The 61,724-nt window shown below is 40.1% G+C and overlaps 5 protein-coding genes across 5 annotated transcripts; 2 read left to right on the forward strand and 3 right to left on the reverse strand.

Moving 5' to 3' along the window:
* Positions 1-24,873: 24,873 nt before the first annotated feature.
* TSGA10 (testis specific 10) lies at positions 24,874-35,427 on the reverse strand. Its single transcript, XM_050332172.1, is given in 11 exon segments — positions 24,874-25,469; positions 26,158-26,246; positions 26,249-26,325; positions 26,549-26,604; positions 27,797-27,948; positions 28,893-29,008; positions 30,429-30,580; positions 32,954-33,031; positions 33,226-33,399; positions 34,389-34,589; positions 35,377-35,427. Coding segments are annotated over 11 exon segments (1,164 nt in total). The 3' UTR covers positions 24,874-25,451.
* Positions 35,428-42,150: 6,723 nt separating this feature from the next.
* On the forward strand, positions 42,151-43,856 carry LIPT1 (lipoyltransferase 1). The gene is made up of 2 exons (XM_050332256.1): positions 42,151-42,228; positions 42,421-43,856. Exon 2 carries the CDS (start codon positions 42,647-42,649, stop codon positions 43,766-43,768), a length of 1,122 nt encoding a protein of 373 aa, XP_050188213.1. The 5' UTR covers positions 42,151-42,228; positions 42,421-42,646; the 3' UTR covers positions 43,769-43,856.
* Positions 43,857-46,612: 2,756 nt separating this feature from the next.
* Positions 46,613-50,799, reverse strand: MITD1 (microtubule interacting and trafficking domain containing 1). Its single transcript, XM_050332258.1, is given in 8 exon segments — positions 46,613-48,261; positions 48,349-48,409; positions 48,758-48,873; positions 49,500-49,586; positions 49,669-49,805; positions 50,261-50,347; positions 50,350-50,361; positions 50,556-50,799. Coding segments are annotated over 8 exon segments (750 nt in total). The 5' UTR covers positions 50,710-50,799; the 3' UTR covers positions 46,613-48,165.
* MRPL30 (mitochondrial ribosomal protein L30) lies at positions 50,777-54,156 on the forward strand. Its single transcript, XM_050332264.1, has 5 exons — positions 50,777-50,932; positions 51,094-51,174; positions 52,739-52,885; positions 53,652-53,725; positions 53,825-54,156. Exons 1-5 carry the CDS (start codon positions 50,882-50,884, stop codon positions 53,955-53,957), a joined length of 486 nt encoding a protein of 161 aa, XP_050188221.1. The 5' UTR covers positions 50,777-50,881; the 3' UTR covers positions 53,958-54,156.
* Positions 54,157-56,781: 2,625 nt separating this feature from the next.
* Positions 56,782-59,681, reverse strand: LYG2 (lysozyme g2). The gene is given in 4 exon segments (XM_050332173.1): positions 56,782-56,902; positions 58,643-58,737; positions 58,739-58,884; positions 59,648-59,681. Coding segments are annotated over 4 exon segments (396 nt in total).
* Positions 59,682-61,724: the final 2,043 nt, after the last annotated feature.

The following is a 61,724-nucleotide window of genomic DNA, read 5'->3' on the forward strand; positions in this document are numbered from 1 at the left end:
GAACATACAGATCTAAGAGACTGATTGACCTATTTGAGCTGTTTGCTCAAATGATGATCACCACCAGGTTTCTCATCTGCTCTTTTTGATTCACACTGTCTTGTATATTTGTTAATGACACACTGTTGAAGGAACTAAGGGTTGATCTCTGGCTACAGATACCACATAAACTCTATTTTATTATGATGCTGCCACCTATAATCTTTGTGAACGCCCCACTACCTCTGCACAGTTTTGATTTTTAATTTTCTAAAAATTGCATTGTTTATCCTTTGCCAAAGTGTTCAACACCACTCCCCCCACACCAAGAGAAATGTCAAATAAAAGGTTTGGGCAACAAGCTTTCATCATCTTTCCTCTGTGATTTCCAACCCCACATAAAAATCTCCACAGGTTTGCCTGGCCTGATGTTCTCTGATGAAGACTCTGCTGTCAGCAGGTCTGAGAAGAACAGGCGACTCCCAGGTGAATATCTACCCAATTAGCATGAATGGTTACTTCCAAACAACAGAGAGCACGCCTGAACACACTACACAACCAGCCTACACTGCAGAAGACAGGGATGGAAATCAAATCTGAAGTTTCTATGAGGCCTAATGGAGAACTCTCACCAGATACTTCTATATATACTTCATTTATGCTCTACTTCTGTACACTGATTAGTACCAGTGACATTAATTTTCTTCCTCTTCTAATGTTTTTCTGTACAATAGTTTTTTTAAGCTAACCCATCATTAAATAAAAAACAGATTTTGAATAGACCAGACATATAAACCTAAGCCCTATGGGTGTTTTGCTCAGCATTCCTAGCTATGGAACTGTCAGCTCCATGGTGATGCATTAAACACTATATCAGCTCAGAAGGCCTGTAGCTACAGAAATTAGCTTCTTCCATTCTTCTTTCTAGGAATGGAGTTAGAAGGACAGACAGACCGGGTGTCTGTCCCTCCTTAACCTGCAATTTGTCCAAGTACTTGTGGAAACTCTTGCGTGTTTCCATGGTCAGCTGACACCTGAATGCAGCCCCTGAATCTTCCCAACCCCCTAATGCCTTGCACAGACCTTTGTGATACCGATTCCAGTATTAAGGAAAGAATGCTGCAACTGTAAGATTTCACAAATTACTAATTTTGATGGCATACAGTGCCCTGAATCCTTTAAGTTCCACGTTATATTGTATTTATAGCTTCTTTGTTCAGTTCTAGAATATTTTCCATTTTAGGAAGGAAAGAAATCTACTCAAGTGTAGAATCAAGTAAAACCCATAATTCTAAAACACAGTTAGCTGATAGCATTTTATAGACAATGAGTTAGAAGATTAAGTGGTTCCTCTGTTATTCTATTTTTCTTTAAATTGCAGAGTTGCCAAAACTGATCTGATAAAAGAAGAATGACACAGAGAATGAGAAACTGTTTAATCTTCCCATCTCACCACTTTCAGACGCAAAGGAGTAAAATGGGAACCTGTCTCCCCTGAATTTTTATGTGCTTCAGATTAAAAAACAACCAAACCAAAAACCAAACCAAAAACCAAACAAAAAAACCAAACAAAAAAAACAAAAACCAGACAAAAGACCAGACAAAAGACCAAACAAAAGACCAAACAGAAGACCAAACCAAGACCAAACCAAACAAAAGACCAAACCAAGAAAACCAAACAAAAGAACCAAACAGAAAACCAAACAAGAGCCAACAGAAAACAAACCAAAGAACCGAACAAAGACCAAACAGAAAACAGACAAAGACCAGACAAAACCAAACAGAAAGACCAAACAAAAAGACAACCAAACAAAGAACCAGAACAAAACCGATGAAAACAAACAAGCCAAACAAAACCAAACAAAAACCAAAGCATATTGAGATTTTAGCTTTTCAGGGATGCAATATTAAACAATGTCATTAAAAATAAGTTGACTTTTTAAAAAAATAAATTTTAAAAAAAAAGCAGAGCTGTTGTGTATTTTTATCCATAGAAAAAACAAACTGTTCATGGAGACTGTAGCTTAGCAGTGAGAGCTGAAGCATTTTTTATAACTGCATACTCTCAAGAGTGTGTCTTGCCTGTAAACTCAGACATCATACCTAAAACCCTAAGTGTATCCATCAAACAAAAAGCCGTATTGCTGTACAGTCAAGATATTTTCCTTGAAGGACTCCTTTCAAAGATAGTTCTGCCTTAGCTTAGCAACAAACTTCATCAGAAAACCAGCTACTAGAGGACACCACTGAACATATCTCCCAGCTTACAAACACATGTGGGTTCTCCACACTCCCAGAGCTGACTGATGAAGTCTGCTCTGAAGCTGCTGGGAGCATGGAGAACCACGGGCCCAAGAATCCTGAGAAACAAAATGTACTGGAAGAAATACAAAGAAATCAGTGTCCTGGTTTATCTCATTCTCTTTGAACATCAACTAACAGCCTAAAAAACTTTGCCCTAACTAAATACCCCTGTAATTACACTTAACTACTCATTCAAGGTCATGAAGAGTCAATGGTGACAAACTGCTATAAAATCCCACTGTATCTTTTATACCTGTTTTAATGCATATCTCTCTGAGTCATTGATTTAATGTTCCTTTTGAATTGTTTCAAAATTCATCATAATTTAAGGCATCGCCAATGAGTACAGCGAAACTTGCTCCCAGGGCTTGTTTCAAACATGCTGTACAAAAGCAGATACACCATCTGCTGTTTAAAGGGCTCCAAGACCGTTTTCTGTTAGTTAAATTCCTACAACTACTGGATAAAGTACTACTGCCAAGAGGAATTCTGCTGGCTCCCGCTGAGGCTACACAGGGTACGGGCATCAGGAGTAATGGGACTGGCAAGAGGTATGAACAAAGTAAAATGTTACCCTTGAAATCAAGACAATGATTATTTAAGTCTGAGCTTCAACGGAAACATCATTCCTGATTGTTTTCACAGAAACATCTACTAATATATTTACACTATTCTCCCAGACTAGACCGCTGTCTGTGTTTTCCCAGGTGCCAGCAGACACGATTGCTTGGCTTTGAGCTGCCAAGATTTTTAGTTTCACCCTGTTATAACTCAAACAGATGTAGGCATTTTACACTCAGAATTTTACAACCCATGATGTTCACCCTTTATAGACACCAAAAAATGAAGTACTGTACTGTATTGATTGCATTATTTACTTTTATGTTTAATTGCAAAACTTTCCGTTTCAAATGTATTTCAGAGCGGCCAAAGACCCCTTTGCCTCATATTGCAACATTCCATCCATATCCACTTCCAAAAAGTAATCAAATTTGATATTGTATCAAGAAGATCTTTCCACTAATGACTACATGAGATGACAGAGATTTAATGAGCCTGTCTTAGCTTAGCCCTCTTCATGTGTAGTGATGGAGCGAGAGAGGCTGCAGTACCACACTGAGAAGGCACAGGGGAGGGACTTGTGCCAGTATTTGCCAATTCAAAAACATAAACTCAGAAGACCCAACCTTAGCAAAACCAAAGCTGAATGATGGAGAAATAAAATTCTGAAGGAGTTCTGATGACTTTGAGATGAGTAGCAATCCACAGAAATGCTTCAGTACAGATAAAGCCATCTTTCTTTGGTGACAATGTTGTCCATGAATGTACATTTCACTAATAAAACGGGTAACTAAATGGTCTCCTGCCCTGGCTGTTTTTGCATAGCCTTTCCTCTCTCTGTAATATAGAATTATGCATCTCCCAGTAAGAGAGAACTGTATATTTAATAACTTGGACACATTACATTTTATGACTGAATTTCCATCTTGCTTGTGATTGTTAACTCTCTTTCAGAGTATGCAAAGCTGGGACATGAAGAAGCTTTTTCTAAGAGCGTCTTACAATCCTGGCATGCACAGCCTTCATTTTACTGCCTTCCAACAAAGATTTCCATGTTCAGGCAGATGTCCTTCAGTATTTTGGTCTCAAACAAACCAGACACATTCAGTTCCTCAGTACCTACTGTTTCAAAAAGGGACTTTTAGGCATCTGAACAAAAAGATAAATGAACTGTGCACTGCTGTATATATACTACATTTAATGAGCCAAAGCCAAGCCTTGCTGTAATGAAGCAAAATCTCATAGGGCAGGACAATTGATGCACTCCAGCTGTGCAGGGCACTGGACAAGAGATCTGTGACAACAGTAGCAAAAGACTTAGAAGACACCTTCACTTTTTGCACAGTGAGTGCTCTGCTGGTCCCTATCTACAGTGAGGATTGGTTATAATGCTCCAGTCAGAGAGTGGTTGTGCTGGCAACACATATCTGAAACCAAGAGTGGAACAGCTGGATGCACTGCGAGTTAATGGCAATTTATTAAATCTTCACACAAAACAGGAAGAATTTATCTCTATGTTGTTAGACACAGATAATTTCACTTTAGTCTCGCTGAATCTGAAATGTGGCTTTGCTACTGCAATAAATATTTGCCTGAGACATTTCCGTAATTTAATCATATTTTCAGTTCCTCTGTAACAGTTCAGTGGCAGTCCTTGCTATTAAGGAGCTTGCTCTTTCCTCCTCTTTGCTTCCCTTTTGTCATAACTGTAAATACTGAATCTGCCAGCCAAGTAATGCACAGTTGTTAATGCCCTGCACAAAGGAATAGCAGAGGCTCTCCACACCACTACAAGCCACATGTGAGCAGAGCCCTTTTCTCTGGGGAGCTCAGCTGAGCTGCAGGCAGCAGGCACTCATATTCCCATGCGCTACCTTAGAAGTGGCACTGCTGCAGCCACTACTAAACAGATCTTTTTCAAGAGAAGAGTCCACACTCTATATATCCACAAGCAGGCTTCATGGTAAAGAAAACATTTTTAATTAAAATCACAGTAGAATTAAAGTTCACAATGTCACTGCGAAAGCAAAGAAACATGAGCTTCTACTATCTATAAACTCTGACGTCTGTACACAGACAAACCAATTACCCACCACTATAAACAACCACAGACAGTTCCTACTTCATCACTGAATAAAACAAAATGCACCTGCTCCCTTCCCTTTAATGATAAGCCAACTCCTACCGTGAAACCGCCTTCTTTCAATGATTAAAGAGCTACAAGGCAAGTGCCAGTAATAAAGTTACATTTTTTTCCTTCTGTAATCTAATCTTTGCCCTGTAGAAACTGCTGATGAGCTCAGTTCCACTTAAAATTTACATAGAAACAATCCATATCGTGTTGCATGGAAAAAGACTGTTGCCCCAGTGTTTACTGGCCTGGTGATACAAGGAATGAGAAATTACTCGGACGCAAAAATGATGTACAACACTATATTAGTATCAAACAGGCTTTGATGCATGGTTGCTATTTTTGGAAGCTAATGATGTGTGAGTGATAAAGTAAATGAACTCTTTAATGATGACAAATACAGGAGAATGTACAGCACTGAGTAGAGAACATGATGTCCAAATGAAGAAAGATTTATGGGGAGCTACTTATGGTACATGAGATTTATAATGGAAAAAATAGGCGAATAGGAAAACCTTCTAGAAGATCTTGTGTGTCTCAAGCTGGAATAACAATTTGCTTTCAGACAAAAAGATGGACTGTATAGTCTGCATGCTTCTATACTTCTCGATACTTATATTCCTTTGGTATTTATATGCATATAAAGCCTAAGCTATGTAGGATTTTAAGCAATTTAAACTAGCTACAGAAAAGAACTTGCTATAGAAAAAATGTAGGTTTTTAACTGGTGTGAAAATAAACAAATAAATAGTATTTTATTGATATTAAATCTGTGGGATATTTTTCAGTTAATGATATGGCAAAACTGGCAGGGTAATGTTTTCAAAATTAAAATTCCACTGTACTCTTAAACATTTTTGAAGAGACTCCCACACGTTGACCTAAGACCCAGGAGTGTCAATTAAAATTCAATGGACTAAATACACTATGGACAGCAAAGTCTGTCAATAGAAGCTAATATAATAATGAAAAAAAATCGATTTGTGGTATTTCAGATCTCATGATCAAAAATATATTAAGAGGGGGAAGAAGTCACAACATTTAAGGCCAGTTTCGGGCCAGAGGATCAGTCAGCATTTTGCGAGATAGACAGGAATGGGAGAGGGTCAGAAAACATCCCCACCGGCCGAGTTCAGCCTTCCTTGAAGGAAGGTGGGCTGGTAGGAGCACAAGCCTGTTCACCTCAATCTAATTCACACCTTTGACAAACCTGGAGATGTCGGTAGCGAAGGAACCGCTCGTGTACATAGAAACCCGTGTCCATGTCCCACTGCGTACCTTTCGCCTCTACACGAAACGCCTGTTTTGCTTCAGATTAAGGGTCTCCCTTCGCCGTGCTCTCAGGCAAACAAGCTCCGGAGGACACAGGGGGAAGCAAAGCCCCCCGCCCCCGACGGCCGCGGCTCGGCCAGAGGGAGCCGCTTCCCGGCGGGTCTGCCCGCTGCCTTCACTCACCTGCAGCCCGTGCGAGGGGCGAGGGGGCGCAGCCCCGGCGGCGCGGGCAGCCCGCAGGCGGCAGGGGAGCGGGGCCCGCGGCCGGCAGCGCCCGGGAGACCACGGGGAGCGGGAGGATCGGGCGACACCGGCCCATAAGAGCCGCGGACCTGCCGCCACCTGCCCGCGGCCCTGCCCTGCCCCGCTCCTCCCGCCGCCACCTGCGGCGCAGGGCCCGCCCGCCCGCCGGGCCAGAGGCGAGGCGGGCCGGGCCGGCCGCGCTGCCCCGGGGCGGGCGGGGCGCGGCCCTCAGGTGCCCTGCGCCTCGGCAAGGAGCTGACCGCGCCGGGCGTGCGGGCGTGAGGAGAAGGAGCGGAACGGGCACCGTGAAGGGGCGATTTCACCATTTTCCGCCTCGGCTTTCCTTTCCACTTCGCCCACCCGTAGTGGCTTAAAGTAGCGACGAGCCGGCTCCAGGTTCTTTCTGAAGCGAGTTAAAGACTGTTGGAGGTGGCGGGGTAATTGCAGCGTGTAGCTACCAGATGTCAGAGTGTTTGCAGGGGTATCAGAGTTTCAGGCTCCACCTGAAGTTGCTTGCAGCTGTGAATAGTATTGCCTTTGGATTTTCAAATGGTATATTTGAAGCTTAGCTTCCATGCAAGAGGTGAGAAAGGAAGGATGGATGAATTGACGGGAAGAATCGACAAAAATAAAATCGAGTAGTTTCCCACTTCAGCATCTATCTATTTCAATTACATTCTCTCAAACTTGCCGAGTTCTGATTTCAGTATGAGCCAGTGAGTCTGAGGACAAGAGTTCTGGATAGAAAATACAGTTGTTGCCTGAAAAAGGAATGACCACCACACTACATTGCCTCTCAGTCCAAGGTAGAAGTGTTAGAATGAAAAATGATGTGGAGGTTGCTTCTTTCTTAGGGCAGTGGTAAGGGAAGCAGAAATGAAAATGGAAAGCTGGTGCACACTAACTCAGTCTTAAAATGAAAAATCATTTCCACGTTACTTCTAGAGCAGCCATTCTGGGTCAAAAAAGAAATTCAATTATAGGTTTTATTTCTGCCAAGTAGCATAGTTTTAAAAATGTTCATGCTATACTGGCAAAAGTGACTCCAGAAAATATTACTATGTGCAGGAAAGACATACCCTTGTGTAAAGCAAATCTGAGAAGCACATTGTTCACCTGCTCAATTGCACTGCAGCTCTGACAACATTTTCTGCTTTGTGTACTCTATATAATTGCTTGGGTGTAGGCTGCATTCAAGATAAAAAATGTTTGTTCTTCTCCCACCTCAGGAAATAAAAACACTGAAAATACAATGAAGAAGAGAAGCACAAGCTAGGAAAGTTAAAACTAACCTTAGACTTTTGCATCTGCTGAAATAAATGGCCAAGCTGCTTCATGGATTTTATTAAAAATCAAATGTGGGGCAGCCTAGAGAAAAATCTAATTGCAATATTTTAGAGAATCGGGTAAAAAACAAAATCCATTGGGTGGAAACATCATTTCAGGCCATGTCTTCAAACATAATGTTTTAATTATAAGAAATTTTGTTTTTCTCAAAGTTAATTAATAAAAAATCTGATCCGTGTCGTGAAATAAGGTTATATGTTTTGATATAGTCAATCCAAGTGGAGTCACGTGAAAATTTTATCAAACTTATCAAGCTCTTTTCCTTCAAAACGTAAAACTAACTGAAATATCTTTCCACGTGTTCAGATAACTGTGCATGTTAATACCACAAAGCTATATATGATTCATTCATCTTCATTTCACATACTCCCTCTGCTGGGAATTAGCATGAAGGTTCAGCGGATCAGAGGAAAGATCATTAAGAGTGCAAGATACATTAAAACTCCTCTTTTGCTTCTTTCATTAAAAGATCACACTTCTTTACAGACTCTCCCATCTATATCAGTAAATCAATTTGTATTCCTTGTTGCAAGGCTATTCATACCAAAATCACTTAGATGTGGAAGGAGAAACTAATGCAAATTAACTAGTAAAATATTCCATATATACTAACTTTTTATGCATTCCACAGTATAACTTAAGATCTGCTAGTATCAAAATTTAAATAAATATACAAAAGCAACTGAGTAACAGGACTGCTAAAGTATATTTGATGCTGATAGACATGTGGCTACACTGACACCAATGGGATTAAGTTGCTCTGAGAAGAAATGAGGTGACAGAATAAAAAATTCAGCTATAGTATTACCAAAGAATATCCCACACCATGAATGTGGAGGAGCTGCTCGTGGGCAGAGCTGTCTCTCTGCAGTGCTGCCTGCTTGCCATGAGCTCCCTCTGTCCCAGGAGCCTGGCCCAGCTCAGCAGTGCAGCAACAGCCCCAGGCATTTAATGACCCTCTGGTGGCGTTGGTGCCGAGTCCCTGAACCTCAGGCCCTGAGGAAAGTTGCTGAACCTCTGGAGAAACCAAAGTTTTTCTGGTCAAAGACTAAAGCCACTGACTGCTCTGCCTGGAAAAGAGAAGACTTTGGGGTGACCTAATTGTGGCCTTCCAGTACCTGAAAGGGGCTTATAAAAAGTAGGGAGAGGGACTTTTTATACAGGCAGACAGTGACAGGACAAGGGGCAATGCTTTTAAACTGGAGGAGGGCAGGTTTAGATTAGGTGTTAGGAAAACATTTTTTACTCAAAGGGTGTTGGCATTGGAACAGGTTGCCCAGAGAAGCTGTGGATACACCCTCACTGGAAGTGTTCAAGGCCAGACTGGATGGAGCTTTGAGCAACCTGGTCTAGAGAAAGGTGTCCCTGCCCATGGCAGTGGGGTTGGAACAAGGTAGTCTCTAAGGTCTGTTTGAACCCAACCCATTCTATGAATCTGTGATTCATTTCAAATCTGTTTTTCTTTGAGTGGAAAAAGCAAGATAAATCACATAGATACAAGGCCCAAAATGCTGCTGAAAGGTTGCTTGCATAGATTTTACAAGAAGCAGGGAAATATTTCTACCCAGCAACACACCATGAATTCTTCCTCTTTGGTGGGACTGTACTGTAGTGGAGATACCATTCTTTATGCAGAGTAGCTCCTGCTTCTTCTAGTATAAAGAAAAAAGATACTAAAGAGGGAGAATACTGGAGCAGTGAATTCTTTCCTCTACAAACTCTGTAAACCAGTTATGCTCAAGTTATGCTAAACCTTCTACTGAATAATGGCAACAATTTCCATTGCCACAGGTAAGCAAACTTATTTGGAAACAACTCCATAACCAGTGGCTAGAAATTAGAGAAATACTGCTGCAGAATAGCATGAATACTTTAAACAATTCTATGGTTTCTTTGTTACACAAAAGAGATAATTGTAGATCATAACAGTATAGCTGAGTTTAAAATACTCTTGTTTCACATAAAATCAAATTGTATTTTCAGGTTTGCCTATGTAAAAATATTGTGGTAAAGGGCAATTTAAAGATATAGATAAAAATCAAGTATAGCCTTGTTCATGTTTGCAAATAAGTGCCAAAAATGCAAACAAATGATAAACAGATTTTTTTGTATGCTTGTTTCCAATCAAAATATTGTAACTAAGCAATGACAAGAAAAAAATCACCCTACCACAAGTAACCCACATTATGAGGAAATAAATACTATCACAAAGCATGTAACACATCTCAGGTTGGGCATAAACAATAGTAATTACCAGGTATTGAAAAAATGAAGATGTTTTATGGATTACAGAGTTTACAACCTGAAGTAAAGAAATGTAAAGGTTCTGAGCTTATCATCTATCCACACTAAGGACGAAGTTTCATATTCAGTCATGGGCTGAAGATTTTTAGAATATACTGTTGGAGCAGTACATACAATTCCCTACCAAGAAACATTGTTCCAGTCCTCTTGGGCTAGCTATTACTACAGACATTACCAACAAGCAAGGGTTTAGCCAAAGTAAAAGGTATTATTTGCAAACTTCAGTAAATTCAATTAATTCTTTCTTTTTTTTTTTTTTCATCTTCTGACCTAGGTCAGAAGGGGGGATTGTCACTGCAATGATCCTGCTCTCTGAATATACTCACTTAAATGTTTTTTTTTTTTTCTTAACCATTAGAAATCATGCAGCAATTAATTGCTGTCAGAAGTCACTTGCAGTCTATACCTTGTCGTTGACAAAAGTTCCTTTGGCTCCATCCATGACGTGATGATCCTTTGCAATTTGCCTGCAGAAAATGAAGGCTTTCATTTCTGTAACATTTTTTTAAGGAAAGGCTAACCCTAATTAAAAAGGTTATTACTTTATCTTTATTACTCGACAAAAAACAGGTTTATGACATGTTGGTATTTACAGTCTCATATTTCCTTATTCCTCTTTACGTTAAGAAAGAATTTTAAAGTCCAAACTGCTTAAGAATCTTCTGCTTTTACTTTGTAGGTGAGCACACCTCTTTACTGACTTCCTTATTATCTTACATGGAAAAGCATCATTATTGCAAGTAAGGAATGACATCTTAGGACACTGGCCTCTGCACTCCCTGAAAGAACTCATTTTTATCTATTCTAAGTGTATCTAATATCTACTTCTCATCTTCTAGATGTGGGTATTAGTTTTATAGACTAAGATCACATTTTTTCAAACTTTTTTATGATCATCTAAAAAAAAATCAATATGGCAATGTGATTTCAAAACAACAAATCACTTTCTCATCTTCTGGGGTGATGAGATGATTATCTTCTCTTATCTAGGAAAAGTGTACAATATGCCTTCTAATAACTCCATAATGTGACAATGGTTAATATCATTATGTCTGCTCCTACAGTCTTCATTACTTGCAAGCAGTCCCGTTATCACTGGTGATTGCTGAAATTCCTTCTGTGGCTGTCTGCCAAATAAATAATGAAGAACCACGACTTACAAATTAAAATCAATTCACCTGTACTGAAAAATATTTTTGCTCTCATGGAAGATAATCTTGAAATTTATGTTACACATATATATTTATACTTCAATTTTTTACAAACATTCATTAAAGTAATTTTACCGACTTTTTAAAGCCACCTGTTTCTAAAAAATCAACACAGTTGCTTTATTACAGTATTAGGAGCATTCATGTGGGTTATGCTGTCTTTAATCATTACTCAAATATGAATGTTAATGTTTAGTAGTGAGCTTATCATAAAAAAAAGTTATATGAAGGAACGTATGTGCAAGATGTATACTTAACCCATTACTTTGACCAACATGCCTTTGCTTTCAAAAATAAACTGGAGACCTAAAAGATTCTTTTATTAAGATAGCAAGAAGGATGAATCTATGAAAAAAATTGATAATTTAAATGAATTAAACTGAAATTACTTCTCTATTTCCAAATACAGCACATAGATTTCCCAAATTATTTATAGGAGAGAATTTTACATTTTCTCCTGCATTTAAAGTGTAAAAATATAGAACATAGACAAATGTTATGACATATACTGCAGAAATTCTGAGCAAGTTTAAGTGGTAATAACTACCACCAAACAAACTCACTCATACTAAAGAACCCTAAGTAGAAACTTTGTGCACTTATAATAAAATTCTTAGAAGTCAAACACACCTCTAGTATGTATGGAAACATACAAAACTCCCACGTATCTTTGCAGATGAATATCAAAAAACATGGCATCCTCTGCCATTTGTATCTTATTTATCCAAATTAATAAGTTAGGTTTGAAGGGGAAAAAACCCCACTACATTCTTCCTATCTTGAGATGGCACAGCATTCTCTCAAGCATAAGACTCGTATAGTTCATATAGTTCAGCAAAAATACATCCAAATCATAACACCTTAATATAGACTTTTTTTCCCCCAATACAGTTTCATACCAGCATTTTCTTTGCTTTTTTTTCAGGTAACTTTTTTGAGAACCTTTTAAAATCGTGCATGCTTTTAAAATCAAAAGACACTAGTGTTTTACTTTACTAAAGGTAAGGTCAGTGGAACTTGCTTATTATTGTTTACTGAGATGGGCCACCTCACACAATAACAGAAGAGCTGAGTGAGGGGTGGGAGAAGGAGCTGTCTAGACTGATTTGTTCCCATGGAACAATGTTGAGTGTTGAAAAACCTGTGCAAGCATTTGTGAAATAGATCTGATGAAATTTAACATTCAAGAGAGAAAAATTGTAATTAAATCAGCATTAAACTTTAACTCTCCAGATGTTGTGCAGAGCCTTCACAAGCCATTGTGAATATAACAGTCTAAGTCATTGAAACTAGAATCCCTAGAAAGAAAAAGAAAATAAATTTAATTTGTTTCATGTTCAGTGAATACAGAAGTACATTCTGATGCTTCCGTGTGCAAAATTTTAAGGTTTGGATTCTGGAAGCACTTTGACCAGGCTTCCCTAACAGTCAGTCCTGATCATTTGATGGATTAGATTTTATTGTACAGAAGTGCTATAGCACTCTTTGATGTGAAAGACAAGCTTTGGACTCCTACCACTTAAGAAAATCAGACAGAAAAAGTCTTTCCCTCCAGGTTTGCAAGACAAACTGCAAGGCATATCCTCTTCACTTTGCTGGAACAAGGAGTCTGGTACAACAAAGATAGAGAGAAAGATGGAAGAATAAGAAAGTTACTGTCCTATTTACTTCTGGTATCCCATTCTCAATGAAAGAATAAAAAGGTGACTGTCTGCTTCACCTCCCATCACAGTCTTGTCTGCTGAAATAGCACCAAAACCCTGGAGTTGAGGAAGTGCATTAGTGGTGATTCCAGCACTGCTATCTCATTATATTTCATCTACTGCAGAGTCACGCATTAGCTGTGGAAGAAGCCTCCACAATTTCAAATACTTGTTTCTACAATATCTTTTCCCTGGTAACTTGTCTTCAAGCAATTGAAAAATGAAATTTCCCCTCCTGGAAGACTATTTCTAGTAATGTTCTGCTTTAAATACAACAGGAACTTACACCTAGATCATGTTTCATCAATTCCCCATATATCTATTTTAAAAGTCTTAATTCTGTGATTCTGCTGATTATTATACACAAATATCTGCATTAACATTCTTGCTTTTACTTTCAGGAAATATCTTAAATTATTTTTTCTTTCATTCTGGTCTCAATGAATTTTCCAAATCTTTTTAGAGAAAGATTAACTGGGAGGGAAATTATTTCATCATTCATAAATATTTCAGGCATTTCTACTATTCCATCTTTTTCTTGATACAGATTCTAAGTTCTAGACATAGAGATTTATCAAGAACTTGAGTACTGTGGACATTAGAGGACTCAGCCAGACACAGGCAAATCAAATGTAAATCACTTATACAAAGCAGACAGTTACAGATTCAGGTCTCTGCTCTGTCACAGGAGAGACTTATGAAACAGGCTATTTTATTCATCACTGTATCACTACACTACACAAACCCAATAAATTCTTTCCACTTAAGCTTTTAAAACACAGTACTGACTGCCAGTGTTTCAGTCTTTATTGCACGGTTTTTAAATGAAAACAATCCCAAACCATTTAGCATAAACAAATAACTAAGTAGTGCTCAAGGCCGGAGTGCATTGGGCATTGAGCAACCTGCTTGAGTGGAAGGTGTCCCTGCCCATGGAAGGGATCATTAATGTCCCTTCCAACCAAAACCATTCTATGATTCTAGGATTATCCAAGTCTAAAACAACCCTAGTCCTTCCCACTTAGACAAAAAAAAAGTATAACAGAGCTGTATGAGGAAAAAGTTATAAATAACATTAGTTATATATCTTGATCTCTCAAAATAATCAAGCAGAAGAAAAATTGAGTTCATTTCCATGGATTTAATTGAGAAAGACTTAGCTTAAACTGTCTGAAGATTTTAAGCAAATGAAGTATTTATACCCAGCTCATTTATTTAATTTTTAGTCCTTACTTAAACTTATTGTATCCTAGGAATGTGCTAAAGCAGATCATGCCATGTAAGGCCAGCCAGGACAAAAACAACAAATCAAAACCAAACAACAAAACACCAAGCAAAAAACCACCAAGCAAAACAAAACAAGAAAAAACCCAAACAAAACAAAACAAGATGTGAGTTGAATTCCTAATCTATTTTGTAGAAGATTAGTCTTCATTTGGTATTTAGCCAGAAGTTTACTAATTAGAATGGAATTCTATCACCCTGAAAAGGGAGTGATGCAAATAGAAAAAGCACCTTAATTGTTAGTTACTACATAGTATCTATGGAGTAACCACATAGATTGCTCCCTCTTTTCTTTATAAGTATCACAAATAGAAGAAAGTGTTATGGTAATTAAAAGAAAATGCAACTGTTCCAAATGACATGAGGCTTCTTTCAAAAGTTTAAGAGCTACACTGTACTCAGACTAAGGAGTAGACACAGTTCTACCAGAGGAATGAAGACACTCTCTACTTACTGTCAAGGTCTGGCAACAGCTACAAAACAACTGTCTTGCTCAGCTGTGTTTTCTTACTAAGGGCACCAGAACCAGCTCACTGACCCAAAGGAAACTTGTCTCATATTGTTAGGACTTATTATTAGGACTTAAAGGAGCCTTTGATAGCAATCAAAGGCCAAAGGTAATAACCTCAGTTAACAAATTAAACTTGGAAGTACATTATCATCTCAAAAGCAAAATTATTTCCTGCAAGTCATAAATTGAGACCTTTTTTCCCCTAATCTGGCAATATTTTTTTAATGCATGCTGCCATAAATCTACCAAAAAAGTGTGATGCAACAGGCATGCAGCTACCAAATATGAAACTAAACTGAGACTGAAACTGTCAGGGGAGTAGCTCCATACCGTGGAGTCTCCATTCCACTAATTGTTAAAAAGAAAGCTGGGCTTGCTCCTCCTCGGGATTACAAATACTTGAAGACTTACAGAATGCATTTATATTTCTTGTAAAAATGTTCACATATATAGAGTAAAAACTATTCTGAAAACCAGAAGAAGCAAGACTGGATAGTTAATAGCTTTTATGTAGGAAAGATGAAAATATTTACATATACGCCTTGCGTAAAACAGTGGCCAGTCAAGATTTTCTGTAGCATTATTTCTATTACTGTTTTAAGAATTTTTGACTGTAGCATCCTGCTGCAAGTAATTGCTAATTACTATATACTTTTGATACAATTCAATAAAACAAAATAAAAGGAGTATCATCAAAAGATTATGGTCCTGAATCTTCTTGTAACTTCTCTTGCATAAATCTAATTCCATGGAATTCAGTCAATATTTCAATAAGAAATATCAGAGTTCATGCTTTTATTTTTATTTCCCGCCCCAGTGTTTGGAACTTAAATATTGTGGAATCACCTACCCTTCCAGGGGCCAGTCCAGAGACTAATGAGGAGATCGATGATGGGAATGTTCAGGTGATGATGTTCTTAATGTAGAGCTAAACTGATACAAATTTATACCACTCTGGCATTGAAGCTCCTGAAGTTCCCTAAATACCCATTATTTTACTATGACAAAGCACTTTTCAAAAAACATCAAAATGATCTCATACTCACTATAAGCTTTTTTTTTCTATTTAAGATTGTCAGTTTTTAAATTTTATTTTATATTAAAAGGAAATGTGGCTTTCATCATATATTTCTCTGAAAGACAGATTAGTGGCTCTATTGCTCCCTTATTCAGATTTAATTCTACATATCCATTGTCTTAATTTTCTTTGAAAGACAGAAGTTAGCCAGGGTTGCTACAGGTTAAACTCTACAATCTGCAAAATTTTCCAGGGATGAAGAGCCTAGATTTAAGGTTATTCAAAAGTAAGAACAGTGCTGTTTGTGGTATTCTTGTGCTGTTTGAGTTTGCAAGGCCAGTGGACTAGAGTCTGAAGTGCCAGAAACAGATGGGTATTCAAGAGATGCTGGACTCCCCAGTGGGAAAGTTGCAAAATGGTAGTCTAGTCATTTTGACTGCCAGGCATGGGGCCTGGATAGTGGATCAGTCCATAAATCCTGTATCTGGGTGTATGGGAAGGAAGTATGTGGGATTGGATAATACATTGGAAAGTTTTGGAGGTACATACTCATGTGGGATCTTCATTTCAGGCTCTCAGTTGTTTACATAAGGAGAATCTAGTCTGTGTTGGATTGGGAAACTACTAAGAAGGGTGGCTACAGCAACCCCTGAGTTCCAGTATGGCTTAGCCATTTCCACAGAGCTATGGCGTGGATCCACTGAAGCAGGTCACCAAAACCTACAGGGGAATGATCAGATCCAGCACCAGCTCATGGAGCTGAATCAGCAGGCAATAAAAGGGCTTGCTCTAGCAAGAGGAGCACAGTGAGCCATTAGGAATCTTCCAGCCAGCTACCACCATCCCACAACCTTGTGCCTGGTGAGGTATCACATACACTGTAAAGTCTACGGAACCAGATTTACCTACACTGACTGTGAGCCTTACTAGCATTGATGCTTTTAAGGGCTTTACTATGCTCATGTTGCACTAAGGGTAAAGAAGGTGCTAAAAATTGTAGGAAGTCAGAGTACAGCTGCTTGCACTTCTCCCAGGTAACATTGGGTATGAATGTAGCAGCCAAACTGACTAATGGAGAAAGGGAGGTCCAAAGGCAGCAGAAAGGGTGGTCAAGAAACAGAAAGGGATAAAAAGTTACACTTGAGGCTGTCCAGGGGTGTCTGACCTGAGAGTCAGTCTCTGTGCTTGGTCATCACAGCCAGGACAAGACAGTAAATCAAACCTGTTGTTTCCACAGGAGTCCAAACTGCTTCTGCAGTCAGTAAGATGGGAGGGATGAGAAGGTGCTTCTCCTGACCAGTGAAGAAAAATCTAGGCAGATGGATTAAGCCTCCTGGTTTCACTGTGTTGGTGCTCATGGGTTGCTGACACTGTTGACACTTCCACCTCCTAACTTCAGGCATTATTTCATTCTGCACCAAGGCAGTAAATCAATAGAAGGGGAAGCCGTATGAGGAGCAGGTGAGGTGACTTGGTCTGTTCAGCCTGGAGAAGAGGAGAGTGACTGAGGGGAAGCCTCACTGGGGTCCCCTCACAACTTTCTCATGAGGGGAAGAAGAGAGGCAGACACTGATCTCTTCTCTGTGGTGACCAGTGACAGAACCAGAGGGAATGGCCTGAAGTTGAGTCAGGGGAGGTTTAGTCTGAATGCTAGGAAAAGGTTCTTCACCCAGAGGGTAGTTGGGCACTCCAAGGAAGTGGTAGTTGGGCTCCCCAAGGAAGTGGTCACAGCATCAAGCCTCACAGAGTTCAGGAAGTGTTTGGATGATATGCTTGGGCACATGGTATGACTCTTAGGCATGGTCCTGTGCAGGGCTAATGGTTGGAGTCGATGATGCTTGTGGGTCCCTTCCAACTCAGCATATTCTGCGGTCCTGTGACTAGCTAAGTCAATGTTACAACAAGGATGTCACATACCCACTTCTTTAAATTAACAACAAAACCCCAGTCAGTACTCACCTCTGTTGCTTCCATTATATACTACCATGATACTGACTTTATTAACGTTTTTCCTATATGGCCAATTTTCTGGGTTTCACTTGCCAGTACCAGAAAAATAGACTGGCTCTAAGAAGCCAGCTTGGATTTTTAATTCCCTTCCCTGTAAGCAAGAGACAGAGATACCTTCTTTTGCATGACCTTCTGAGAGAAAACAGAAAATAAATAGAATTCTTGTAATCTTTGAAAGGGCGTTGAAGGGCCACTGTTCTGATTTTTTTAAAAGGCCAAAGAAGAAAAAAGCTCTGGTCTTTTAAAGAGGGCTAAATCTAATGGCAGCCCCAGATTTTTATAGGAGAACATTTCAGTCTTCAGTGTGTAAGATTTCTGCATGCTACTTTTGCAACTGACTTAGAGACGGCTTAACGGAATATAGATTTGTTTTTTCCAAGACAATTCAGGTAATTATATTTGTAATTCTCCAAAAGTAGAATATAAATTCTCTTCAAGAATGAAAAATGGTGATCTTTGTCTCAGCATAGGCTCAGTCTAATATTTGTTTTTCTAACTAATTGTAAACTAAGTGATTATATTGCAATTGTAAGCATCCATGTGAGTAATGAATTATCCTTAACTAGGAGAAGAGATTAAGTCTGGAGGCTGTTGCAACTTTCTGCCAAGTGAACACTTCAAGAAGAAACACTTGCAGTCTCTAACAGGGAATACCCGTACACCCTGAGATGGATGCACTCACACAGGGGAAGTAGGGAGGTTCTTTTAAAACAAAGGTTCTCCTCTATTAGCATACAGTCTGGCTCATTCTATGCAGCTGGGGAAGCACAAATTATGCCACCTTTTAAACTGACTTCCACATCTAACACAAAAATTTTGTAGTTTTTGCCCTTACTTCAGGGTAAATGAGAATCCAATTTGAAACTGAAACTGAGAAATTTAAGAAAGTCATCTTTAAAGGACCTAACTTCAGGTATAGATATGCCCCCTCCAAAACCCTTGTCCTTACTTATGAGAGAACAGAATATCAACAAAGTAATTTACTATAGTTAAATTGAGACACCTGATTTACAAACCTGTGCTATAATCACATCACTCTGCTTCTTTTAGCCCTCTCTTTTACATACCCCAAAATAATACCCATCACTGTAATATTTTATTCTCAAAACATCCATGAAATAGAGAAGTATTGTTTTTAACAGATAAGAAACCTATTTAAGACACTAAGACTATGTAGGTAAACTAACTTCGTGAAGCAGGACAGGGACCATTCTCCAGTGCTGTGTCCAAATCACGTGAAACAGTTTCTATATGTTGTTAAACTATCTTCTTGAAAAATTTAATATAAAATATAAAATATTTGGCCATATTGCCATTTGGGAACCACCCCTAGCACCTCAAGGAGTACCTGGGAGAATGGGGGTTGGTACAGGCTAAAATCATTCCAGAGGGTATAGAGAACTAGCAGCCTATAACACTCTTGTATAAATGACTACTCACCTTGACTTACACTATAGATTTAGACAGGCAGCAGTATAAATGAGTGAAGACAGATGAGCATCTTCAGGGAAGTGACCCATCCCATCCTAATGCAGGCTGTTTCAGAAGGTAGTTGATCTCACTGTCTCATTCTGTTGGCTACACAGGGAACCTATACAACTTATTTAGACAGCGTGTGTAACAGCTAAACAGACTAAATCTAGTGACATGAATAGTCTCCAAGCACAAAGGAGACATACAGCTAAGTAAACCCAAACTTTGCCATTTATTTGACAATTTAGTCTAAGTCTTAGTACTATATTGCATTTCACCCCAATTAGCTGGAGGAACCACAATACAAAAACATATACCTGCCTTTCAAAGCGCTCACGCTCCAGCTGTCTTTTGGTGATATCCAGTTCTGCCTCAAGCTCAGCTGCTGTGTTTCTGAGGTGAGTAAAATCTCGACTCTGCACAGCACTGTAAAGTCCACACACTTTAATTAGATAGCAACCATAATCCTCCAAGCATGTAGCCAAATACAATTATCCAAAATTAAAAGGCAGCTATATAATGCAATTGAGAATAAGAACTTTTTTTTTTTTCTTGAGCAAAATATAACACTATGCAAAAAAGTCTATTAGAGTATAGCTGAGGAATCAAAAGTAGGTTTTTGGTACCTTCTGCTATTAAGGTAGCAAGGTACATTGGACATTTGAAAATGCAGGTAGATATAAAACCATCTCTGTTTATATACCCTTGGAAAGAATGAGAAAACCTGCAATACTGTCCTGGTCATTTACTCACAGAGGATTTTTCTCTAAAGCAAGCTGTTCCTTGAGAAACTGAATTTGAGAGTCTTTGTCTTGCTTTGCTGTCTGTGACTGAAATTCCTTCTCACAATTGGACACAGGCAAAGATTCCAGGTTTTTCATAGACACTGTTTCATTTCCCAGTTGTTTTCTCAGCAGCTCTGTTTCAGAATGGGATGACTCGCACTTCCTCTGCAGCTAAACAAAGATTTTAAAGTTTCAGATGTATATCTATTAAACCTAATGTCATTTTATTAGGGTAACTTAAAAAAAAAAAAATAATAAAAATAAATATAAAAAAGGAAGTCTGGGATCAATGACAAAATTTGCTTTTACTCCAATATGGGGGATTAGTGTTATACTTTCCTAGTCAAAATCCTCTGTCAGATTTACCAATTCATTCAATCTATATATCTGAATATAACTGTACTTGATACAAATGACTAAAAAATGCTATGAAATAGATGGATCAATGGATTCTGTAGACAGAATCATTAAAGAACAGGAAGCAAGTTTCACATTTTCTTGAGGCAAGAAGCTATTGATTAACTATTTGCAAGCAGGAAATAACACCTGATAAAACAAACCAGTATCAGCATCACCAGCAGAGTGAGAAGGCACTTAATTTGCTTAAAGGAGCATCAAGAGTAAGGGGGAGGGAAAAGGGAAAGGAGTAAAATACAAACCAAGATATTAAGTGTCTACATATCTTGGGGAAATCTATAAAAGAAGAATACCCATAAAATCTAGTTTATTTCACTGCCAAGGGAAAGATGGACATATCTGAGACATAGCTACATACAAAAAAAATAGCATAAGTAAGCTAGTTGCTATTTTCCCTTCATCTTTTCATGTATGCATTTTAGTCTGTCTAACTGAGTCTGTTTGGGGTGCTGCAAATACTTTTATCTGTATTTTACGCAAGGCTAGTTTACTTTACACACAATAATGCTCAGCCAAAGGTCATGGGAAATCTGTGAACTGAGACATCGTAGCAAACACCCACCTCTCCAGCACATTCCTCAGAATTTTCAGAGGATAATTATTTTTGTGCTCAAAGAAGGAAGATACTGGGAAAACTCAGATCATAGCCCAACAGGGAGGGGGCCAAAGGAAAAAAAAAAAAGAAAAAAGCATTTTTCACCTACCAAAGCAAAGCTTAATTTTTTTCTCTTACCAAACTAAACTGAAAGGTTTCTTCATTCTGAAAGATCCCATTTTCTATGAACTGTCACTCAAAAATCCAGTTCCTTTGCAGATAAACAGTTTTGATATTCTACATTTGTGTTTCAGAACAAAAGAACACTAAAAACTTCAGGTTTAGTTTCCACTTCTGAATATACATATGCTTCAATCTAGTAATGCAGATTCTGCACTGAAATACTATGTAAAGTAAGAGCCCTATCTGAAGGTTACACATGGCTGATGAAAGACTACTAGTTGAAAGATATGGAAAAATTAGTGAAAATTCCCCAACTGCAGACTTTTCTCCAAATCTCCAACTGCATTTCTGCACTTTTCTTTCCCAGAACTGTTGCTGTTCTCCACAGTCCCAGCAATCCTCTTCACGGACAATCTCACAAAAGGATCCAGGGAGGCTTAATCATATTAGATCTCATAAAAGTTTGAGATAAATGTCATATGCTGGAACTCTTCCCTATCAAAAGAATCACGGAGGATTCCACAAGCATACAAAAGACATCACACACATGTGGACAGAACACATAACCAATCGTCAAACAGCAGCTTTACCCATGATGTATGCAAAAGGCATAAAGGTTTAAAGAGAATCCTGGAAGCCTGTGAATAACAAGAAATTATCTCAGCTGGAGCAGAGGATGGACAGGGCAGTGACAGAATCATACTGAAAATATCTAAATAATGTAGGTATGTGTGAAGAACTTTTCAAAGTTTATCCAAGCTTAGTTTATCCAAAGCTATCCAAGGCAAGTTTTTAAACATTTGCCTTTCAAATATTAATTTTCTAGTTTTTGTAAAAATCAAGGTCAACAAAAATTTCAAGGGAAATTAAGAAAATATTAAAGATATTGACACTTCATAAAACAGTCAGTTATTTTAAAGTCCATGTCAAGTTTCATTGCTAATAAACAAGCCCAACTATTCTGCTCACTTATTGATTAGATGTAAAAATGCAAGATATCTTTCATGAAAACAATCAGTAATTTTAAGCCCTGACTTTTGAGTATTCATAGTCAAGCCTTGCAAAGCAGTGTCCTTTTCAAAGAGTATACAGCACATAAACTTTGAGGAGTAAGCCCCTACTTTTTCTGCTGTGGAAGTTAAATGCTAATTTAATTGTTCTTTGACTGCATCTAGTTTAATGTAAAGTTTTTGTGTAGATGTGAGATTTGCAAGTATAGAGACTCTCCAAATGCATATTTTGGAGCTCTCTATCCATTTTCAGAAGAGAATTGCTTAACACAGAAACATGAGACTCGCATGCTGTTTCTGTTGGTAAATGCTACAGTAAAGCAATATCAGATAATCAAAATGCTACTGCAAAAATAATTTACAAAGATCCTACAAAATATCTCTATGTGAATTTTAAGAGGCAGCAGTAATTTATTCTAGAATAAACCATGAAGTTATTTCTTTAAATAACTCCTGTATGTAAAAACTAGAAGAGAATACTTCTTTCTTCTGACAGCAAAATTAGCTACTGACATTTTAAACTCTATTCCTAGAGTTCTACTCCTTCTGCAGAGCTAATAAGGTTGAAAATTCTGCCATGGATTGCATTTCATTTTCAAATGAGATCCTCTTATTTTAGCAATAAAATGTGGTTTTGAATGTAGATGATTTGTGAATGCTGATGTTCTGTCAGTCATATTTATACTGCTGTCACCTGTAAACTGAGTCATGACTATGAGATGACAAAGCCACGTTAAAGAGGAGTCCACAAGTCAGCAGCAGTTCTGACTAAAAGCATTAAGAATTTCATGAACTTAAAATTAACTCAACCTAAGTTTTTCCTCTTTGAAAAAATGCCTGTTCTTTGCCCAGATATTCCTGGTCAGTCACTTTTAACTTCTAAATTTTCAATGAGTGGCAGAATGGGTCTGGGAGATCAGCAAAGCAAAGTGAAAGGTAAAGTACTATGATTTTCTTGAAGACTTTACTAGAAATTACATCCCAAGAGACAACTGTATGGGGAACACATCACATTAATTCTAGCTCTGTCTTACCTAAAAAAAGCGTAAGGAACACAGAGAACTGCTGAGCACATTAAGACTTTTGAACAAAAACCTCTGTGTTTTGGATGTGTGCCCTGCATGTAACTGCTATGAAGCTGACTGTGACATTTGGATTTCTGATCCAATATGTTGACACAGTTTCCATGAAGAGGCCTGCTTGCTCCTATACTTAATAGCAGGCATGTGGGGTGGAATTAGAAGGATGAAATGTCTTCTGGTTTGAGGCTTTCTGGACAAACTAGGACCATGTGCCAGTTTTATTATTTTTTTAAAGAAAAGTCAAAATCTGCCACACAATCTTCCTGTGCTTTTGCTGTTTTGTTATTCTTATGTTCTCATCCACTTTCTGAACAGCAACAGTTTGGTTCTCTTGAGTATCTAATGTGTTTAAGTAGTCCTCAATAACTTATATGATATTCATGAAAGAAAGGTGATCTGCAATTAAAACTGAAAAACCCTCAAACCACATGTATATGTTTGCAGCATATTTCCAAAGCCATGCTGTGAATTTCCATGTAAGTTCTTCAGATTTTCAAGTGGGAAGAGGCTCTTTGGGACATCTAAAAGAAGGTTGAATAGCTGGAAGCAAGAAGAGCAGGGTGCTCTGAAAATCTGTGAACATTCCAGTAAGCCCAAATGAAGAAGTGAGAATGCTCCTTTAAATACTTGGAGTAACTTGGAGGGATCATCAGTATCCACTGTGCTTCTGAGAGAAGGTGAAGCATAGTGATCCTGTCCCAGTTTAAATGAGACAAGGGTCTTTTGCTGAGGATGAATTAGGAGGAAAAGACCCAAACTTCTCTTTCCAAACAATTATAAATCCAAAATTAAGAGGCTCCAATTGAAGGAAAACAAATTATGGAAAAGGGAAAATAACAGCCCTTTATTAAAAGGTATGTGTGTATTAACAGGAACACGAAAAAAAAAAAAACTCAAGTAAAATAACTAAGTAATACTCCTATACCCACCAATAATCCCCTTCAAGAACAAAACTGATAAACCGGCAAAAAAAAAAAAAAATAGTTCAATTTCTTGCACCCTTTGGTGCTGTTCCAACCACAGTCAGCAGGGGGCGCCGTCGGGTCACTGGAGATGCAAAATTTGTAATGTCCTGTACCATTCACCAGGTGGCGCTGTTGGGTCACTGAAGGTGTAAAAAAAACTTGTAGTGTCCTATTATAGTCACCAGGTGGCGCTGTTGGATCACTGAAGGAGTTGAACTTGTAATGTCCAGTGCCCGTCACCAGGTGGCGCTGTTGGATCCTTGGCTGCCACCGGGGGGGAGGGGGGAGGGGGGGGAACAACAGCAATAAAACAGAAAGTTCTCCCAATGGAAGAAAACTCACAAACTTCAGCTGATTAGGGTCCGTTGTAAGCAGAGCTTGTAGTCAGCCAGAGGTGAGCCAAGAGCAGCCGCCAGAAACTCCCCTCCGACAGGAAAAGAAACAAAGGAGCCCGGCAGTGTCTGCAGCCCGCAGCAGCCTCTCACCCCGGCAGTGCGAGAGAGAGAGTCTCCTCCCCCCCCAGCCTCCACCCCCTTCCAGTCACACACCAGCCAGCTCCCCCCTTCGTTGTCAAGGAGACAAATCTCCATCGTTAAGGGCTCCGGGTGATTCTTTTGTTCAACTAAAATGGCCCATCACAGAGCACACACACAGGCAGGAGGAAAGGAAAGAAAAATTCTTTGCTAAAAATACGAACTATGACAGATCCCCTGGAGAATCTTCAGTGGTTAAAGCCACTACAAACCTTGCCTTTTCTTGGATACTCAGGGAGGGCACCAAAGTGAAACAGTCAGTATGTTTGAGAGAAGTTATTTAGAATGCAAGTTGTCTCATCTAATTTTTGCAGCAAAGAATTAGGCACCAATCTAAAGTCATTAGCTACACTGCCTCTTCAGTGAAGGGAGAGAAACAGGTAATAATCATTGTAAAAACTGGAATGGGATGAATCTCCTGGAAGAATTTTCTTCACTTAAAAGGGAGCCTTAATGACTTAAAGCTTTTATATACTTAAGATCAAGTGCAGTTAATTTGCTCCTTTCAAACTAAATAGCACTTCTAGAGGTAGAGAAAACCAGATGAGCAGTAGACTGAATGCAGAGGAGAAAGATCAAGTACAGAAAACCTAAATGAAGGCAAGAAGCTGAAGAAAAAGAAGAAAACAAGAACATTACACAAGGACAAACTACTACAGGTATTAATCTTAATTTCTAGCTGCTTGGAAAATGCTGGTGCAGGAGTATTGTGTGTGCATGAGATGGCACTCTAAATATTTTAATTACTTTCACTAGGAACTGCACAGAGATAATTAACACAGTAGACAATGTAAGGTTGCATTATAACCAACTATTTCCATTATCTTTTATCCAAAAGCCACTTTTAAAGAAACACACATCAATAAAATGCTATTAATAACATCGAGAACCTTGTTAAAATGTGTAACGTGTTAAATTATTAGCAGGTGAAAGTACTAAGCTTTTAAGCACTCTAGACCAGTCACAGCACAGTATAAGGAACACTCACTGCTTCCTTTATAGTACTTTTCTATATAAGTGGTAGCTACAGCTGCCACAATGGTTTTACTTTAGGATCAGGAAAAAAAAAACACATTAATTAGCTGTTCCTCAAGATAAGTATCTAAACAATTACATAAGAATAGCTGGTCCTCTTCATACAAGTGAGCTGAGCAATAAGGGAAAAATCAGAGTTTGAAACACAAATTTAAAGCTAATTTGCAGATTTACTTCAAATGAGGATCCACCGATTCCCTGCGCTGCTTGGAAAAGACACCGTTTTTTCTTTATAGTCAAGGGTTCTTGGTACAAATATACCTGAATTTCTTGCTTAACATTAGAAAGGTGCTCTTGTAACCTGTCGTTCTCCTGAGCTAAAGATTCTCTGTTCTTGTTGGTCTGTGCAATTCTTTGTTGGTTTCTTGTAGCTGTTGATGCAAACTGGTGATATCCTTCTCACAAAGGGAGAGTGCTTCAGCAGATGTCCTATGTAGCAGATAAAAAATTCTTCAGGTACGATAATACTGCCCAATCAAATACAAATGGCAGCTTTTCCAGTGGTCAAGTTTTCAAGTCAGGAAAGAAAGCTGTAACATTTTAATATTACTTTGAGTAAAAAAAAATTTTACATGAGTACATCCTATGATTCATTTTTTTATTTAACACTATAAATTAATCACAATTTGATAATACTATTGACATTTCTTACTTTGTGGAATGCTCCAACTCAGAAATCAGAATCTTGAAATCTGAAATTATTTTCTCCTGGAAAAGAAATACAGAATTAAAATAAACCTCTCACCCTCCTCAGTATAAATGGAAGAAAAAATCAAGCAATGTTATTTATATCTCTTTTTATTCATCTAGCTAATTATTTTAACTATCTAATGCAAAATGGATTGTGATTTTCCAAGCTTCATGATGTACTATTTAGATTTGAAAATTCTTTTTTTTTTTTTTTAATTTGGGAAATAAAGGAAGAAATGTTGTTATCATCTGCAGAATATTGTAATTTTAATTATATTTTTTATCCTTTGTGTTTCTAAACGTAGAACTTTGCTCACAGTCTCAGAACTAAATGATGTGTGCTGCCTATTAGGTAAGTTAACACAGCTTTTCTACAATGAATAAATTCCTAGTCTGGTAGTTTGTAATTGATAAAACAAAAAGTATATTACTTTACCCCTCTGTCCTTGCATAGAGATACTAAAAGAAGCCTAGATAGGCTTAGAAAATGTCTTCTGCTTGAGAAACAAGAGAGGTGAGATAGAGCCATCTCTTTTCCTAATGACACCATTTTACAATTTACAATTGTAAAAATACAAAGTCAGTGCCCATGGCAAGATGATATTAGCCTGTCCTGCAATATCTTTTCCTCAAGATTTTGTTAAAAATCAATGCAAATTCTTGAGTTAAATGACAACAGTTAAAAAATACCTTATTTCGTTTGTCCTAAATCAATATCCCTGTCACTTAAGCTGAAGTGAAAAATAATGTTTCAGAACTAATAACTAAGCAGCTTCATTATATAGATTGCAATCACACTGTGCAATAAACTTAAGGTGAAAAGAATATAATTCAGATGTTTCTTCAATGACAACAAAGGGAATATTATTTAGCATCCTGCATCTTTAATGTCACTGGATCCCAAGGAAGAATTTAGGTTAACTTTTATGGCAAATGAAATATTTTATTGGCTAATTTTTCCCACTTCAGGACAGTACTTAAAGTCTCCTCTCTTGATAAGTATAAGTCATACAAAATACCTAAAATGAGGTCATCAGCAATGCTCACATCCACTGCTGTTGAAGTCAACACGAGTTTTACTGTTGTCCTGAAGGAGCAGAACTAGATCAGCACTGAGCACTGCTGTAGATACCAATATAACATAGGTGTGATGACCCAACAGATCCTTTCCCTGTTTACCTTTTGGGACTATTTGCTTATTAGAACATACTTTAATTGCCAGGCTTTCCTCAAAAGTAACAATCTTCTCTCTTCCTTCTTCCACGCAGCCTTGCAAAGATGCCTTCTCCATATCAAGCTGTGCAATTGTTTCTTTCAAAGCACAGATCCCTTCTTGTACATGGCTTTGTCTTGAAAAGTTACCTGAACTCAGTCAGAAAGGTCTCATTTTTATTATTTAATCCCATTTGAAATAAAAATTCTTTTGATGCACTTCTAAAGCATAAAAGAAGAAGGCAAAAGCTTCCCTTCAAGAAAACACTGAAGCATGCACCTTTTCAAAATATATAAATAATTCATAGAAATGCATTCTTCTGTAGATCAAGGCCTTAAATTACTTGGCTCAAAGCAAATTTATTCTTAAAGAGCAAATATTTAGATCATTTAAAATAACTGTCTTGGGTATTATAATGATATAGGCTTAAACAGAATTACTATAGACAGGAGCAATTCATAGATTGACAGCATGTAATGACTGATGATGTAAGAGACTGCTATCCTGATACTACCCAGTTTTCTCCTGAAATAATTTGATTTATTTAAATGAGCTTTATGTAAGAGTGAGAAAGAGTAATGCAGTTCTAAAATTCAACACCACTTAAAAATGAAAATGTAAGAATGAAAAAAGAAATCTATTCACTACAAAATCAAATTCTATAATATGTCTCTGAATACCTTCATTAAGCTGATACTGTGTTACACACTACATTTACCTTTAAATGGTCAGAGAATCAGTCTTTATTTGATCTACATACATTGCATTTGCAGAAAAGAATCACAGAAACTCCTCTTACAGCAAGACTTACATCCTATAAAAAACATACAGGCTGACACACCAGAGGGTCATGCTGCCATCCAGAGGGACCTGCACCAGGTGGAGAAATGGGTTAATTTAAAATGCAAACCCCCTCCAACAACGAAAGAAAACAGAAGTTTTGCACTCAGAATGTTAAAACTGTCAAAAGTATACTTATTTGCATTCAACACCTTTTCTTTCAACCCATAAGGGAGAAAAAAGAAGAATAAAAATGTAGAATGTAACAATTAGCCTACTGAACTTTATTTTAAAAATCGTACCTGTCACTCACCAGTTTTTTCATCCAAAAGCATCATTTTCTCTTGGCTAAGTTTCATTTCGTGTTTTTTCTTAATGAGGCTTTGCTGAGTCTCTGAAAGACTCTGTTCTGTCTTTTCTTTCAGTAAACTGGAAAAGCAGAAGAATTAAACAGGAGAATTCAGACATTGATATATTTTTTTTCCTTTTTGAAATGTCACTAAAATTGCAAAGGATATGAAAAAGTGAGATTCTTCTATCCTTTTTAGACTATTTGGGGTATTTTATTATTGTTAACTGTAATGTCTGTATATTAAAGTCTGAATACTCCTCTAAAGGATCACAGAAAAGCAAGAATTCTTTAAAGCAGGTGGTTGTAAAAATTTCACAAAAATAATTAAAATAGAAATCATCCCTTAAGACATACATCGGAATTCCTGACCCAAGTTATTTGTCCAAATAATTTAGTATTAATGATTAGTATTAATGATTCTCACACTGTTCAAGAAAATGAAGAGAATTATCAGCCTGGTTTGGAGGTAGAAAGAAAAAAGATATTTCAGTAGTGGCATCTAATTTTCAACAACTCAGTTTTTACAGTATTCATAAATCTGACAAAACTACAATAAAGGAGTAGTAACTCAGGACTGGGTTTGCAAAGGTGTTCATGCTATTTTAGAAATCACAGTATCATTAGAGAAGTATTGTGGGTCAGCACAGTATTGTGTGATATACCCAGCATTCCCACTACTCAAAATCCAACAAAAAAACTACAACACCAGTAAGCTACACCAGTCACTTGTAAGGATACAGGTTAAGAACAGTGTTACTCTAACTGAATTATTATTAAGGAAATATAAGAGAAAAACTTGCAGTATCTTCTCTGGCAGTCTATTCACTCAGTAGCCCAGTTCAGTCTGTGAATTACTCTTTCATATCTCTCTGCACAAACTCCACATTCAATTGATCTTTTCTTCCAGTCAGGAAATTATTGTTTTTTGTCTTGCACTCATTGACCTGTGCTTTATTCTCTAAAGGCTTTGATTGAGTCTAGTTCTACTGCATGCTTCTGAACATGGGTAGGAGATCCAGTTGAGCAGCAGGCCATAAACTCTATGCAAAGTGTTTCAGTTTCTCTCATGAAAAGGCTCCAAAACTAAGACGTGGATAATGACACCTAAACTAACGACATCTGACACTCATTATTTTATGCACGTTTGCCAGCTTTTATAAAAACAAATATTAAAAACAAGAGAGCAAAATTATTCATATGCAATTTACCAAAAAAAATCATTCCCTGAAGTTTCTAATAAAAAGCTCCTAGCTCTAAGTCAAAGTGAATTTTAGTTTTTCACTGAAGATGGTTTTCAGTATATCATCATATCAACAAGAAAAAAACATTTGCATATAAATAAGCAACGAGGAAAACAATTTCATTCTGAAAAGAAAGGTGGCTCATAAGCAGCTATTGTAAATTCCTTTCCCTTTGAGCTATGTAAAAGTTACGAGAACCAATGAACATAGGCTGATGTTACTAGTCAAATTAATGCAATTTTATACTTTTAGTTACCTAAGAGAAAAATATTCGGCTTCTTGTTGACTCAGCTCAGTTTCAGAGTCCAGTACTTTTCTTGGCAATCTTTTCATCTCAGTTTCCAGAGAATCAACGGTGTCTTTTATTAGTGCCACTTTGGACATCTGTTCTAACCGTTCACTATTTAACTGTAAATATAATCAAACATTAAAAGCTGAAAAAAAAGGCCTGTTTTATATATATAGTTTATATTATTTTAATTTTTACTCTTTTTTTAGCACAAAGCTTTTGCTGAGGAAGAAATGTCCAAGTATTTCATTTGCTCAAGGCCTGACTACAAGTCTACTGAAGACAGCTGACAAAGAGCTGAAATGTGACTTTCACTTCTTTTGAAGGTAAATCAATTTCCTGTCTTTCAGATCTCTGGGAATATTTTTATTTATTCATGTAAATTTTCTGTTGGTGATTATGCCTAAGGGCAAAAATGTTTGTCATTGATCAACATTAGAAGTTTTCAGTGCAAAATAACATAAGAGAAAGCATTATTATGGGTGTACGAAGGGAGAAATCCCAGTTTGGGGTACAACACAACCAATGATGGCTTTAGGCCTCTACTAAGTTACATACCTATGCCAGTAACAGGGTAGAGAAATCATTGTAAAACACTTGCATAAAGCACTACGTAACCAGTTATCCCCATGAGGCCCTCAGGTCTGTAGCTAGAACAAAGAACAGGTCCAAAACCTCTTGCGCAAACTCCAGCAAAGCTAGTTTGAAACCTCCAGTTTAAAGAAACAGGCATATTTTTATCAAAATGCTTACACTTACCATTCAAAGGATTGTCCTTTCTAAATTATTTGAAACAGCTCTTTTAAAGTACAAATATTCTCACCTCATCTTTCTCCTCATTCACTGATTCTTCCAGTACTAATTTCTGTGCTACTGTAATCAAAGGTCAGATTTCAAAAGAGCGAGTCAGTAAGCATCTGGTACACAATAACTTTTTCAGTACTAGTGCCATAAATTTCATGTTGATTGTATCGCCCTTAAAGGGTACAAAAAGAACTGAAGAAATAAGATGTACCTAAAACAGGGCTCTCAATATTCCCTACACATATGTAGGTGTGTGATTAAAGTTAATTTACTACTCAGAGCGATTTAAGCCTACAGTGTATTCTTCCTTTCAGATGCACTCAATTTAATATTATAAACCTTGGTATTATATTTATAAGCTTGGTAGGATTTTAGAAGGCTGAGGGGGAAAAAGAAAATGAACCAAAATTTATAACCACAAAATCTAGAAGAAAGATACGCTACAGAAATCAATGTTAATGTATTTAAAAACCAAATTCTACAAAGACTATAAATAAATTTAACATTTACATTAATTTTATTTATGCTTTCATTTTCTATTTTAGTGCCACACATTAGCAAACAATTAATTTAAACCATATTAAATAGGACTTGCCAGAACAGTGCAATTACATTTGGTTTTGAAGCATCAGGTCCCAGTAATACACCAGTCATAAGATAATTCACACTGATATGGACTCCATGTCTCTAGTCTAAACCTCCTGGTCAAAGCAGGGCCAGCTTTGAGGTCAGGCTGCTCAGGGCTTTGTCCAGTCCAGCCTTGAAAATGTTCAAGGCTGGGGATTGCACAACTGCCCTCACGAGAAAGAAGTATTTCCTTGTATTCAGCCTGAACCCTTTTCATTTCAACCAATATCTATTATTCTTCCACCATGCACTGCTGTAGAAAGCTTGTTTATGACTTCTTGATGAGTATTGGCAGGTAGGACTTAAGCCATTTCTACTCCAGGTGGAAGAAGCCCATCCTAACCTGGATACAAGAACACTGTGGGTAACAGTGTCAAAAGCCTTGATACAGTCTTAAAACAATAGAATCACAGAACAGTTTTGGTTGGAATGGACCTTAAAGACCATCTAGTTCCAACCACTCTGCCATGGGCAGGGACACCTTCCACTAGACCAGGTTGCTCAGAGTTCTATCCAATCTGGTCTCGAACACTTCCAGGGATGGGGAGTCCTCTGGTCAACTGTTCAGTGCCTCAACACCCTCACAGTCAAGAATTTCTTCCTTATATCTAATCTAAACCTGCTCTCCTTCAGTTTTAGGTCATTCCCCCTTGTCCTATCACTACATGCCCCTGTATAAAGTCCCTCCTCATTTCTCTTGTTGGCCACCTTTAGGTACTGGAAGGTGCTATAATGTTTCCCCAGATCCTTCTCTTCTCCAGGCTGAACAATCCCAGCTCTCTCAGCCTGTCTCTGTGCCCTGTGATCAACTTGGAGTCCCTCCTTGGGACTTATTCTAACAGGTCTCTGTCGTTCTTATGTTAGGGGCCCCAGAGCTGGACACAGCACTCCAGGTGGGGTCTCACCAGAGTGGAGTAGAGGGGAATAGTCTTCGTAAATAACATCCACTGCTCTCAACCTGTTGCTTTCCAATAGAAAACAATTACGTCAGTCCTGCAGGATTAACCATGAACATCAGCTGTATTACATTTACAATTCTATAAATAATTATTTTCCCTTACATTATGAATAGCAGTTTCAAGCTCTTCAATTCTCTGTTCCAAATGAGCCTTTTGATTCAACGCAGTTTCTTGGGAAATCTGTATCAAATAACAGTAACCAAAAAAAATCACATATGGAACAAGTTTCAACTCACGACAGACTTGTAAAGCAGTTAATGCTCAGGATCACAATAGAAATCTTTAGCAACTTTAATTACACTACTAAGTAGTTTTCACGTACAAGTAACCTTGTGGGGGGTCTGGGGGTGGGATAGAATGGGACAGAATAAAACCTTTAACTGCTCCCTGAGGCCATCACGTTCTGTATTCATCCTTGGGAAATCTGACAGTGCTGTATCCCTTTCTATCTCCACACACCTTAACATAGCTTGAGCTGCTGCAGTGCTTTTAGGAGTCCTGGGGCATTTTATAACTTCCTGAAGGAGCCAGAAAATCTCCTTCTGTGCCTGTTTTTAAAAACAGCAACATAACAGAAACATGGAATAAATAATGTAGTGTGTTACCATAGCCTATGGTTGGTAATGCAGAGCATCCCAGAAACTGTGTAATATCAAAGATGAAGTATTTATTTGTGCATATATTCTTTGATTCAGAAAAGCATTCTTAACTCAGGACAACACTTACAAACTTGTATTAAACTGACAGATTTAAATCACAGAATTTCCATAACTTTTTTTGCTATTTTTTAAACAAGTACTTTGCATTTTTTCCTTTTTCATACTAAACCAAAAGTAGAAATTTTTCTTGCACATCTCCTTGTTATTTCAATTAATCATACAAATATAAATAAAATTACTTATTCATAAAGATTGACAATTTTGCCTCTCTCAGCTGTTAAAACTTGCAAGTTACCCAGAATTTCTGCCACGTGATGCTCATATTTTTTCAGCTTTGATGTAAGTTCTTCACGTTCTCTCAATATTTTAAAAACTTTTGGATCAAAACTCACTCCCTTAAAGAATAAGGTGATATAAGGCTAAAGGAGAGAAGCAAAACTTGAAACGGTTTCTTATTATATCTGGTTTGGAAAACTCTATGAAAGATTTAAACAGTCTTCAACCTGATAACTTCTAGATAGCCAAGACTAATGTATATATTTCTCAATATAAGAGAACAGATATACATACCATTTTCTAAAAGACACGTTTATCTTGAGCAGCAAATGTCTATCAATCATAAATGGTACTGACAACCATGTTAATAATTACTTAATATATAAGCATTTGTCAGTTACCATTTAAAGTGACATACATGCATGCAGAATAAAGCAACAGTTAAGTTCACACTATTGGCCCATTCCAGTCCTACGCATCCTTCTGTTTACAATCAATTAGGTTTTCTTCCTGGTGATTATAGCTTTGGTAGTTTAATATAAGATAAACTGACATTCTAAAAAATACATTCTTCTTCTTCCAAAGTGATTTTCCAAGCTCACTTGGATGGCTGAGATTTTTTTTGACACACGGTCACAAAAAGAGATTAGCTTAGGACTTGAAGATGTGTTTCTTAATACCTTCAACAAATTCTCAGTCTCACATTTATAGTAGTCTCTGTTCTCTTCCAATGACTTAATAAACATATCAAACCTTGAGGGTGACTTCCCTTGCTTTATTTCAGATTCTGTTTGTAAAATAACCTGCATGAGCATAAATGAGAGAATGCATTTACTGAAATAAAACTTCTGTAATTAATGATACTTCAATGTAAAATGGATAAATATACTCTACAAAATGAAGATGAAGCAGATATCTAATTAAAATAAATATCCATATAATACGTTAAAGTAACTTCTGCATCTGTATTTTCTCTTTTTTGTTATATTACAGAATATGTCTGAAGGTCGTTCTAAAAGGGATGTGACAGGAAAGAAAAGGACATGAAAGCTAAATGTTAATTAACTTGAAATACATCTGTTCAAAACAAGTGGAATATCTAATGAATTTTTAAATATGAAAGAAAGTAGGACACTATGCTTGTTTAAGATCCATGAAAGGTGAATTTTTGCAATGGAAATAAAGTAATGTGCAAATAAATATTGTTGAAATCCAGACAGTCACCTAGGGGCCTAAAACAGATTCTGAAGATGAACTGCAATTCCAAAATTCTAAATTGCATATCAAATCCTGTTTGTTTAGGTGTAAGCTGACTTGATTTTGGGTCTCTACACAAAGTAATTTCTAGAAAGTGATTCCTGTAATCAATTTTTGGCATTCATACAAAAATTCATCATGCCCTACGAGTACCTCTGACAATAAAGGCAGCCTAGATGTCTATTACAGTCATCATCAGTGTTGACACATCAAATAGATTAGGTGAATCCCATCCTAATATTCTGCTCTCTGATAGAGGCACTCTCAAGTTCTCCAGTTATTTACATTGCCCTAGTCCTAGAGAACAGATCAGAGCGGTCAAGCTATCAGTACCTTCAGCACTTCACTGAGCACCGAGGACTCAAATTTATGCACGGAATACATATTCTCACTCACAATACTACTTATACCCAACTTATGGCAGAGCGCTTTTTCAGAAGAAAAAAAAAGGTAATATTTACATATCCTACAATAACCATTATTTATGCTTGCCATAAAGCGGTTAAGCTTTAACCACCCCAAGCCCCTCGCAACTGGGATTCAACTCCCCATAAGGAGCACTTCAGATGCTCCTTTCCTCCTTGTTTTCCGGAGCGCACACGGCACCAGCAGTCCCGGCAAAGCCCGGAGCCTCCCTCCGCACACCCCCGGCCGGGGCGCCGGGCCGAGCGCCGCCGGTCGCTGCCTTGGCGCGGCTCTCCGCTCTCGCCCTCCGGCCCCCGGGGAGCCGCTCATGGCGATGCCGTGGCCAGGTGAGGCACTCACCCTCCGCCGCGCCCGCTGCCGCCCCAACACCCTCCTCCTTCTCTCCTTCTTTCCCTCCATCCCTCCCGCCGCGTTCCCCGGGCGCCCGGCAGCGGCCGGCGGGCAGCGACACTGCTGAGGTGGGAGGTGGTTTGTCTTCTCCCAGATATCGGAGCGAAAGCCCTGGCTGGTCTGGATGGTTGTGAAGAGCTGTTAGGAACCCCGTTTCCAACTCTGCCCCGTGAAAGAAAAGCTGTCCATAGAACCATTACATTCTCACAGTATTGTCCTTTCACCCGGGGCTGACCCATTCCTGAGGGAACTAGTGGATGAAGTGGCTAGGCTGCTATCTGTCATATTTGAGAAGTTGTGCCAATCTGGTGAAGTTCCCACTGAATGGAAAAAGGGAAGCATAAATCCCCCCATTTTTAAAAAGGGAAATAAGGAAGACCCACAGAACTATAAGACAGTCAGTGTCTGGCAAGATCATGGAGCAGATCCTCCTGGAAACTATGCTAAAGCACATGGAAAGTAAGGAAGTGACTGGTGACAGCCAACATGGCTTCACTAAGGGCAAATCATGCCTGACAAATTTGGTGGCCTTCTACAAAGGGGTTACAGCAGAGGTAGATGAGGGAAGCGTGACTGATGTCATCTACCCAGATTTGTGCAAAGCATTTGACACTATCCAGCACAATATCCTTGTCTCTAATCTGGAGAGATGTGGATTTGACAGATGGACCATTTGCTGGATAAGGAATGGGTTGGATGGCTGCACTCAAAGTGTTGCTGCTCAGTGTCCAAGTGGAGACCAGTGGTGTTCTTCAGTAGTTGGTATTGGGACTGGTGCTATTGAACATCATCAGTGACATGGACGTAGACTGAGTGAGGAAAGGATCAAGAGCAGTCCTGGGGAGAAGGACATGGGGGATTTGGCAGCATTTGAGGGTGGGAAGCTCAACCTGACCTGGCAATGTGTGCTGTCAGACCAGAAGGCCAATCACATCCTGGGCTGCATCAAAAGGAGTGTGACCAGCAGTTCGAAGGAGTTATGGTCCCCCTCTATTCTGCCCTCATGAGACCCCACCTGGAGCTCTGCATCCAGCTCTGGGGCCCCCAGCTAAAGAAAGACACTGACCTGTTGGAACAAGCCTGAAAGAGGGACATGATGATGATCACAGGGATGGAGCACCTCTCCTATGAAGTCGGGTTGTGAGAGTTGGGGTTGTTTCAGCCTTGAGAAGAATCTGAGGAGACGTTACAGCACCTTCCAGTACCTAAAGGTGGCCAACGAGAGCTGGAGAGGGACTTTTCACAACTGCATGTAGTGACAGGACGAGGGAGAATGACCTTAAACTGAAAGACAGCACATTTAGATTAGATATTAGGAAGAAATTCTTGACTGTGAGGGTGGTGAAACACTGGAACAGGTTGCCTGGAGAGGCTGTGGACTCCCCATCCCTGGAAGTGTTCAAGACCAGCTTGGATGGAGCTCTGAGCAACCTGGTCTAGTGGAAGGTGTCCCTGCCCATGGCCAGGGGTTGGAACTAAATGGTCCTTAAGGTTTCTTCTGACCCGTCTATGACTCTGTGTTTTCATTGAGCCGGAGGATCTACGGGATGGAAGCCAAGGAGCTGTGATGACCATACCAGCTTCTGGTACAGTACCAGCACAACAGCTTACCTAAACAGCTCTGTGCAGTGAGCGTGCAGTCTCTGCACTTTTATGCTCTTAAATCTTGCTTTCAAAGATTATCATAATCCTTGTTGTCCCTACAGGTGTATATGATTGAAATTCTAGAGGCAAAACAAAATCAGACGTTAGAAATAATCCTAAAAATTATTTTAAAAAAGATGCATTGTAAAATACTGTACAAAGTTATCAGTAAACCCATTTTTCCCATTAATTCTTATATAAATATTTATGAGCACTGCCTTCAAAGAAATTTTAATTATTTTTCTACTTGGTTTCATCTTGGGAGGTTTTTGAATAACTCTTATCTATGAAAATTCAGCTTTCAGTATCGGGTTTATGACTTAGAGCACAGTTTCTCAATAAACATAACTAAAGTCAAGAAAAGGTGTTCATATTTCTTTTTGGTTTTAAGTACAAATGAATACTGAGTGACCAGTTGCTGCTATACCTTTTTGAATGGCTTCTTTTTGGGAGAGGGAGTTAAGCCAAGTGACTTGGCTTAACTCAAGTGACACAACATTCTCTCCACACCTCAACAAACAAAAAGATGACTTCCTCCAATAATAGTTCAATTCTTCATAGCTATTTGGGGATGGAAAGAGGGAGGTGGGTGAGCATAATAAATTGACATTCTCTGGCAATACCACCTCCCGTTGCTGGTTTGAGTGGAATTCTTTGGTTTTAGAGCACCTTTAACTCAAACCTCCCAGGACCCATCTGCACACATGCGGCATAGTCCTCATCTGTGATTAATTTGAAAGTCTCAGAGAAAGGCAGGGAAAGGCAGCCCAAGCAATGCTCACAGGTCAGAAGACTTCAGAGACAAAGCCAAGCAGCCAAGTCTCGTTAGTCCAGCCCCAGGAGAGAGATGGGTATTCTGAAACTGCCACAGCTGATCAGCTGGGACTGACAGTGAGCTCAGGGAGCTCAGCTGAACACCTCTGCTCTAATTAGGTTCATCTCTTTCAGAAACTAATATCCAAGGAGACACTTTTACAGATGAAAACTCCAGCAATTGCAATACAATCTCTCTAACTTGACAAGAACAAAACAAGTGTTAGATAAGACTGATTAAATCTTGTGAAAATAGCCTTCTTTTAATTAAACCTTATCCTCTATCCAAACCCCATCTAATTTGCATATGTATTTGTAAGATTATGTGCCAGTTGTATCGTCCAGAATAAACATCACCCTTAACATCACACTTGTTTCTTGACAGTGTCAAGCATTAGCTTCACACATATGATAAAACACCAGTCTGAACTCATTCCTGATTTTTAATGCCAGGATTGATGTATTAACTGGTTTACAGACATTGTAAAGTTAAAATGTCATGGTATTACAAGGCTAATTACGCTTTTCTTTATTCCACCAACAAAATCATATGAGAGAAACTACTTCTTACACCTTCTTATGTCCAAGATGGCAGTTCTTATTTACAGTACCTCTAGCTGCATATCTCTTCTTGGAATGGCACAGACAGGGACAGGAAGATTGGTGCCTTTGAAGAAAGTGATGTGAAAAGGCTAAGGGGGCCATGTGAGTCCTCTGACTCCTACTGCCTGCTTCTGTCGGGCATGGATATAAAGAGTCTTTGAAAGAGGCTGCTTTAGGTAGTCACAAAGTCAAGCTGAGAAATCAGATGAAATGCACTCTCTTCCTTGTTAGCCACTAGCACAGTTTTATATTCTGCAGATGGTGCCAGGTGAATGATGGGTTTTTCTTGGCAAGCAACCACTATAAAGCACTCCTGAATAGAGCTCACCTTTTCAGATATTAGGTGTGAGTAACACCTCTGAAAATACAATCCCCACCCAAAGAGAAGAAATTGGAAGATTTTAACTTCCAGAAAAAGAGTAAGAGAAACAAGTTTCTTTCTTATCCTCCCTCCATCCTGGATTTATTATAAATCTTTCTTTCAGATTTTGGTATGGTGGAAATCATCAGAGGCTCTGCATTGTCATGTTTATCTCCAAAAGAGATGTGAAAAGAGCATTTCAGGTTTTCATAACTTTAATTATTGTTATTAATAATAATATTTTTATTATGAAGAATAAAAAATTATTCTTTATGAAAGTTCATTTTAGGAGTGAAATTAGACATTTTTAATTAATTTTGCTCTGGTATGTCTAAGGTATCCTCTAAGAGACAAATGGTGAGTTCTCTCTTACATGTTAATGCTGGTTAATGTTGTGCAGAGTGGTTACTTTGCTTTTTGTATACCAAACAAACACTTTGTTGATCAAAGAAGAAATGAAATTCATACACAGGAGTGTTTTCAAAAGCAAAAATAACAACTGCTGTATTTTGCAGATGTGATTTATACATTAGCAGTTGAGACATTAAAAATGTATTTAAAAGTCCGATCCAGAGGAGATAAATAGATCATGGTGTGCATTTCTAAATTCATACTTTTTGCTTATTGTCAGAATATTTCCAATCATCTTGCTAGGTTTGTCTTCAACAATAGCCACTTTTCAGGAAAGGTGTTTATTGTTGCATGTGTATTTTATCCTTCAGCATAGCAGAAACAGACCCATGACATTTTTACCTGTCCATCCAGTATTCTGCACACTTAACTTTTTTTAGCACATTGTGCTTCTATCTATGGAAACATTTTTTAACTAGAAAAACACAGAGTGTAACAGCTCAAAGTAGGTTTTTAGTGGCACCCTGTGGCAAAATGACACATTGCAAATTTCCAAGAATCAACTGCTGAAGTGGAAACAAATGGTCCCACATTTTGTTTGGTTTTTAGTAACATCAGAAGTCTCACAAGACGCATTTCCCTACCTCTGACCGGCGTTACAGCGCACAGGTTCACTTCTGCATTTTGCCAACTACCTCCAAAGTTGATTTTCCAATATTCAGAAGTACACATGCCTTTTAGCTTGTGCATTACTGAATAGCTCACCCCAGTGAAAACTTGTCACCAGTCTAATTTAGCAAAAAGTTATGTCTATTTCAAATCACTTAAAACAATTCACAATTTTTTAATTTTTTTTTAATATGACAATATAACATTCCAAGTGCTGGGAAACACATCACATCAAGTTTCTTTTAGAGTCTGTTTCTCCCACTAATCACCACCAGCACCCACGTGGTGATGGTTTCTTACCTTTTACTTGCCCTATTACGCCCACACAGCTCTTAAGGGTTTGGTAAGGAACTGTCATTCTCTTAATTAATCAATTCTTCAGTAGGATATAACCCTAAGCTTATGTTTTTAATCTTGGAAGTCTCTTATCCTTATCTACCTTCTTTTCTCTTTCACCTTTCAGGGAATATAGCTGTTCTGGATACTGTTTCTTCAACTAGAAGGTTAAGGCAATTCAGGTCACATTATAAACAGTTTTCTTTACTGGAAAAGCAAATACATGAACACCCAATTACATACCCAAACCCAAACTGCTTCCTCAAGTAATCTCACTGTTTCACCAGAATAAGAATATCAACTTGGCATTTCTTTGAAAGCCACCCATTCCTAGAACTAGAGAGAAGAAAAATTACTTAGCCCTAACTACCTGTTCAAGAGGGAGAGCCTACGTGAATTCTCACAACCTACTGTACCAATCTTTTTCTCTACAGTTCCTTCATGTCTTGGTACTCCTATATTAATGCAGAATGGAAGACAAAAGCACGCAATGTGTCCTTCATGAATACACATACATCAGAAAGAGATGTACAACACATATTTGCCCATAGGGATACTACTGCAGGTAAAACATTTCAGCTAGCATTGAACACTGTCCCACAGTGTAAGCTTAAATACAGACAAGAGCTCTTGATAGTTAAGGTGTGGAAGACTTCAAGAAAGGCTTAAACCAGTGTAAATCTGGAGACAACTTTCTGCATGAAATACCTCTACAGTCACAGTTTTTGATCACTTCCAGCTTGATAATGAATTATGCTATCAACATTTAGTTTCCATATCTTCCTAAGTCCCATGGAGAGTCTCTGTGTACTTCACAAGCCTCTGTGCATTTGTGTTAACTCCTTCAGTCTCTTTGTGAACCCATGAAAGCTTCTAGCATCCGCAACAACCTGTGGCAAGAAACTGTGCAGCTGGGTCTTCAAGAAGAAGAATCATCCATTTTATCCGCTGTGCATTGGCTTCTTATTGGCATGACCCTGTAAGTACTATTGACGATGCCTGTAAGTATCTGAAGGGAGGGTGTCAAGAGGGTGGAACCAGGCTCTATTGCTGGGGGTGCCCAGCAATAGGACAAGAGGCAACAGGAAGAAAGTGATGCACAGGAAATTCCACCTGAATATGGGGAAGAATTTCTTTACTGTGCGGGTGACTGAGCACTGAAATAGATTGCCCGGAGAGGTTGTGGAGTCTCCCTCGCTCAGATGTTCAGACCCGTCTGGGCACAATCCTGTGCCATGTGCTCTAGCATGACCCTGCCTGAGCAGGGAGGTTGGTCCAGGTGACCCAGTGCGGTCCCTTCCAACCTTTCCCATTCAGTGATTCTGCGACCCGATCATTCCGGCTTTGTCCCAGCTCCCTCCCGCTGCGCAGTGCCAGGGCTGCGCTGGGACAGGCGGGACATCTGCAATCCCCGAGCGAGCAGGAGCCCTCTCACCGCTCTCCGCTCCCATCCCCTCCCCGGCTCCGCGGCAGAGCAGCGCCCGCCCCCAGCACCTCTCACCCGGGAAGCGGAAGGCGCTGCGGAGGCCGCCGGCTCCAAGGACGCCGCCGGCTCCAGGGAGCCCGCAGGGGCAGGGACGGCGCTCCCCGCCGTGAGTAGCGCGGGGGTGGCCGGCGGGACGCGGGGGCGGGCGGGGGCCGCAGGGACACTGCGCCAGGAACGCCGTGGAAAAAAAGCCAAAAAACCCTTACAGAGCTAGACTACGCGAAGTAAAACCGCGTTAGGAAGGCTCTGTTGAGTGAGGGGGAAAATACACATTCCGTTTCTTCCTTTGGTCTTTCAGGCACCAGGGACTGCGAGGAGCGGCTGCTCTGACACCCCCGGATGTTTACGTGAAACTCCCGACAGGGCTTGAGCGGCATCACCCGGAGAATCACCATGCCTTGGAACTGGCGTGCTGCCGTGGGAAGAGAGTGACTGCGTCATGCCTGCCTCTAGCATTTCATTTCTGCCGCATCCAGCTTTAGCAGAGTGGGAATTCCTTCCATTCGCTGTCCACTATTAAAAACATGGTGCTCCAGCCATCGTTAAAGAATTGCCTTCGGCTGTCCTGCGCCCTCAGGACTCCAAAAGCTGGCTTCAAGAGCACAGCTCGTGGAGCCCTCATTATCCAGTCTGTTTCTAATGACGTTTACCAAAATCTAGCTGTTGAAGACTGGATCCACGACCACATGGATTTAGAGAAGCGACAGGTCCTTTTCCTTTGGAGAAATTCCCCTGCTGTGGTAATAGGGAGACATCAGAATCCCTGGCAGGAATGCAACCTCAGGCTATTGAGGCAAAAAAATATAAAACTAGCCAGAAGAAGAAGTGGAGGAGGCACAGTTTACCATGACCTAGGTAATATCAATTTGACTTTCTTCACAACCAGAAAAAAATACGAGCGAATGGAAAACCTGAAACTGGTTGTGAAGGCACTGAAAGCCTTGCGCCCCCAGCTAGACATACATGTCACTGACAGATATGACATCTTGCTGGATAGGCACTACAAAATCTCAGGTACCGCTGCAAAGCTGGGAGGGACAAGTGCTTACCACCACTGTACCTTACTCTGTAATGCAGATAAGTTTGTTTTATCTTCTGTGCTAAAAAGTCCTTATAAAGGGCTAAAGAGCAATGCCACTCCTAGTGTGCCTGCCTCGGTGAAAAATCTCTTTGAAGAGGATCCTACTTTAACTTCTGAGATGCTCCTGGATGCCATTGCTAAGGAATATTCTACACAGCACCAAATAGATCATCATATCACCTTAATAAACCCAGCTGATGAGACTCTGCTTCCTGGAATTAATAATAAAACTAAAGAACTACAAACCTGGGAGTGGGTGTACGGAAAGACACCAAAGTTCAGCATTAGCACTTGTCTTAACATGGCCTATAAAGATTCTGTTCTTGACGTTAAAGTAAATATGGATGTAAAGCATGGAAGGATTGAAGTCTGTAACATCGACCTGCCGGAGCAGTGGCTGCCACCAGCACTGTACAGTGAACTGGTCAAGAGCCTTACTGGCAGTAAGTTTTGCCCAAATGAAACCACAACGATAGCAACAACATTGCTAAGAGTATGTCCACAAGATGATGAGTTGCACAGCAGGTGGAATCTACTATGTGAGAATATGATAATGCTAATGTGACTTGCATTTCGAAAATTTAAGTTAAACTTCTGTTGCTTTTTTATTTAATGCATTGAAAACAAAATTAAAACAATTTCTACAAGCTGAATTTTTCTCTTACTGGTCAAACTGTTCAATCTTGTGCTTTTGTTTAATATTACAATTAAATTTCACACTGCCTGCACCTGATGTTCCCAAACTGTAGGATGTAAGTCACTGCTGACAAGACATCGTTGCTGCTTAAAATGGAGAAAATGGTGTGGGCATCCCAAATGGGCCCTGTAGCAGAGGAGGTACAAATGGCTGACAGAGATGGGATGGGGTAGGTGAAAACTGGTGCTGTGCTGCTGCATTGCATACCCCAGCCTGCACCCTGTTCCTTGGGGATAGTAGTCCAAAGGCTGTGTCTCAGCCCCTGAACTGTGTGGAGAGGGATGTCCCCTGGTTTCTGGTTGAAATTCCTTTCTTGCAGAATGCTGGTGCCCCTGTGTCTCCACTGTACAATCATGGTAGTATGCTGAACTCATTGCTGGGTAATGAATCACTTTGACAGTTCCACCCTGGATCAGGGCTTTTTTGTCCATGCGTGTGCAAGAGCGGGCAAAGGATTAGGAAGTTCAGTGTGGGGGGTTGTGTGATGAGGGCAGGAAAGCCTTAACTGGGACAGAGGCCACCTGTGCCTCCTTTGTTCCTGCACTGCCTGGCACAAAGCTGGGAGTCCCTACTGGCATGGGTACTAGTATCTAAGCTAAACTTTAGGAGGTACAGTTGCAAATACAGACCTGGGAGAAACAGGTTCCTTATGTTACAAGCTAGGAGAAAATTTTCTAGTAAAAGACAATAGTGAACTGGAAATAACAATTTTAATGTTAAGTAATAGTTCAGTATGAAGTGAAATTATGAAAGAAAGGCTCATGATATATTTCACTGTTGTTGTGAATGAGCAGAATGCAATTTTGATTAAGTCAGAACAGAAGCAGTTTATTGCTACAGCTGTAGGAGAGAACCCACTGTAGCAGTGACAGACTCCACTGATGTGAAGTCTCCAAATGAGGTAGTTACAGAGTTTATGTACCTTTATATTACATAGCTCTTTCTTCACCAAGCTGCTGTTGCATAGTAGAGTTAGTTAAATTTGAAGTGGGAGGTTCATCAAGCAAAAAAGCTATAAATTCACCCTGTCAAGGTGTGAGGACATCAAGGTAAATTCCATTCAGCACAATATATAAGCACAACTCAGTTTACCTAAGTCTTTTCCCAGAAGGTTAACCAGGCTGGTAGGACTTAAAATAAAACCATGGTATCCAGAAATGAGACAGACAGTTACAAAGAGCTTGTTACTAGATGAACTTAGGTGTTACCCTGAAATACCAATACAGTTTACTACTTCTGTATATAAGGAAACTGCAGGAAAAACAGAGGTGGATATAAAGTGGGTTGAGAAATGCCAGTATCAATTAGGCAAGAAACGGTCTTGCTGTTAATAGGGCAAGATAAATAAAGATCAGTCTGGCCTCAAGAAAGTAAAGGAGCAGTGATGTTTACGTTCTTGGGGCTGTCCTAATCACATTTCCGAGCCCGTGGCATGAAGGGAAAGTTGGATGAAAAGTTAGCATAACTATTGGACAGAGACTCAGAAGACTTACAGGTAGGTCTGTAAGGACATTCTGATTTCCAGTGTCCTTGTTGTCCATATAGAAAACCCTCAGCTGAACCTCCAGTAAGGACTTTAAAATGTCTCTTACCTTTCTAAGTGGCACCGGGGGGTTTCAGCAGGGATCAGTCTACAGTCCTCCCAGGCCAAGCAGAACATGTGAATCCAAGTCACAGCACCGCATGCTGTCATGGAATAACTGGAATGCAATTTTGATCAGGTCAGAACAGCAGCAGTTAATTAAATAACGCTGCCCAGATGAGACAGCTGCAAATACTTAAAAAGTGATGCCTGCAAAGGCCTATAAGGTATTGCTATGTTATTTCCACACTGCTGGCATCTTTAAAAGATGACTGGTTGACCAGCTCTCATGAGGAGGAAATTACATGTCAAAAGTGGACCTACCTTTAGTTAAGGAGTGCAGTCTGTGGGGGTGAATCCAGCCCTCAGCTGGGACTGGCTGTAGGGCTGAGTCCAGGAGGGAAGGTGGCTTAAGCTCATCTCCACAGATGATGCCAGGAGGGACAGTTCTGGCTGCACAATCCAGGTGATGACCTAACTGCATCCGTGTGAGCAGCAACACAGAAGAATGTGGCTTGGAGTCAATAAAATGATTGCAGAACTGTACTCTCAGATTTCTCTGATAGTTTGTTGTTTTTTTTCCATTCCCTGATGCCCACTGCTCTTCATACATGGTGCTCCTACTGACAGCACAAGGAACTGCTCAGAGATAAAGGGCTTGTAAATAAAAATTTCAGTGCAGCACCAAGTGGTACGTCACTAAAGGCTTACTTGTACACATGTACATATACTGCATATCCATGGGATCTGCAAGGAAAGCTGTAGTCTTAGCCAGTGAATTATTAGAAGAAAAAGCTCTTTATTTTGCTTCTGTATGAAATTGCTGAACTAGGTTAAAAGACAGCTTCACATTTGGGAAGCTTACTGTATTTACAGTGAGCCTTCTCCCAAACATGGCTGGATCCATGAGGCATTACCCAGCTTCCTTGAATTACCCTATGCAGTGAAGAAGTCAAACAGATGACTAGAACTACAAATAATAAAAAATACTCTTTATTCCCATTAAAAATAGGCATATATTATACACAACTGAATAAAATTCACAACAGTGACTAGAAAACTAGTATCACAGCAGCAAGCCAGGGAGCTTCTATGGAATGTTTGGGGGAACAACTAGTAGCACACAGCTCTGTGGCACATACATTATTCATTTTGCTGATGTAACATTCCAAAGCCGAGACATTACTATGAGAAAGGATAAAGAAGGCAAACCACTGGCAAATCGTGATCCGGAAAATAAGGTAAAAATCAGCTCCATTTCTTCTTGATTTCTGTGGAACAGATTTGTTGTTATAGGCAAGAGGAAAAGAATAGCAGCATAAGATGACAGAAAATAAAATAATAAAGCACATTAACAGAAAAAAAAAGTATAATGGAATACACCTATAAACGTGCTACCGGAATACAGAGGCCTACTGTATTACAGGAGCAGAAAGCATAAGGCACCTATTAGTCCTGAGGCTGAAAAGATTTTGATGGGACCTGCAAAAGAGGCCACTGCCTGTTTTTCATGTCAGAAAACATGACTTTGGTGGATTCTTGCTAAGAAAGAACTCTTGTTTAAGAAGAAAAAGAAGCTCAGGTAATACCTTCTGGTTTCCAAAGGATGAAGGAATGACAAGGAAAGACTTTGTCTTTACTCCAAATAGCATATTCCTTAGAATCACAGAATATTCTGAGTTGGAAGGGACCCACAAGGATCACCAAGTCCAACTCTTAAGTGAGCGGCCTGTATGGGGATTGAACCCACGGTGTGTAATTAACACCATGCTCTGACCAACTGAGCTTTTCAGGCTATCCAACTTAAAAATAAATCATGGGTTTTTTTAGGGGACTACCGTAGTAGTAGGGAAAAATGCAGCTGAGATTGGCATGAGTAGCCAGTCATTGGACTTTAAAGTCAGAGACTAAGACTGGGAGACGATCGTACATCCTTTCCACACCTAATGCAAAGGATGGAAATCAGGTATATGACCACACATCATGGAAAAAAAGAACATATGGGAGTGACAGGGAAGAGAATACAGCTGTTTTCAGCCTTCCTAGTCCAAAATCCATCATGCAGAGACACAAAAGACAACCCTAAAATGACTGTATACTGAACACTAAAGCTTTTGTAGGCAAGAGGGTTGGAAAATGGAATGTTAAATTTGGGATTACTAGTAAAGTCTGTGAAACAAGGTATCACAAGATTGACTAAAACCCAGCAGAATAGTAGTCATGACTAGAATACAGGAATTAAAGGAAGTAAATAGTAAATAAGTAAATAAGACTGCTTATAAAAGAGGATATGTGGCAGCCCAGCTTCCAATGTCTGTAAGGTGGTCAATTACAGATATAAACCCTAAAATTGCCTCAAGACAAAATCAGTAGTAAAAACAGAAATTACAGTAAAGAGGCCTTTAAAAGATAATATTGAGGGTCCGTTATGCAATCAAGATAAAATTTAGACATGGATTGTATTAATTAAGATTACAGAAGAAGTAAAGTGAAGGAATTTACAGTTGTGTTTTCTTAGACTGAAAAGCTTCAAGTATTCTTAAAACTATAGATTATAAAAGCTATGCTGCTCTAAGTACTCGGAAGAGTTACTTCTGAGGGTGGGCAGCTGGACTCAAGCAACATCTTCCAGCCTTATATTTTTATGCTTCTGAATACACTTATTAAAAGCAGTCATATCTGATTACATTTTCTTTGTGTGTTTAGTGTGAAAGACATCCACTGTTGTTTCGTGACAAGGTCGCAAGTCAAAGTCACAGTATCCAATGCTGAAACGACCCTGCAGAAATTAACAGAATTGACATGGTGAGCAGATTCTGTAGAAGAGCTCATTTTAAGTTAATTAAAGAGGTCAAAGCATTTTTACCTGTGGTTTCTTAAAATAATCAAGACCCCTTCCAATCTTAATCATCCATCCATTGTTGAACCTGTTTTAAAAATTCACAAATTTGAACACTATGAGTATGCTGAATTAAAAAATAGTTACATCCGCATGATGCACAAGCTCCTTGTTTCAATCACCATTATTTCCTAGTGTAAACAGTACCTGTGTCAACCCCAGAAGACACTCTTCTGTATAAAGAGACAACTAATATTATGTTCGCAATTAGACAACATGAAACTATGGAGGCTGATTTTATCCAGTGAGGGCCACTGCCTTCTACTATCTTAACCACAGCTGTAATTGATAGTTGTCTCAAAAGTTAGGGTTAAATAGTTTGACTTCTGATAATAATATAAAAAACTGGCATTTGCACATTTTTTAAAACCCGCACCTGATTTCTCGGTCGTGTATTGAAGATGAAAATTCAATATTCAGTGTTACTCCATAATTCCTTAATGACTGCTGTATTTCTTCCAAGCCACTCATCTGCTGACTCCTCCCACTACCCTGTCAAAAATAAAAATAATGTGGTGGGGGTTTTTTCGTTTGTGTTTTGTTTTGTTTTTTTTAATATAAATTCACTCTGGGTCACCTCTTCCTGAACTCACCAATAAAAACTGTTTAGTATCAAAGTAAACCAAAAGGAAGTAACTTGGATGGAGGCAGATTTGCAGTTTCAAAGACAGGATAAAGAGCAGACAGATTACAGGTCCATTTGCTAAGGGACATGGAGGAGGAGCTCACTCTCAGCCCTTTGAAACTAGATATGAATTACTATTAAAAATAATAGTTTTAATAAATGCAATGCTAGTTTGAGAGATTATAGCTCATTAAAGCCTCTAAAATGACAACTAAATACAGCTATTGAAAGAGCAAAAAACCCCGTATCTCCATAGATGCTTTGCTTTTGATGACATTTTCTGTAACAAAACTTTCACAGAGACATCTTTTTGATTTAAGACTCTGCTTACCAAGAATTTTAGAATTAGAATTAGAAAACTCTGAACTTACAAAATTACTTATGTTCCAGTATCACATCTTTATTTTTCTCTTAAGTCTGAGTTTTCTGCTGAAAGCATCAGAGCCCGAGTCTAACAAGTTCTGGTAACAGAAACCAAAACCTAGACACTTACCTCATCACAGGAAGTGAGGAGGTGGATTGTTTTCACTTTGCACGGCCCCTTAATTAGCATCTCGCAGAATCGTAGAAAATTGTACAACTGTAAAAGTTTTATTTAATTTAGTAGCTTGGAATGTCTCTAGTAAGTACATCTGTATTAGTTACACCAAGTATCTACTTGCCTGATGAACATGCCTAATGTACGGGTCCTCCACCCAAACTTCAGAAACAATCTCAGTAAGGTACTCATGGAAAAGCTTTTCATAGCCAAAACCTGTTGCGTTTTCCTCTATCCTGATTTGCTTATGGTATTTGCCATCTGAAAAGAAAGTAAGTCTCTCTTTAAGTAGAGGTCAGGACATAATTTCTGTGTTAGAACACCTCACCCATCAAACATTCGCATAACAACAGACATTTGAAAGTGAATGGGTACATCGAGGCTCACAGAATCACAGAATGGGTCAGGCTGGAAGGGACCATAGTGGGTCATCTGGTCCAGCCTCCCTGCTCAAGCAGGGTCATCCCAGAGCACATGGCACAGGATTGTGTCCAGACAGTTCTTAAATATCTCCAGTGAAGGAGACTCTACAAACCCTCTGGACGACCTGTTCCAGTGCTCAGTCACCCTCACAATAAAGAAGTTCTTCCTCATATTCAGGTGAAACTTCCTGGGAGTCGGTTTCTGCCCTTTGCCTCGTGTCCTATTGCTGGGCACCACTGAGCAGAGCCTGGCTCCATCCTCTTGGCACCCTCCGTTTACATTTTAATACGTACCTTGTTTCTCTTTCTCGATGTGTTTTTTAATGTCTTCGGCTCTGGTCATGTATTCGGAGATCTTCTTCCGGTAGCGGTGCTTTTTGCCTCATCCTTGGTGGCTGTGACCCACAAAAGCACAGGGGCCATTAAAAAGCTCTCCCCAGCCCTCCCCGGCCCCGCTCTCCTGGGGGGACGCCGCCAGCTGCCCCTCTCGCCTTCCCCGTGGGACGACGGCCCTCGGCGCCCGACACAGCTCCAGTGTCCCCGGGGCCGTGCCCGACCCCCGAGGCCGCGGCGCCGCCTCGCCCGGTACCTTTCACCACCTGCAGCAGGAGATCGATGCCCTCCTGGTAACACACCAGCGACTCCTGGAACCGCGACGCCAGGTCCAGCTCCACCGCCCGCTTCACCGTCTCCGCCCCGGCCCGCTCCAGCGCGGCGGTGCCATCGCCCCCCGACCGCGACATGGACGGGGACCGGCACCGGCACGGCGACAGGGAACGGGCAGGGAGGTGAGGAGGGTGAGGAGGAGAACGAGGGAGATGGAGGGGGGCGGTGTCGCACTCTTGTCCTTCCGCCCTCACGGAACTGAGGTGCCGCGGCGCTGCGATCCGGCCGAAAGAAAGAGGGCGCACCGCGATGGCCGCCGGGGCGGTCCGGGCGGGCCTGGGGCTCGCAGGAGTCGGGAAGGTGGGCATGGGGATAACTGGGGCGGGATCCAGGTGGGGATCTGGGGCGGGATCCAGGTGGGGATCCGCGCGGGGTATGGGGCTCGTGGCTGCGCCGTCTGTTTGCGGGTATTCAGAGCTGCAAGGAAAGTGCAAACGAGTTGTGCCCTCCTCTCTTTGCAGCTACTGGGAAAGAGGATGGACGGGATGGCGTCCCCAGCCTGGGCTCGCTGTCTCTTTACCAGGTCGAGAATTCCAGACTCGGTATGTGCTTCTGTAACTGAGAAACTGAAAAACGGGTGTTAGCCTGCTAAATGTTGTGTTTGCTGTGGTGTGACGGATTTCCAGAGAGACTCTGTGGGATGAGCAAGTTCATAGTGCTCTGGGTGAAGAACTGGCTGAAGGGCAGAGCCCAGAGCGTTGCAGTGAACGGAGTTAACATCTCACTGGTGACAGGGCAACAGCGATGTTCCTCAGGCTTCAGTTCTAGGGCCAGGTCTGTTCAAAATATCTCTCAACAATCTGGATGCAGGAGTTGAATACACCATTAGCAAGTTTGCAGAGAGATCTAGACAGATTGGAGCATTGGGCAATCATCAGTGGCATATAATTTAACTAGAACAAATGCCAGATACTGCACCTGGTACAAATTGATACAGGACACAGGTATAAACGGGGACAAGAGTGGCTGGAGAGCAGCCCTGCAGAAATGATCTGGCAGAGCTGGTGGGCAGCAACTCAGCAGGACTCAGCAGGGAACCCAGGCAGCCAGGGGGGCAAACCCCATCCTGGAGGGCCTCAAACACAGCACAGCCAGACAGTCAAAGGAGGTGATTATCCTGCTGTATTCAGCATTGGTGCAGCCTCGCCTCCAGTGCTGTGTGCAGCCTACGTGAGCCCCAAACTTTATGAAGGACGTGAGGGTCTTTGAATGCATCCAGAGGAGGGCAACAAAGGTGGTGACAGGGATGGAAGGCATGTCCTGAGAGAAGCAGCTGAGGACTCTGGCTTTGTCTGGTTCAGAGAGAAGGAGGCTCAGAGATGACCTCACTTCTCTTGGCAGCTTTCTGAGGGGGGAAGCAGAGAGGGGGGTGCCGAGCTCTTCTCCCTGAGATCCAGTGACAGTGCGCATGGGAATGGCTTAGAGCTGCATCAGCACAGGTTCAGACTGGACATGAGGAAGCATTTCTTTACTAAGAGGGTGCTCAGACACTGGAACAGGTTTTCTAGAGAGATGTTCAGCTTGCCAAGCCTGTCAGCGTTTAAGAGACATTTGGACAATGCCTTAATAATGTTTTAACTTTTGGTTCACCCTGAAGTGATCAGGAGATGGACTAGATGATTGTTGGTGAGTCGCTTCCAACTGAAATATTTTGTCCAATAAATAAGTAAACCAAAATGATGGGAAGTTTGACTTGCACTTCACGTTTTTACACTTACATCTTTAGCTTATTTTTGCAAGATACCATCTTGTGTCAGTTGATTCTTTGCCTTAAAAGCATTCTTAAAGTCTGTGGAAAAACATGCCATCCAGAGGCTGAGCACAGGCTCCCTGAGGAGATGCACGTGAATTAGGTGTTCTGCTGGTCCGGTGTTGTCCGTGTGTTTCTGTGGGTCGCTATCAGCAAACCATTTTAAAAATATATTTGACTTCATGTTATGAAAGCTAAATTTTAGTTCATTTTGTTGGTACTTGGACTGCCTGAAAAGAAAAACATGTAAGAATTTTTAACAAGGTTGAAGTATGTTTTAGAGAGTAGCTGACTATAATAATAATTATCAGATATTTAGGAAAAAACCCTCTGGTTTTGTGGACTTTTCATTCTAGGTATTTCAGCCGCGGCCTGGAGATCATGAGAAGTATGGAGGTGACCCTGAGCAGCCCCACAAAATCCACGTTATTACTAGAATAAGATGCGTCAAAGGTCGCCCATATTGGGAAAAGAAGATAATACATGACCTTGGGCTGGATAAAGTATGATTATTGTTCTTTACACTTGTTGTATACATCAGAAATGGAGCGTTAAGGTGGTTGAGTTTTTAAGGACCTCAATTTTGCAGTCACAAAACATAATTACATTTATAGCAGCTGAGGGGAATGTTCATGGCAAATGCACTTTTAGTAGGTATTCAAAATATCCCTATATGGTATTGTGCTGCATGCTTGAGGAGGACTTCATCCCAAGAATTCTGCTAAAACAATAGAAATAGATTTGTAGATACTTTTAATTCAGTTTTCTCTGTGGGTCATATTATTTAGATATCGCAGGAAGGCAAATAAGACTCGTTTATCAATGAAAAGGATTTGAAAGCCAAGACTGTAAGAGTTTGTGTCAAAGATGCGTTTATCCAAGCTTTTTGGGCTAGCTGCACATTGTGCAAAGATTCATCCAGTCAGTGTTATATTACAGAGAATAAAATGTGTGCTTGACCCATTTAAGATGGAACTGAAACAAGCAGTTTTGCTCCTAAATTCCTGTATTTGCATTTATAGTATTTTTAACAGCTGGAAGAAAAATATATTGATAATGGAATGGGAATAAAGCTGAAATTGTCATTTTAGTGAAATCAAGTTTCATCCAGTTTTGATTTCATATTTTTATGTTCATGATGCATGATGGTTCTCTAAATCTTACATCTGCAATTGTGGTTTATATTTTACTGATAGTGTGAAAAGTTCAGTGAACAGAGATTTGGGATTTGGGAATGCATTTGTAAAACCTGTTTTATATTTTATGTAGGCTCATCAGCCAAGACTGCACAAAAATATCCCTTCTGTGAATTCCAAACTGAAAGTTATTAAACATCTGATAAGGTTTGTTAATTATTTGTTTGTTTATTTGTTTATTTGGAATATTTAATGTAACTCTCTTCTAGTCACAGGACTTCACTAAACAAACTCTTTTGCCTGTAGAATAAAGCCGCTGAAACTACCCTACGGGATGCCAACAGAAGAGGAAATACCCGGCACCTATCTTACAAGCAAGGGAGAGCTCATCATTAAACAGCGTCTGAAACCTGTGGAGCAGAAAGAAATTAAGTCATAAGGTGTGCTGGTTGGATTTAGATTTTATAAAATGAATACTTTAAATCCTGAGTTAAGAGTTTGTGTATGAAATGTAAGACAATACTTAACCCTGTCTGGTATGAATGGCAGAGGTGACACTGATGCTTAAAGAATTGTACAGATAGGAAATTCAATGTTGTTAATAGTTGCCTGAAATATTAAATGACTTATAGGTTGTCTGTCTTTGTGTTTTAATTTTGTGAATAGATTGCTGCAGTTTATGGCTAGCTGTAAGAGAAATTTATTTATAAAGTCAGATAAGCAGAGGAGTGAGTAGAATAGAGGTAGCTAAATGATGGTGAGGATGTTTCCCAGCTAACAGTAAAGGTTTACCGTGATGATGCAGGACTTCACTTTCACTGCACAAAGGAGGAAACTGGAACTGAAAAGCCCTCTGGTTAGCAGTCACAGGAGAATCGATTGGCTATCCACAGAGAGTGTCAGGCATTTGGATGACTTACCTTGGTTATCCAGATGTCAGGTTTGTTCCTCACCAAAGAATCTCTCATCTGGCTTCCCTGTAACTTAGAAGTACAAGAACTCTCCATTTGGGAGTAACAGGTAGGTTGTTTAATTTGTCTTCCAGGAAACATGCTATCTCACTTCATATGTATTCCCTGATCCTAAATGTACAATAATAGCCTAAGAGCTGCAGTTTATGTGAAAGTGCATGCTTTTCCTGTTCTAAAATTGCAAACTTTAGAAGTCTGGAGCCCCTGAAGCGTGCCTCTTTGACACGAGTTAGGAGTTATGGGCTGCAAGCTTGTAAAAGACTGTGTGTAGCTTTATTTACAGTTTTGAGAATTGTGGCCAAAGTTAGCAAGCTGCTGCTGTTATCAAATGATAAAGTAGTTTTCATTCCAGCGAGCCTAAATTCCGTGGTTTAACACACTGTGAGCCTCTCCACAATAGACACACTGAAAAGGAGTTAACCTTAATGACTGTATGTTGTGAGAAGATCAGAGGGATACAGTCGCTGAAAATGAATGTTTGTCCTGTCTGCCTGCTTGCAGAGAAGAGTAAACACCAGTAGGAGTTCAAAGGAGTAGACAGACATATCAGTACAGGGAGATAAAAGCTGGAGGCACTGTGCACGGAAGGAAAAGGGTAGGCTGTAGTTGCACTGAAGAGTGTAATGACCTCTACAGGCAGGCTAAAGGCAGAAATGAAAATTTGAGCTGAAATAGAATAGCATGGAAGAAGTGAAGCAGATGAATGATGCTTTTCTTCCCTCCCTCTTTCCCTCTCTTCCTCCCTCCTTCCTTCCAGCATCTGCACAGCATCTTGTGCTGCAGTATGTTAGAACTGCAGTCTCTGCAAGGTGTTGATCATCGTTCCCATGGGGAGGTGCTTAGTACAAGCTGGAATTTGAACCCTTTTGAAGGAGCTTGTAGCACACCCAAGGGGCAGGGCATGCTTGAAAGAGATGGCACAAGTACTAGGGCCCAGAAAATGATCTTTGGATCAAATGAATCTTGTTGCTGGTGAACAGCAAATAATAAGGCTTGTACCAGGACTGGAGTTCCAGAGCACCAAAGCCAGGATGGCTCAGCCTTACCAAGCACGTTCGGGTTGGGGTCCATGGCACTGCAGGCTCGTGAGCCTCCGGCAGAGGGCGCGCTGCCATTTCCATCCCACGTGGTGCGTGTATGGATACGGATATGGATATGGATACGGATATGGATGTGAATCTTTTGTTCATTGCACGGTACAGATGCCACAGCCCACGAACGTACTGCAGGGTGTGCTGGAGGGAATGTGTTAATGAACAGGCTTGCTTGGTACCGTGCAGGGCTTCAAAAGTGTGTGATAAACCACCTAAGTTAAAGCAGAGGTACTAACTGCTTCCCAAGTACCGAGGAGGGAACATACATAGTACCTGTTATTTCTGGGAAAGATTTAGGTACAAGAGATGCTTACAGAGGTCTTTAGTTGACAACCTAACAGTTTTAATGAAAAATGAAATTGTACTTCCTTAAAATGTTGGGTTTGGATGTTTCTGAAGTGGTATTTCTTCCAAGGTCATGAATGTCATACGGTCAGTCTGCTATCCCAAACCTTCTCTGTATAAACACACATTCTCTAAAGATTTTCTTAAGTCTAAAACCTGAACGAACAGAGTGCACAAACACAGTGTATGTCCACATCCTTTAATTAATGAAGCTTTGTCAATGCTCTGTGTAGATCTTTATGAAGCACAGATAAGAGACACTGCCATGTTGTGCAGGGAACAAACAGACTAACATAAGATGATCACAAAATTTGGGTTGGCAGGTATCTCGTAGGTCTCTAGTCCAACCTCCTGCTCAATGCAGGGCCAGTGCTGAGGTCAGACAGGGTTACTCAGTAGTTTGTCCAGCTGAGCCTTGAAAACCTCTGAGTCTTGAAGCCCTCAGGACAGGGACAGCTCAGCCTCTCTGAACAGCCTGCACTGCTGTTTTGTACTGCTGTTAGACAGAGGTATTGGCAGATAAAATGCAAGGCAGATAAAATCTTGTTAAGCGGTGTTATAACTTTCGTGCAGCATTAATTTGCTGCTTGAGAAACTGCAGGCACAGATGAAAATTCTGAATATTCTCCTGAAGTAAGATAAAAAATGTCGAGACAGATGTTGCAGTTTGGATTATTAGCAGTGTTATCTTTTAAGTTTTGGCCTTAGCTGAAAAAAAAAATCATTGGAATCTTGTACTTGTTTCTGGCTTTATTGCTCCCCTCCATTCTTACTGTTTCTGAGGGAGAAATCCAGGTTGTTTTTAATTAGAAGCAAAGTATGAATCAGTGACTCTAATCATTATTAAGAGATCTCAATATCCAATTCTCTTACAGAAATTGGCTCTTGCATCCACATTATTGGCGTAGTTGTGTGTTGTGCCAGTATCCATTTTGTTGTAGTTCTGGACATTGTTAGCTTCTGCATTATTCCACCTGAAATGAGAGTGAAAGAAACACATAAGCAGAGGTGCTACTTCATTAGTAAATAAGCAAACAAACAAAAATCACAACTGAAATGCACTGATTTAGTTTATCCTCCCTTTTCACCAGGTTTGTTGGCCATAGGATTAACATTTCCAGCTCTTTTTGTCATAGAGGTATTCCTTTTGTGTTTTAACTTTGTGAAGAAATCGTAATTTCCTCATTTACTTCCAGACTTGGTGATCATTGCCCCTTGCTGTATTTTGCTAATGTTAACATCTTTAGTTTTATGACTGTTTCCTTGTGTGCATATTCCTTCATGCCCACCCACATTAATAATGTGTTTTTACTGTAGTTGGAGTGAAGGGACCCAACTGTAAGGACTGCTTCAGAGTAATCAGTGATAGGAATATAACTATATTTTCCTCCAGAGGGGACCATACATTTTCAAAATTAGTGTGTTCCTCTTTCAGAGTTGCCAGGATAGGCAATCAGGAGAGGTTACTTTTTGTAGATGGGTGGTAACATGACCAGAGGGACTGGGATGTGTTTAGTTTTCTTCAGTGCTTGGTTTTACAGCATTATTGCGCTTGGCTTTACATGTGTGAAGTGTTTCAAAGCTGACAAAACTCTACCTTTGAGGTTCCTTTGTCCAAGCTGGAAATTTTTTCTGAATTTATAGTCCTGCATAAAATCTCTGTGTCTTATGCTAAGTACTCTTGTGTCCCATGACTTGCCAGTCTTACAGTACTGTTCGTCAGCCTGAAAGTCAGGCCACAGTATCAGCATTCTAGAAACCCCAACCCCACTATTTACTTATCCCACTCTTTATCCAGAGATCTTTACTGCTTACAGGTTGCTTGTGTTCATTCATGATTTACCTCTTTTGTGACTGTATAGAGAGGAAGCAAGCGCAGCTCAAGGTGCAGGTGAAGTCAGCAGATGTGCGAAGGGCAGACTATTGGGGCACTGAAGAGGAATTCCTGCCTCGCTTGTCTTTCAGAGCCTTAAAAAACCAACACGGCTGCAGTTGTAAAGGTGACAGTGTCTAGAAAGCAGCATGACTGCTGCTTCAGTGTTTCCAGGTGCAAGGTGGCTGCTCCTTTCCTCCCCAGCTGCATCAAGAGTGGGAAAATCTGTTTTCTCTAAGAATCTCCCCTGGATCTCTGCCCCAGTCCTCCTTTTTCTCCTGCTTCTCCTCCTCTTATCCTCTTGTATGGGATAGTAAAGCGTAAGTCTGAGGGGGCTGGAGCTGTTACAAAAGCAGATCCCAATGTGTGTGGCAAATGTTTAGGGATTTTACGGATAAGGATACAACTTGGCAAACAAGTGAGGCACAAACGTAGGCATGAATAATGAAGTAAGATCCCCCACTAGCCAGGCCCCTGTGGGGCGTAAAGTGTAACTAACCTGATGATGTAGCAGCTGCAGCCTGCAGGCCTCTGTGCTCAGGTAAAAAAAGTGCTTTTTGAAACAGGACTTATTATCTAAATGTGAAATAGGAGCAGTTAATCTGTTCTTTCCCAAGGGAGTGCTGGAAGGCAAACAGTAGTTTCACAGTGTAAAAGCAGTCTGCTCATGGCCTGACACTCACTGGGGTCCTTCCTAGGTTCTGGCAGTTGACAATCCAGTCAGCAATGGCTTCAGAGCCGTCTGAAAAGACTTAGAGAGTTGCCTTTCAACAGGGCCCCTGCTGCTCTTCTAACTCTGCTTCAGATGAAGGATGAGATTTGTGTTTTCAAGAAGGTTGACTGTAACTGCACTAAACCAAATGCATTTCCATGGTCACCCCAGCCATCCTTCAGCACTGCCCCAGCATGTGACTCTTGAAAAATGATACCAGCAATCAATCACGGCTGGAGCAACACACTTACCATTGCCAACTTCTGCAATGTTGACATGGTATTTCTCCATATTCCTCAAACTTTTTTCTGCAGTCTTCTCTTGAGGCATGAAATCCTGCAACATTACATGCATGACTTTTCCTTTCATTTCTAAAATCCAAACCCAGTTTTTATAAGTCATTATGACTGAGCTGACATTTTGAATCCTTCTGGCTCTATTTAGAGAGAAACAATGATACAATGGACTAATTTTGCTGAAGGGTAAGTGCCCTAGAAATCAATACACAGATAATATAAATGACATTTTATTCAAATACAGAGGGCAGTTCTCTAGCATGCAGACTAGAAGGTGGTTCTTTTAAATCTAAACCTTTGGATGGCATAGTCCCAGATCTAGTGCCTTTTAATTTAGGACTATAATGGAGAAATGTTCAGAAGCTCGGCTCGTGAGGGAAATCCTCTTAAGGGAGGTGGAAAAGCAGGTTTGATGGCAGGGGTTGGATGCACCCAGCAGACCTTCATTTTCTCTGTGATGGTCTTAAATATCGTCTCAAAGGCAACTCTATTCCCAACGTAAACTTACGTGCTCAAGTGGAATTTGTGTTGGATGTGGGAAAATCTGCTTGCATGGCAATGACTGACAGAGACCGGGATCCGTAACAGGCATGAGCTTTTGTGTGAGTGTAAGGGGAGATGAACAGCTGAATTAGTGCCTGCCTACACAGCTCAGACCTTCTGTTTTCACGGTTGGCTCCAAAGCTCCAGTTGTGTCAACATTCAGAAAATTCCCATAACGCTCCGAGCAGGCTAAGAGCGGTGTTTACAACCAGATGTCAGGCCAGCGCAGTGCGTGACTCATGCTGCTAAAATGCTTTCAGATCCATGACTGAAAGCCATGGCATCACTCAGATACCCGTGCAGGCGTTTGTGCTGGCAGGTGCGGTCATGGTGCATCTTGTCGGCTCTGGAGGCGATTACCTCTCGGTCAGGCTAGCCTAAAGCCGCTGTGGAGTTGTGAGGTGAACTGGTGCTTTGTGCACAGTTCATCTCCCCTAATTTTGGCTTGCCTAAAACTTAGATGTCTGGTCTAAGCTTGTGACTTGGGCTGCCCACATGGCCAGTGGAGAAAGGCACCTCAAAAAGGCAGTTTTTCTACTCCAAAATAAAATTAAAAAAAAAAAAAATCAATGAGAGTCAAGAGAAATCCTACACTACTGACTGGCTCCAGCTTGCTTTTCCATAGCTATGGTGAACAAGAAAATCGAAGAGAAACATCCTTCAATTACATCCATTACAATTTATCTGACTTGCAGATTGTTTGTCTTGCAATTTATCTGCATTTATCTGTTGTCAAAACATGCCATTGGAGGAGGGAAAACGTGCAAACAGCAAATGAGAGGAACAGTGCTAAGCTGATCCCAGCAGTTAATAGAAAACAGAGTTTGGTACAGTGAATTATCTACAAGAATATTAGACAAACATCACAGACCTGACATGTTTGCTGCAAGATGTCTCCCCACCTTCTCACCACACTTCCTGCAGACAAATGGGCTTTTTATCTGCTGGTGGAGTTCTGGAGCAGCTGGCTCAGTGCACTCTTACCACACTCACTGGTCATACAAGAAACAGAAATGCCTAACAGCTTGTTGTGTATCCTCCCAAACACAACAGGGTTTCTGCTTTTACAGCACAAACACAGTTTTGATTTAAAAAATGAAATACCTTTTAATTTAATTTAAGGCCCTGCTGCTAACAGTTTGGAACTAGGAGGAGCACTGTCTGGAAACAACTGCTCCCCTTCAGTTCTTGGAAGCAATAATGTGCTGACAATGGGAAAATGAGAACCTGCACTTTTGGACAGAATCAAGTTTTCACAGGCAAAGATCCAGGAACAAAAACATGACCAGAGCTGCAACTGCTGAGAATTCGGATATGCAGAGACTATGCCAGGTCCCTGTTGTTATCCCCTCTTGTACAGAGACAACAAAGGTCAACAACCCTAAATTAGCAGCAGTGTGGATTTCAAAGCTACTGTAGCTGTGCAGCAGTAAGGAAAAAAGCCGCTGGGTGGCAGAACTCCCCACAGCAGAATCCTTCCTGATCCGCTTCTCCCTCACGGTAGATTTGTGTGAAATGCGGTTTCGCTCTTTCAGCATCCCTTTCACATTTTAAGCTGGGGGATTCGTCCTGTGTCATTGCACTGAGAGATTCAGTTCTGTAAGTTTTTCCTGTACTGTTGGTACCTCCCATAGAGAACCAACTGCAAAAAGTCACAGCAACCCATGTATGGGGCTCTTTGTGTTCATGATTATGGGTGAGTGTAAAGAAGGTTGAAACAGAGGCAAATACACCTGGCAGAAAGGAAAATAGAAGATATATGGCTCAAATGAAGTGACATTAAAAAATCTGAAAATTCAAAATACCACTGAAGATGATTCACCAAACAGTAATCTCCAAATGGTCTGTGCTACCGTTCCCTTATTGCTGGGAGAGAAACACAGACGATGTACTGGTTTGCTTCTTCTACATCATAGTAATTGAGGCAGGTTGGTAGATCTCCCATGTTTCCAGAAATTTTTGCCTAATCAGATATGCATACAGGAAGTCTCACATGTCCTGGGAAGTGTTTTCCTCAATAAATCTGTATTTGGACTACTGGGGAAGGCTGCTCCCCTGAGAGGACAGGCCATGGGGCACAGGATCTGCAAGGGGTTCTGCCATTCCCTGTGATGGAGAGGAGGTGAGGTCCTGCCCGGAACTCTGTGCCCTCAGCCCAACTCTCATTCTACAATGCTCACAGTGGGACCTGAGCACTCTCTCTTCTGACAGCTCTAGCATCATCCAAGATTTTGGGGAGGGGGTGAGAAGGTACATCAATGTCTTCTACTTCCCAGCTGCTTGGGACAAGGCAGCAAGAGATGCCAGGTTTACCTAAGGGGGGCAGCATGGTCTGGCAGAACAAACATTGAGTACATGGGGTGGTTCTTCCT

Source organism: Myiozetetes cayanensis, unplaced genomic scaffold, assembly GCF_022539395.1.
Source record: "Myiozetetes cayanensis isolate MyiCay16 unplaced genomic scaffold, myiCay2020 scf5-8, whole genome shotgun sequence".
Classification (NCBI taxonomy): domain Eukaryota; kingdom Metazoa; phylum Chordata; class Aves; order Passeriformes; family Tyrannidae; genus Myiozetetes; species Myiozetetes cayanensis.

What these genes read in the sequence shown, in the direction of transcription:
- LIPT1 (XM_050332256.1), top strand. Translation starts at nt 42,647, where the DNA reads ATGGTGCTCCAGCCATCGTTAAAGAATTGCCTTCGGCTGTCCTGCGCC.
- MRPL30 (XM_050332264.1), top strand. Translation starts at nt 50,882, where the DNA reads ATGGCCGCCGGGGCGGTCCGGGCGGGCCTGGGGCTCGCAGGAGTCGGG. An exon ending in GGTCGAGAATTCCAGACTCG is followed by an intron (nt 51,175 to 52,738) that starts GTATGTGCTTCT and finishes TTTTCATTCTAG; the next exon opens with GTATTTCAGCCGCGGCCTGG. An exon ending in GTTATTAAACATCTGATAAG is followed by an intron (nt 53,726 to 53,824) that starts GTTTGTTAATTA and finishes TTTTGCCTGTAG; the next exon opens with AATAAAGCCGCTGAAACTAC.